The sequence below is a fragment of the Vigna unguiculata genome, chromosome 1 (genome assembly GCF_004118075.2).
Source record: "Vigna unguiculata cultivar IT97K-499-35 chromosome 1, ASM411807v1, whole genome shotgun sequence".
NCBI classification, from domain to species: Eukaryota; Viridiplantae; Streptophyta; class Magnoliopsida; order Fabales; family Fabaceae; genus Vigna; species Vigna unguiculata.
In genome coordinates this window covers 26,846,252-26,917,334 of record NC_040279.1, presented here as the reverse complement: position 1 = coordinate 26,917,334, position 71,083 = coordinate 26,846,252, and the positions used below count along the sequence as shown (strand labels likewise).

At 33.3% G+C, this 71,083-nt stretch overlaps 7 protein-coding genes and 1 pseudogene across 15 annotated transcripts; 3 read left to right on the top strand and 5 right to left on the bottom strand.

Moving 5' to 3' along the window:
• Window positions 1-582: 582 nt before the first annotated feature.
• Window positions 583-2,398, bottom strand: LOC114180047 (annotated as a pseudogene).
• Window positions 2,399-2,494: 96 nt separating this feature from the next.
• LOC114173230 (aladin) lies at window positions 2,495-8,401 on the top strand. The gene is made up of 14 exons (XM_028057500.1): window positions 2,495-2,632; window positions 2,701-2,756; window positions 2,861-3,025; window positions 3,122-3,236; window positions 3,569-3,668; window positions 3,764-3,943; window positions 4,108-4,166; window positions 4,942-5,029; window positions 5,112-5,187; window positions 6,146-6,245; window positions 7,115-7,166; window positions 7,537-7,674; window positions 7,792-7,879; window positions 8,068-8,401. Exons 1-14 carry the CDS (start codon window positions 2,575-2,577, stop codon window positions 8,128-8,130), a joined length of 1,338 nt encoding a protein of 445 aa, XP_027913301.1. The 5' UTR covers window positions 2,495-2,574; the 3' UTR covers window positions 8,131-8,401.
• Window positions 8,402-18,413: 10,012 nt separating this feature from the next.
• LOC114195031 (protein ROOT PRIMORDIUM DEFECTIVE 1-like) lies at window positions 18,414-22,904 on the bottom strand. 3 transcript variants are annotated; one of them, XM_028085430.1, is made up of 2 exons: window positions 21,263-22,904; window positions 18,414-20,866 (listed from the first exon to the last, which is right to left on the bottom strand). In XM_028085430.1, exon 1 carries the CDS (start codon window positions 22,738-22,740, stop codon window positions 21,496-21,498), a length of 1,245 nt encoding a protein of 414 aa, XP_027941231.1. In that variant the 5' UTR covers window positions 22,741-22,904; the 3' UTR covers window positions 18,414-20,866; window positions 21,263-21,495. The 3 variants fall into 3 exon arrangements, with proteins under 3 accessions (XP_027941231.1, XP_027941234.1, XP_027941239.1); XM_028085433.1 differs by having other exon boundaries at window positions 18,414-20,757; XM_028085438.1 differs by having other exon boundaries at window positions 18,414-18,777.
• A 2,817-nt stretch (window positions 22,905-25,721) lies between these two features.
• LOC114195053 (protein sym-1) lies at window positions 25,722-30,215 on the bottom strand. Its single transcript, XM_028085451.1, has 8 exons — window positions 29,746-30,215; window positions 29,381-29,468; window positions 28,281-28,375; window positions 27,600-27,672; window positions 27,388-27,480; window positions 27,195-27,281; window positions 26,348-26,428; window positions 25,722-25,949 (listed from the first exon to the last, which is right to left on the bottom strand). Exons 1-7 carry the CDS (start codon window positions 30,087-30,089, stop codon window positions 26,348-26,350), a joined length of 861 nt encoding a protein of 286 aa, XP_027941252.1. The 5' UTR covers window positions 30,090-30,215; the 3' UTR covers window positions 25,722-25,949.
• Window positions 30,216-33,132: 2,917 nt separating this feature from the next.
• LOC114194999 (protein ROOT PRIMORDIUM DEFECTIVE 1-like) lies at window positions 33,133-39,919 on the bottom strand. Of its 7 annotated transcripts, none has more exons than XM_028085412.1 (9): window positions 37,924-39,919; window positions 37,072-37,181; window positions 36,034-36,088; window positions 35,720-35,929; window positions 35,400-35,543; window positions 35,165-35,315; window positions 34,860-34,930; window positions 33,797-33,942; window positions 33,133-33,626 (listed from the first exon to the last, which is right to left on the bottom strand). In XM_028085412.1, exon 1 carries the CDS (start codon window positions 39,300-39,302, stop codon window positions 38,010-38,012), a length of 1,293 nt encoding a protein of 430 aa, XP_027941213.1. In that variant the 5' UTR covers window positions 39,303-39,919; the 3' UTR covers window positions 33,133-33,626; window positions 33,797-33,942; window positions 34,860-34,930; window positions 35,165-35,315; window positions 35,400-35,543; window positions 35,720-35,929; window positions 36,034-36,088; window positions 37,072-37,181; window positions 37,924-38,009. The 7 variants fall into 7 exon arrangements, with proteins under 7 accessions (XP_027941213.1, XP_027941209.1, XP_027941200.1 ...); XM_028085408.1 differs by having other exon boundaries at window positions 35,165-35,543; window positions 35,720-35,795; window positions 35,884-35,929; XM_028085399.1 differs by having other exon boundaries at window positions 35,165-35,543.
• A 7,961-nt stretch (window positions 39,920-47,880) lies between these two features.
• On the top strand, window positions 47,881-52,144 carry LOC114190470 (alpha-L-arabinofuranosidase 1-like). The gene is made up of 17 exons (XM_028079371.1): window positions 47,881-48,063; window positions 48,397-48,451; window positions 48,565-48,764; window positions 48,952-49,076; window positions 49,255-49,405; window positions 49,480-49,549; window positions 49,665-49,810; window positions 50,073-50,118; window positions 50,224-50,276; window positions 50,370-50,514; window positions 50,607-50,725; window positions 50,820-50,891; window positions 50,981-51,084; window positions 51,172-51,228; window positions 51,331-51,529; window positions 51,623-51,763; window positions 51,886-52,144. The coding sequence occupies exons 1-17, from the start codon at window positions 47,881-47,883 to the stop codon at window positions 51,982-51,984; spliced, it is 1,965 nt and encodes a 654-aa protein (XP_027935172.1). The 3' UTR covers window positions 51,985-52,144.
• A 10,268-nt stretch (window positions 52,145-62,412) lies between these two features.
• On the top strand, window positions 62,413-63,242 carry LOC114195060 (50S ribosomal protein 5, chloroplastic). The gene is made up of 2 exons (XM_028085458.1): window positions 62,413-62,632; window positions 62,746-63,242. The coding sequence occupies exons 1-2, from the start codon at window positions 62,539-62,541 to the stop codon at window positions 63,081-63,083; spliced, it is 432 nt and encodes a 143-aa protein (XP_027941259.1). The 5' UTR covers window positions 62,413-62,538; the 3' UTR covers window positions 63,084-63,242.
• A 464-nt stretch (window positions 63,243-63,706) lies between these two features.
• LOC114195046 (E3 ubiquitin protein ligase RIE1-like) lies at window positions 63,707-68,206 on the bottom strand. The gene is made up of 4 exons (XM_028085443.1): window positions 67,565-68,206; window positions 66,751-66,870; window positions 64,881-65,172; window positions 63,707-64,177 (listed from the first exon to the last, which is right to left on the bottom strand). Exons 1-4 carry the CDS (start codon window positions 67,954-67,956, stop codon window positions 64,016-64,018), a joined length of 966 nt encoding a protein of 321 aa, XP_027941244.1. The 5' UTR covers window positions 67,957-68,206; the 3' UTR covers window positions 63,707-64,015.
• Window positions 68,207-71,083: the final 2,877 nt, after the last annotated feature.

Below are 71,083 nucleotides of genomic sequence, written 5' to 3'. Positions count from 1 at the left end.
TGGGAGGAAGGGAAATACCATGTGTTTATGCTTGGAAAATAGCTTAAGCTGACTTAAAGTACACTATAAAGAAAGAAACACCACTATCTATTTTATAAGGAGTAAGAATAATTGGCTTATGTGGAGAAGGTTGCATACCTCAAAGAACACTCCATGAAAACTTTGAGGAATTCGCTTAGCATTCTCCTTATCAAAGGAAGCATTTACAACCAGTGTTGAGTTCGCATCAGCACAACAATGTTGAAACAAAAGAAAATGTATCAGGAGGGAATAGAGCACACCAAACCAAGGCTTGAGAGAACAAAACACCATTTTGGACAAGGTTTGGATGACAAATTTTCTGGTGGTGAAGATATTTGTCTAACAAATCACATTATATAGGGAATGAACATTCCTAACAAATGTGCTCCTCCATACTTTTTAGTAATGTTCTTGATTGATTTTGTTTTGAACCCCCTTCAGGTTCATCTCTGTCACATTTTCACATGAGACATACTGTTTGTCTTATACCAGAGTTTTACAGGTAAAACATCTCTATAAAAAACCTGTATTGCATGTATAGTAGTTTATAATCCTTTAATTCTACAAGTTTGAGTTAGTACAACAACCAAAGACAACATATGCGGTCCAGATATTGCTGTAAGGGTTCATGTTGCATAACCTGTTCTGCACTGAAATGGTAAAAAGAATGTCTGTAATCTGTCCCCCCTTTCAACTTGAGTAGACTTTCATCATAATTGTCCTTCCAGATGTTCTTAGCATCTTGTGCAAGGAACTGTCAATATAAAGGCTCTAGAGCTCTTCAACACATGATTCACTGTTTGAAATTTGAAAAGTTGAAAAGAAAAGGAGGATGCAAAAAGAGTAGAGTATAAGAATCAATTGTAGCTACTACATGTTTAACACAAAGGAGCTGATTTGTCCACCATTGTCGTATGTTTCATCTAGCTACCACATGAAAAATCAATCGAGATTAGTAGAATGCAAATGGAAGCACTGCTCAAGGAAATAGAAGCCAGAGGCAATGAACTCCAAAATCCTGAAACCATTTTCACAATCTCTTCAAATATCCTGCATCTGCTACCTTTACACACAACATCAAGGGGATCTATATTCTCCTCACAGTTCTCCAAGAAAGGAATCACCCAATCTCATTGTCTTTCACCTTCCTTGTTCACTTCACACACCGCAACATTACTCTCTTCCTTTGCCTCATCACCAGCCAACAATTTTCTGGTTTTCCTATACCCTAACAGTACAAGATCCAAAATATTCCTACGCGCCTCATACACGGGATTCGGTTCAATCAAACCCCCTTACGATATGCTTCCCTAAGAAAAACAGTTAGTGTCTTCCCTTTAGTTGATATGTAAAATATACCAGGGTGCCTTAGCAGCAATTCGCGCACATTAACTTCAATACCTAAGTCTCTACGAAAATGAGCCAGTTGATCAACCTCAACCATTTTCTCCACAGTCAAGCTCAATAGCTCATGAAGAACAGCCAGAACCCTCTTCTCATACCGTTCAATCCCTCCACAAGTCCTCACCCTAACAACCTCCTTCCGCCCATAAGGCTTAGTGTATGAAAGCCTGCCAATTCTTCAACCTCTCTCAATCTTAAACCCAGTTGGGAAACCAATGGGAAATGCAAACTTGGTCTCAAACTCACTAAACCACTTCTCTGTGTACTCTCTCTCCCTCCATTTTCCAACCTCGCCAATCCCAAGTCTGCATCCCAATCAACCAATTCCACGACCTCCAAACCAACCAATTTAAAATCCCCACTGAATTTCCCAAGAATGCAGTCTCTGAAATCCTCAGGGAGACCCAGTTCTCTCCTGATCATCCTCAAAGCGTGCAAACGAAGAGTGACACTCACAGACATCATCAGCAACTTCTTCACCCTCTTCACAGCCTCCATCTCCTGCTGCCTCACCACCACCCCTTCAAGCAAGATCAACTCTTCCATTCTTTTCGTGACTCTGCAGCACGTGTTCCTCCCGCTGGACGAACACGTAGAACACGGAGGGTATTTGTGGAGGAAGGAGCCCACAGGGACATTGAGTCCAAGGATGTTTCTCCAGCGGGACATGAGGGTGAGGGACACGAAGGGAGCGCGCTTGCGGTTGGACATGAGTTGGTGGATTTCGTGGACATGGTAGAGTCTTTTGAGGTGAGTCATGAGTTTGTCGAAGTGGGGGTCTCGTACTCTGTCCTCCAAACGGGTTTGGGCAGAAATGGTGGGTTTCTTCCATCGGCGTTGGGTGAAGAAGGTAAAGGGTGAGAGGAGCTTGTGCCTAAGACTATGAAAGAATTCATTGCATTGAACTCAGGTTACGGTTCTGATAGAACCAATTGGAATATTTTTGTGCAGTACTGAAAGGAAAAATCACTGTTATTCTTAAAGAGGAAAAAGGGTAACAATATCATTAATAATAAAAATGAAGTTTTTAATACTTAATTAAAAATTAATACAATAATTTATTGTATATCATCTTAAGAGAAGAAGAAAGCGGGAAAACAAAGGTGAATCAAAGCTAAAACCCTACTTTCTCTGTAACAGGAACCAAACATGGCTTCCTTTCCTCCTCCCGGTTCACTCACTCTCTGCGAACTCAATCGTGACCTGAGTAACTCTCTCTTTCTCTCTCACACTCTCCCATTGATTCGCTTTTCTAACTGAAAATTTTCTCTGCAGTCACAGTGGACGCTCTGTCCGATGATCAAGCCAACCAAACCTACGGAAAAATCCTCGTAACCAATCTCATTATACACCTTTCCAAGTTCCCTCGATTCTCCTCTTCCCGATGTTGTTTCCCCATTTAATTCGTTATCATTATTTCGGATTTTTATATTAGGGATCGGTGTTCAGTCCCGTACCCTTTCACTCTCTGGAGAGCGAGGCTTCCGATCAGGAAGGAGCAACGACGACCGCTGGAGAAACCGTTCAGAGGAAAGGTCCGGTGGCACTCTTGCAAGGGCTCGTGAACACATATCTCGGACGCCTCTTTTACCCTAACGATGTATGATGTGCTTGATTCGTCTCACTCTTTGCATTACGGTGTAATTTAACGTGATTTGATAGTGTGGTGTTATTTGAATGTTAATTGTTGGGCCAGGTGCATTTGTTGCCGGAGGTTGATCTCCAAGGAGTAAGCTGGCACCCTAATAAGCATGTAATTGCTTTTATTTCTGCCCCAACACAAGTTTTGGTTCGTGATTACCAAGAGTCTGGTACGTAACTTGTTATGATGATGAGAGGTGTTATTGGTAGCTTGTTTAGGTCTTGTTTGGATAAAATTATCAATAGAAGAAAATAATAAGAAGATAAAATAAACACGGGTTATTCCTACAAGTTAAAATTAGCTTATTCACAAGTTAAAATAAGCTTTTTGAAAATCTATACCGTGGATCTTCTGTAATTTGACATGTGGGTGAAGCTTATTCCATTTTATCTTTTTTTTTTCTTCTATTAGTGTTTAATTGAAAAGTTTATCCAAACAAGGTCTTAGTTATTGTTATTTTTGTTTAGTAACTGCTGATTGATATTCTGACATTGTGAATAGAGGGGAAGGATCCGAGCATTTTGGCGAATGAGTCTCACAGAGACGTTAGGGTACTGGAGTGGAGGCCCAATGGTGGGAAAATGCTGGCTGTGGGTTGCAAGTGAGGTTTTGTCTCTGCGTGGTTGTTATGGTGAATGCAACGTCAATTGGTCGAGTATGCTTTCTTGTTTACTGGAATTGTGTTTAATGTTGCAGGGGTGGAATTTGCATCTGGGCTGCTTCTTATCCTGGAAATGCTGCATCTGTTAGATCTGGTGCTGCTTCCTTTTTAGGAAGTTTGTCTAGAAGCTCAGGAAATCGGTATATCTTGGTTGATTTTCTTCGTAGTCCATATGATGAGCATGTTAGTGCTCTCACTTGGAGCCCAGATGGAAGATATCCTTATAAATTTTAGAAGTAATTATTTTTGGGTTCTTCTATGTGTTTCCAGTGCAAGAATATATGTATTATATATATATATATATATATATATATATATATATATATATATATATATATATATTATGTACTCAACCATACTTTTCTTAACCTATTTTTACATACTTAGCATCTGGTTCATATGAAAGCTCCTCATTCACCGTGTGGGATTTTGCTCAAGGTATGATGAAGATCCTTGCTTGCTTAAGTGTTTACACTTTACTTTTAAACGTCCTTGCTGTTCAGTGATGTTACCAATATGCTGAGTACGCTTATAAATCATTCTGGATTTTTTATTTTGTGCTTGAGTTGTTCTCCCTCAATTTAGAGGGGACATAAAAAGCACCCTTATGTTTACAACCTAGACTGATGAACTAAACAAACACATTAGCATACGGAAGATAGAATCTGATGGACCATAGAACAAGGTTGTTTCTACTAATAAATATAGAGAATACACCCTTTTTTTGACTCTTAAATTTAATTTTCTTGTGTGAACTTAACTTTTGAGTTGACGTAATTTGATCTTACCGATTGATCAATGCTGTCAATGAGGATAGGCTCAATTGGTAAGATAAAATTACATCAACTCTAAAGGTCCTTGGTTCCATTCTTACTAGTGGTTAATGGTAATTTGTTCACAAGGTCATGCACAGTGATGATGACTATCTTATCTCACTAGCTGAGGTCCGTTACTTTCAAATGGTGTTTTTGGGCTCAGTAGAAGTCAAAGTCTAAGATATCTTAGTTACCATGAAATCTCTTTTAACAATTTCCTATCTGTCATGAGTAATTTATGTCCAGGATATCAACATGTTTTTACATTGGCTGTCTTTACTTCAATTTTGGATTGCCTATGAGACCACTAAAGTTTATGTTGTCATATAAAAAGATCTTAAGCTCTAACGATTGTCTCTAATTTCTGAATCTCTGGTTATTTTCTATATTATATATAGGTGTGGGGACACCCATTCGACGTGGATTGGGAGGCATATCAATGCTGAAGTGGTCACCTACTGGAGATTACTTCTTTGCTTCAAAATTGTAATGCAAAATGTGAAACATGATTATTGATTGAATATGCACTGTTTATGATTCACACTCTCATCATTATTTTCTCGTTCAGTGATGGAACATTTTATCTCTGGGAGACAAATACGTGGACTTCAGAGCAATGGTCATCAACAAGTGGTTTCGTCAAGGTATATGAAATTTACATTCATGTTTTGATGCTCTATGATGACATGTTTATAGCAAATGGCATTTACTCCTTAACCATCTCCGGTGTGTTGATATGTTTGACAATATGTTGATAGTATAAATAGAATTATCTTCAATAGTATTCAGTGTAAAAATTGAGTTATGCTTATATATTTTTAATTTAGGGTGATGGACAATGTTGCTTTTGTAATAAAAGATGAATTTATTATCAAGAAAGAATGTCCATGGTAGGATGATATATCTTAGAAAAAATCATAGAAGAGATCAAGAATTAATTAAGTGTTTAAGGAGCTGGATTAACATAGAGGCTAAAAAGAATCTTTTATTACTTATTCCAATCTAACCCTTCTTTGGAGCAAAAAAGAATTAATATATTTTTGGCTGTTTTTGATAACTCCACAAATCAGAAATAACAGTGACTCCCTTGGACAAACCTCAGTAGAACACTGAAAAGAAGCCTTGAACCTAATTTTATGCCAAAAGAAAATTTAGGGCCCTAGACACACCCATAAAATTGGGAACATTTTTCTCCAGCCAAACACTATATAACCTGCCCACTGCACCTCGATTTTGTCCTCTGTTCTACCAGAACCTCTATAATGAGCCATAAAAAACAGCTCCTTAATTATTATTGAAATGAACATATAATACACATGCTTCATCATTCCTATTCTTTTAGAAGAAAAGCTATGTGTTTTACCTAATACATACTATAGTCACTCATGTACTTTCCCTTCTGTTTGACTAGGAGTTAATTAGTGTTCATATATCTTGAGTGCAACAAGGTACGGTGATATCTATTAAAAAAAGATTCAATGGTAGAAGAACTTAGCATTTTTGTACAATTGAAGTGGTTGGCATTGGCACAGTTTTATTCTAGTGATAGCTATCAGATAATGCTCATTTATTTAGTTTCTACTTTCAATGATGTGTTATCAGGGTGCAACATGGGATCCAGATGGGCGCATGATACTTCTTGCATTTTCTGAATCGTCAACTTTGGGATCTGTTCACTTTGCATCAAAGCCTCCCTCATTAGGTATATGACCTTTTTTCACTTTTTGTATCTTGTCTATATTAATACTGGACTAATGAAAGTGTGGCGTTGAAAAGGGAAAAGTTAGTGAGGGAAATGGAATATATTAAAAATAGCTGGGATAAATGTGATACATTCTGACCTATAAAGTCTATTTATAGTGAGACACTGCCATAAAAAGGCTGACAACAAAGACCATGACAAACAGTACCACACTTTCCCATAATAAAATTTGTTAGTTGGATGGAAAAGTGAAAAGTGATTGAGTTGGAACAATGTAAAATCTATTTCCCAAATACACTGCATGATTGTAACCCAGAATCTCCAAGCCAAAACTATGGCCATGAAAAAACACATGACGTCTGCTTTGGGTGCAGTTGAAGTAATACATTCTCATGCAAAAATTTGCATGCAACACATTATATTCATCAGTAGAAACTATTCAAGTTTATTAGATTAGTAGACTGTTGATTTTTGAGATGTGTGACTTTTGGTGAACATGTGTTAGGTGAGTGAAACTAAATGTTATGTCAAGTGTTATCCCTGATGGAAGAGGGAAAGTTTTAATTGTTCATGGTCCTACCACTGAAAAGTGCTCATAAAGGAGTTGCAGGAATTAGGAAATTCATTTGTAAGTTGAAAGTATATTTGGGAGTTTGCATTTAATCTTGCTCTGCTGAATCAATAGAGGCATGCAATCAAATTTTGAGCCAGTTATTCTTAAAAGTCTTAGTTTAACCTCAATTCATTTTAATATTAATGTATGTGGTTGTTCTAGCATTCATGATTTGCAATTTTTCAAAGTATTTTGGTTTTCGTTTTTTCTTTCTGAAATGTCATATATAGATAATTTCTCATCCGTGACTTTCCAGATGCTCATCTGTTACCTGTTGATTTGCCGGAAATATTATCATTGACCGGAAGGTAAAGATGAATTTATGTTTTTATGTTAAATAATTCCTTTATGTGCTCCTAAAGTCTTGTCATTATATTAAATTCCTTCTGAATCAGCTCTTAAGACTGTGTCACTTGGATGACATTGCTTAAATTCTAGTGACAGTCTTTGCTTACAAAAGCAGGGTGGCATACATCTACCCTGCCCAAACATATTTGATAGGATGTTATGGGGAGAAATTTTAATGTGAATTATGTTATGTCATGCCTTAAATGCAACGCAATTTTTGCAGAGAAAACCCATCATACCAGACATAATGTCTTTTTAAATAATGTTTGGTTATCTTGTTTGTTTTGTTAGAAACTGTGGGCTTTGATTATCTTATATCATTTCATTCAGTCAGGGAATTGAAAAGATAGCATGGGATAATTCGGGGGAGCGATTGGCTATTTCTTTTAAAGGTGGAGATGACATGTACAGGGGACTGATCGCCATATATGATACAAGAAGGACACCTCTTATATCTACATCTTTAATGTGAGTTCATGTTTGAATTGAAAATGCTTCAATTACTGATCTCTGTCATTATTGATTTTTTTAATGCTGGATTTTATGTCATTTGACATTTTTTTCCCTTCCAATTATGTGTTTTAGTGGATTTATAAGAGGGCCTGGAGACAGTCCGAAGCCAATCACGTTTTCATTTCATGGAAAATTTAAGCAGGGACCATTGCTTTCTGTGGTATTTTCTTTTCAAATAACTTTTCTATAGCAAGATATGCTGATATCATTATTCATTGTAGATGCTGTATCACATTTTTCCACTGCCCTTAAAAATAGAAGAAAAATCTAAAGAAAATATCATCATTTGTACTCTTCGTAGATAATTTGGTGCACACACATCTAAGTTCTGTATTTGTTTTCCTGCAGTGCTGGAGCAGTGGGTTTTGTTGCACTTACCCCCTCTTGTTTCGTTCCCATATGCTTCCGTGACGAAGATTTCTGTGAAATTTGGAGAAATTGGAAGTTAATATCATTAATTCACTTTTTTTTTTATTACTCGAGTTGTTTTACCTTCAAATTATAGGGATGGTAATTGGTTCTAACATCTATAAAAATTATCCATAATTGACTGGGTAATTATTCATCATATGGCTCTGGCTCTGAGTGTAGTTAATGTATTTACAAATTTTGATACATGATTATTACCATCCAACTCCATCTATATTTGCAAATATATTATCTTTCATAATTAAAATTTAAAGTCTTTTGAATAAGTGTTTCATTTATGATTCATTATGGAGAACATGAATGGGAATTTCTCGTGATAGTGTATGCAAATTATTTTTAATCAAATAAAATATTTCTTTAAGTACTTATATTTACTTTTAATCATTTTTCTTTCCTTATTCATCTTATACAACTAATATTTTTAAAGAAGCTGCTATTGATGTTGTATTAACATATTAAGCACATTAAGCACATTAAGCACTAACACTTGTCATGAGCTTTTCTATTACTGATTCCACAATTCTTATTGTGATTTTTTTTCCTAATTTAATTTAGACATAAAAGTAATCTGTTCATATTTATCTTACCATGCATCTAGTTGGAAATGGTAGTTATAAATATTGATAAAATAGTTTCAATAAATGACATGATAATTTGTGACTTTTCTCTTTCATTTCATTACATGTGAGGAGAATAAACATTTCCTTTTTCCCATTCCATAATGAAGAATAATGACAATAGCATTATAATGTTATGAATTAATTTTGGTAAATAAATTTGTATACCATTTGTAAGAATGAAAGTATATTTTATCCTTTTTCATTATTTGTCCACTATTTACAATCAGTCACGATAAATTATTCCATAATATCAAATACTTTCGTATCCATGTCCTCAACAATTTTCGTGTGGGATATATTACTAAAATTTTTAACTTAAAAAACTAGCTTATTTATTATTTTCCTAGTTAAAATAACTCCGAAGATCAAAGAGCCCTTCATTTTCAGAACAAAAGTAGCTTCAATTCAAAAGTTTTATTTTTAAGTTATGATTATTAAAAAAAAAAAAATCTAAACAGTAAAAACCGTGTTTATTTATGATCAGCGAAAACACGTTCGTTTAATAGTTTTTTTTTTTAAATATAATTTTTTTAATTCTATAATCTTTATTTATTTAGAGTGGTGTTCACATTTCTATTTTTAATTTTATCTCTTAATAAGTATTTTTTTTAAAATAAAATAAATATTTATCATTTTTATTTTTAAAATAACAGTTTTGTTGGATTAAACCATTTCATTTATTTGATTTTTCTTTTATATTAGTCTTTTTTAAACTAAAATAATCATCATTAATAACACAAAAATATCTACAAAAAAAAAGAATAAAATTTAAAAAACTATTTATAGTTAGTTTAAAATTAAAAAAAAAAGTGAATACACATGCACATGTGTTTTCATTAATTATATATAAAGAGGTCTTTATGTTCTCTTTTGTTTTTTCATTTTTACAAACTTAGTTATTACTTTCTCAATTTAAATAATAATTTATAATAAAAATTATTTTTCAATTTAATTATTTTAGTAAATAATTTTTTAAATTCAAATAATTATTTACTCTTTTATCATTTTAGTAACTAATTTTTTGAATTTAAATAATTGTTCATAATGGATTTTATTTCGATAACTAAATTTATTTTATCTACAGCTATATGTTTACACTATTATTTATTAAAAAAATTATTAACGTTACAAAAGCCGATTAAACGTGAATACTACTTTTTAAGAAATGATATTATTTCAAATATAATAATTATACATATTTTATTATTATTATTTATATACATAATTAATTATGCAAAAAAATATGATTGGGATAATAATTTCATTCTACCATAAAAGATTTCTTACTTAATAAAAACATATCTTATTTTTCATGTTTTAATTTTCATTTTTATCTATTACTTATGTTAAACAACATGTAAAACCCTATAAAATGGTGTTTTTAAAGTGATAATAGGTTAAAAATAGTGAGACGATTATTTTAATATTAAAAAAGTTTTAGTATAAATAGAATTGTTATAAAAAAAATTCAATATTTTAAGAAATTATCTCTCTATAAAATGTTTTTTCTAACATTTCCTGACTTCTCTCTTAGGGTTCTCCTCCTTTGTACGCCGCATGATTGAAGATCTGATATCGTATGCATGATTCCCGTGGTGAGCACTTCAATGACGAGCTCTTCAATTTGAACCGATTAGTTTCTTCATTCGCGTAAATTAAATTTCAGGCGTTTTTCTTGGTCTTCTTTTATTTTTGTTGCATGTGAGTTTTTCATTTTCTATATGAGTCTCTAATAACTAATGATCATAACGGTATGTCCTGATCGTTGTTGTAATATTTCTACGTGTAGATAGATCATTCTTTGGAGTTAGAAGCATTTCGGCAGTTGGTTGGGTTTGTGTAACCACTTTGACAGGTAAGGGAAGCTAGGTTTCTGTTGAATTGATAATCTTTTTAGTTAATTGTGATAGTTTATTTAATTGATGAGTTGTATGTTGAACTATATAATATTTGATTTGTGTTTTGTCTTGATTTGGGGAAAAGTTTGGATATGTGTTTTGAGTGATTGGGTATCAGTTTTAAACTCTCCAAAACCATTTGAAATAAAAAAAACATTAAAAGAAAGGTGCCCAATTAGTCAATTGCACATGATCAACTTTTCCCAAATTGTCGTTTCTTATACACCTTTGGGCGTCATTACAGTTCCATTGGGTGCTAGGCCATTGACTTGGTGTCGTTATACACCATTTTTGCCATTTTTGGATTGTCAGGCACTAGAAGTCAATGGGTTCCAAGGGCTGGGCGCATGCTAATTTTCCAACGTTGGACGCCAACTTGTTTTTTTGGTTTGTGTCCTCTTGGTAAAATGAAGATTCCTGCTTCATTAACTGTCAGATCAACCTATAATTTCAACAACTAATCCTAGACACACGACTCTTTACTTTGACCGGTGAGATCTTTGTTTTGAAGTTTGTTGTTACAGAAATGATTTTTACCGTTTTGATGTGCTCTATGTATAGTGTCCTTTATTATGTTTTTTTCTCTTTCTCCTGTTGGGTTGTTTTGAATGTTCTGTGCAAGATGCTAAACATGCTTTATAAATTTTATCATTATAATTTAAGGTAAAAATGTTATTGTGGGTATATAAGATGGTAATTAGTATGAGATGCTGTGGGAGCATGTGGAGTTATGATGTTTAAAGAATTTCAAGGACAATTTCCTGGTGGTGATGATTGTGGTAGTAATGTTAGTGTATGCCTTGATATGGGAGAATGACAAGGGAAGATGTATCATGAACTCTAATAATTATTCATATTCATATTCAGGTAGAGTAGAATGAGTTATGTAGTGGGAATAATAGGAGATGCTAGTCTTGGAACTTATTGGGCCCTAGGCATAAATGAAATTAACCTTGTGTGTGATTGAATAATGACCCCTTGTGGCTAGACTCTGCAGAGTTTAGCAACCATCACAGGTGCACACCTTTTGTGATAAAGATATTATATATCTTCTACTATTATTTATATTGATAGAGATATCATATATTTGATTCTCTTTTACTATTATCAAATATTCTGTTTTATTAGGTTTTACTTTTCCTTTTATATGATGAGACATTGTACTCTATATATTAAACAAGGTTCTAATAAATCAGTAAACAAGCTCTCATTGAGTTGTTTTTATCAAATACCTCTTGTTAATATTTTTCTTTCTCATGGCTTATACATATCTAATATTTTGTGTACCCTATATAAAAAACATGTATCCGGATAATTGAGTTTAGTGTCAACTGCTTGTGTGATCCTTTTGTACACTAGCTTACCATGTTGTGTGTTTTGTGTCTTTTTGTATTCATCTCTTCTTTTGCGATGATCACTTATTTGGTGGGAGCATATGAAGTTGCAGGTTTAGAGACACCTCCTAGAGGATGAAAAGTTATCAGTTAGAGTAAGTAAAGGTTTCGGAGAACTTTAGTAGTGGTTAATTTATGTATAGAGCTTGTTTGTTTAGTTGATTTGTATAAATAATATATTTTTATAGTTATATCTTTTGTAATAGTGTATTAATATACTTTATATACTGAATTGCTTCTTTATACATTGAATTACCTATATTGAATATTATAATAGAAAGTCCTATTTTATTATTTTTAAAATGCTAAAATGTGATGTTACAACAAATCACGATAAGCAAATACACCATTGGAGGTTTACAATTTATATTTATTAAATAAAATAATAAGATATACAAATCTGTATTTAAATAAATATGAATCTTTAACTTAATTAAAATAAAATAGCATACCAAAATAAAAAACGCAATAAATATATTTAAGTTAGTTTGTTTAATATATTTTCTTCATTTTTATTCATTTTAGGTTATAATGATATAATAAATTATTCAAAGATACACTTCATTGTTTGCTATAAAAAGTAGAGCTAATTAATTTATTTCAAGTATATATAACATTTGTATTTATAATATTATTATTATTTAACATATTTTAAAAGGAAAAAAAAAAACTCACATGTGCGAGATTCAAATAATATCTTCAAGTAAGGAATATTAATGAAAGAGATGATGATATTTTATGTCATGCATACAGAGTCCATTCATGATTAAGAGAATTCATTTATCATATTTGTTAGGAAAACGATTCTTTGACAAAGAAAATGTGACAAAGTTTTTGACAAACTGTCGTGGCGTATATTAAATGAATTTTTTGAATTAAAAAATACTGAACTGCACGTGTGAGAGAGAAATTGAAGAAAAGGGAGGTGGTTCACGAAACGGGGTTCTCTTTCACAGAAGCTGCTCCCGCGCTGGTCTTCTCGGTGGTGTAGATTCAATTTCTTCAATCCCACCATCTCTTAACCTTTTCTTCCCCATGGTGAGAGAGAACGATTATGCAAAAAAGCATTTTCGTGCCTGATTAGAATTTCCGATGCATTTACCCAAACCCCATTGTCGTTGCACATCGAGTCCCACCCACACGAAAGCAGTTCGCCCCAACGGTGGTAGACGAAATTACAGTGGAATGTTTCCGACGGTGGTTGACGGAAAGCATTGAAGTTGCAGGCTAGGTTTTTCGATTTTAAATCAATTTGGGGTTTAGGGTTTCGATAGGAAACCATAGCTTCTTGGATTCGAATGCATTTTTGGGTTTAGTGTTTTGATCGAAAACTGTCGTTGTCTTTGTGATATGTGTCACAGCATCGTACCATTGTCGAAGCTAGGTCGAAAATTGAAGTGTGGTGTTTATGGAGCTCGCTGAGATCGGGCCTTGGGCCGGCGACGGTGTTGTCCCACAAGTGGTCGAGGAGACTCACTTATTTGCAGGTTAGTTCAATTTTGTTGTTGTAAGTGTCATTTGAAACTAGCCTCCTTTATTTTGAGTTTTGTTCTTTACGATTTAATTTGTGAATCCCCTACTTGTTTTGAAATGGTTTGTTGTGTTCTGGTGTTTGATGAAAGTATTATTGGATGGCTTAGTGAATGAATTGTATTAGTTGGAAGCTTTATATTATTTGCATGCTAAAAGTTGCAATGCATTTGCCACATAAACAATTACAGTTTGATGTTTAATAATTTGGTCCATGTTTAAGTGATGTATTCTCCATTTATCATCTTCTTCATCTTTTCATTTTCATTTGGTTACAGTTCTTATTATATCCTTACATTGTCACGTTGTTTCTTTTCATTCTCAACTCATGTTAATTTGTATCTTAGTAATTGATTTCATATTATTTTTTTGAATGAACCTATGAAACAAAGTTTTACCCGAATCATATATGCTACATATGTTTTATGACAAAAAATGAGATTAAATTTTGTAGTTCTGATCCTGTAAGAATATTTGAACTTTTGAAAACTCCCCTTGCCTATTTTGTATCACTTCGCTACTAGTGTCAATGGTGAATAACATGAACCTAGTTAACACCATTTAAGAATTTAGATTGGAACTCTATTTCCAAGCACATTCTAATGTGCTAATTATTTGGTTAAAATTTTTCGTATTTTTTATATTATTTGAATTCTAAAAGTTGCAATGCGTTTGCCACATAAACAATTACAATTTGTTGTTTAATACTTTGTTCCTTGTTTTATTAGTTTGATTACTTAATTTAATCATGTTGTGTTGTGTGTTTTATCCGTGTTGGTGATGTGCTTTTTTGGTTTTTATGATTGGTTTTTTGTGTGGTCATTTTTAGGTTTTAGGCATTGGTGAGTGTTTGTTGATATCTCTACTAAGTATGGATATGCAACAAGGTAATGACTCCATTGAAAATAAGGTATGAATAGCGTTACCATACATTTGATTTGTGTTTGACATTTTAATAAGTCCCATTAGTGTAGCTGTTTAATTTTCTTTGCAGATACATTTGAGGCATTTTGGTGGAACAAAATATGTTGCATCTATTAACAACCAGTTAACAGCAGAGCAAAAGTTATTTATTGAAGGGACATGTTTCGGATGGTTAACAATGTTGAAGGAGTCTACGAAATTGTCTAGAAACCTTCTTAGTAAATTATGTTCTAAATGGGATGAAAAGAGTGGATGTTTTCAAATTAGATCCCAATCAGTTGGATTTACTTTGTTAGATTTTTGTCAAGGTCTTGATCTTAATCGAAGTGAAGAGTAATTGTAGGAAAATGTTTCAAAGTAAGAACGTCGACTTAAGCATGTTGTATGAATTCCTAATGCGAAATAGGAAAGAAATTTATGTACCTGACTTTTATAGAGTTTACATATTGTTGGGCATTTGTGAATTTTTATTGCCAAATCGTATTGGTAGGGTTTTCCCAATTATGTTTAAGCTGGTAAATGATATTGAAGGTCTTGGAAAAGCAGCAAAGTTTGATAATGAAGACACAAATGAATGTGAAGAAAGCAATATGTATGATCGAATGAAGCATCAACCACGATTACGTTTGAAGAGTGCAAGAATTCGAACTTCATTTGCCACAAATCAAAGACGAAAGTTTCGTAAATAGATGTGTGTACTTTTTTTTTTGAAATTTTTGGAGAGAAAATAATTGATGTATTTATGTTATTATGACATTGGAATACCTTGTTATGGGACATAAGTTAGAGCTTTTGCTACAATATTATGTTGAAGTACTTACTATGTATAAAACAGTTACTTTGTGTTGACCAAATTATTGATCCAAAAAGACTAACTGCATTTGCCATTTAAGTTGTCAATGTCCTCCACTCTAACCTCCAACTAAAATTTTAAATTATTTTTCCAAAATGTGTAAAGGACATACCCAAGAACACAAATTATGCACTAATATTTGGATGAGAAAGTTAGGCATGTATCCCTGGTTAAATTTTGTTCCAATTCAAATGGGCACCTGTCTGTGAGAACATTTTGTGCAAAACCCTTTACGGCGTTTGCCATTTAAGTACTTGGTGATTGACATTTAAAGTTGCAGCCTTAGTCTTCGCAAATTATTTTTGAACTTTATGTGCTTCTCATATCTTGCTTACACAAAATAAGTTGTACTGATTTTTTAATAATAAAGATTGGTGAAAAGAAAATGCAAATGAAGTTGTCACCTGTCCGTGAAAACTTGTTGTGCAAAACCCTTTACTGCATTTGCCATTTAAGTAGTTGGTAATTGCCATTTAAAGCTGCAGCGTTAGTCAAACCAAATTATTTTGGAAGTTTATGTTCTTGCCATATATTGGTGACACCAAATAAGTTGTACTGATTTTTTAATAATAAAGATTGGTGAAAAAAAATGTAAATGAAGTTGCCACATGTTCGTGAAAACCTATTGTGCAAAACATTTATCTGCGTTTGCCATTTAAGTAGTTGGTGATTGTCATTTATAGCTGTAGCCTTAGTCAAACCAAATTATTTTGGAAGTTTATGTGCTTGCCATATATTGGTGACACCAAAAAAGATGTACTGATTTTTTAATAAGAAAGTTTAGTAAAAAGAAAATGCAAATAAAGTTGCCACCGATTCGTGAAAACTGTTTGTGCAAAACCCTTTAAAGTGTTTGCCATATAGGTAGTTAGTGATTGCCATTTAAAGTTGCAGCCTTAGTCTTCGCAAATTCTTCTGCAACTTCAATGCTTTCCGTCAATCACCGTCGAGAACGTTTCACTGTAATTTCGTCTACCACCGTCGGGACGAACTGCTTTCGTGTGGGTGGGATTCAAAATGCAACGACAATGGGGTTTGGGTAAATGCAGCGGAAATTCTAATCAGGTGCCGAGATGCTTTTTTTGCATAATCGTTCTCTCTCACCGTGGGGAAGAAAAGGTTAAGAGGAGGTGGGATTGAAGAAATTGAATCTGTACCACCAAGAAGACCAGCGCGGGAGCAACTTCTGTGAAAGAGAACCCTGTTTCATGAACCACCTCCCTTTCCTTCACATTTCTCTCTCACACGTGCAGTCCAGTATTTTTTAACTCAAAAAATTCATTTAATATATGCCAGATCAGTTTGTCAAAAATTTTGTCACATTTTCTTTGTCAAACAATCATTTTCCTATTTGTTATTATGCTTTATATATCAACAAATCTAAAAAACTTATAAACACATGTTATTAGAGGGTCAAATCCGGTAATAAAAGATTAGTTTCATTTAACTATATAAATAACCAACGTAAGTTTTAATTAATTAGGAACTATAATTTTTTTACATTGGTATATATTATATTTTTTTTTCTTTTTTTATTTAGAAACTCATAGGAAAAGTCTTTAATCATGCAATTCTTTACCTTCATGATAACCATATGAATGACAAATCATTCACATGAGTCTAGACTATAAAACTATTGATTATTATTGAGAGTTGATCTATTATTTTTTTAGTGGTAGATCTTAATAAATATAAATTATTTAATTTATAACCGTATATGTTTGTTATATATTATATTATATTTATTAATTTACTTTTATAATTGTAACTACATATACTTCATTTAATTATAAGTTTTTTAATTTATTATTTGAATATTATAGTTTGTTTTCAATATACATTTTTATTTTATTTTGTATTATTATATTTAATATTAACAAAAAATAATTAACAACCTTTTTATATGATAAGAAAATTGTGACAAAAGCTGAAATAAAAATCAAAGAATAAATGAATTAAAATTTTAAAAGTTTTATTTTTAATTTTTGATTATTTTTAAAAAAATTAGCAAACCGTAGATATTATTAATGTTAGAGTAAAATATGCTTGTTCTGTTTTTTAAGATTAAAAGTAAATATAAATATATTTTTTATTTATTTTATAAGATAATTTTTTTTATTAAAATTATTTATTTTAATTTAAGATTAATTAATTTGAAAAAATTAAATAAATAAGATATTTATTTTAACAATATTATTATATAAAAATATTAAACAATTATTTAAATAAAAATATATATTATTTATTAGAAGGTAAAAATTGTAAATAGAAATATGATTATCAAAATGGGATTAACTTCTCCTACTTCCATTCTTTCTTTTTTCTTTTCCTTAACTTGTTCTCTACTCTATTTATTCATTATTTAGTCATAGGAAAAAACTAATAACAAACAAAATTAAGTATTTATATAGACTTATGCAGATTTTTGAATATTTAGAACCTATTTATTAAACGGTCCTTTATTGTATTTGATTATTGACACATTCCTTATTCAAAGTTCATTGGGAATAATATTAAGTTTGGATATAATATATATATATATATATATATATATATATATTATAATAATAATATAATAAAATATTAATAACAATATATTATAATAATAATAATATATTATATATATATACATTAATAACAAATAATAATAATAATATATTAATTTTTACAATAAAGATAAAATAATAATTTTATATTTTAATTTATTAAAAAAAAAATTCTTTATTTATCATATCAATCAAATCACTCACAAATTCTCATAAATTTTATTTTCAAATTTATCCATTTTCACTTTTAATTCTCCAACCATTGCTTAACAATCGTTCTAACAGTTTCAAGATGCATTTCATGTTATAACAAGTTTATTTCAATATTCAATTCTAAATAAAGAAACTTAAATTTCCCCCATCAATGTTACACCCCCAATGTCTTTTCTCTCACTGAAAAATAGACGTCGGGAGAAAGGGTTGGAAAGTCTCGTAATTTGAAAAATCTGTCTTATTGATTTATATATAAAATGTAAAACTAAAGAATGCATGCTAATATCTTAGCAAAAGCAATTAAGTACTTAAAGAAGGATAAATCAGATAAAATATCCTAATAGTATCAAAAAATGACAAGGCCAGTTGAAGGGAATAAAATTTAACATGAAAGAAAGCTACCACCACCGGTTACTAACTACAAAGAACAAATTAGATTAGCACCAAATAATTACTGGATGAAAGATACGATAACACAGTCAGCACTCACAGAATCATCTGGATTGAGAGAAAGTTCACTCATGGCTTTTATTGCATGAATCTATGTGTTAACAAGTTGTTTCTTGTTGTCATCAACCATCACCAATGAATTTGACGGAATAAACATATACATAAGAAGTGACCTGATTATCTTTTTCTGATGTGCCTTCCCTGATTTTCATAGCATAAGCTAGTGCTATCATTAGAATGATGCAGAAGAGAGCAAAGAAAACTACACATGCCAATCCCAATGCAAAAGATAATTAAAAATGTCTGTTAACTTAAGTCGTTTTGAAGAGTTAAACAAAACCCAAATTATCTTCCATTAAGATGACTCAAGATCGAATCCAAGAAAATGGTGTGTGTTAAGTTTAGCTTGCGCTAAAAAGAAAATAAAACTAAAACAAAGGGGTAAAAAGAAATACAATAAAGAAAAAAAACTAAAAGAAAGTGCTGAATTTTTATTCAATTAAAAACTAAACTATCTAAATGCATGATGAAACTAATTTAAGATATGAGTGAATGCAATGCATGAGATGCAAGGAACCTAGAATGGAATCCAAGATGGAATGAAGATGAACCTAAAAGATAAGGCATGCAGTGCAGATCTCAGATACCACATGCTGCTGTATTAGACCATGAACAATGCAAAATGAGCTTGACACAAGAACAAGATGATGTGCGTGAATCCCTATTGGCAGCAGAACTTAAATTGTGCACCTGAATGCAATGCAGATTTGTTCAGAGAGATGAATGGAAAATGAATTTCTGGAAAAGCAATGGCCAGCGGTTATAATGTATAATGACTAAGATGGATGAATGAATGGCAATAAGAAAATGATGCCGAACTGGGTGAGATTCTGTGAATTATGTGAGCACTAAACCAGAATAAAACAACAGCAAACCGGCTTAAAACTGATCTGTGACAGCGTTAAAGTAGCACATAATAACAGCAAGATCAATTCAATGTGCATGAACCCAGGTGGCCACATTAAGCCAGCACGTAACAGCAACTACTCAACCAATTTCACCTCAGAAATCAGGAAACTTTTTTATGCAGAATGAGTGCAGAATTTTGGATTTGGAAACAACAACACAAGGCAAATCAGTTTCCAGGTGCAGTAAGTTTACTAAAACCAGAGCAGATTTGTTTAGAATAAGATGAGCACTTGAAAAACCAATTGGCAGCAGAATTTTATCTATGACAGTAGAGAATCAAAGTTCAAGTTCAGTAGCATAAATCCCAATCAACAATGCAGAACAAATTTCATATTTGAACAGTTTTAGGATTCACTCATCACAGCCACATACCCAATCAATTATGCTAGGTTGGTACTTGGATGCCATGCTAAGCTGCCAAATGAAAGAATGCAGGAAGATCTTATGACAACATTAAACCAGCACATGGCAGTGGCAGATCAACATAGAACTTTAGAAACAGAACACGTTGCAGTGGACTATGAATGCAAAGATGCTCTAAATTGAGTTAAGTCAAAGATGAATGAATAGATATGAGATGGTGACGAAGGAATTAAGATTCAAGTAGAATGTCAAGTTGGAATGGAATCTGCACTGCATGAAATACAATTGAGCTGCAGTATTTTAGATCTTGGCAGCAGATTTGGGTCAGCATTATCAACCAATAGGAAAAACTACTGCAGATTCAGAGTGCATGAAGCCTAATGGTAATATGCAGTGCAGATTTCTCAGCAGGAAGTTGTGAATGCAAAATGGGTGCAGCGCTGAAAACTAATGCAGAATGGTAAAATCATGATTAACACAATGCAAATGCAAGATGCAACTTGATGGCAGCAATAATCATCCTGTGACAGCATCAAGATTGCTACTCAAATGCAAAGAAACTGAAAAAACGCATGGAAGAAGGAATTCAACCAAAACAAAAATAGAAACCTGAATCAAACTATTTACTGCAGAAAATTAAAGCAAGATACATATGAATTGAGAGTTCAACTATCTTCCAATGCATATGAATTGAAACAAAAGCACACATAACAACTAAGGACCATTATTCTTCTAAAGACAGAGTGATGGAGGGAGAACATTCCAATAACAGACACTTTGCAATAGCTATCCACAACTCTTCTCCTTACAACATTTAGCTCATCACTACGAGGTATCGAGTCTCAATATCTGAAATAAAAACAGCCTCAACTAAAACCAAGCATTTCCCCTTCCACGCATTCATCAAAATTTCTCAACAATAATTGAAAAGAAAGTAAGCTGCATCGCCAGTCAGCTCCTCCAATGGACAATAACAATCCATGACAAATCTTAGAAAGCAATAATTTTCCAATTACAAACAATTTATAACCGTAAGAAATACGTTATTAGTGCAATTATACCCTCAGAAAAACTCTCCCTAACGATTTCATTCATCATTGAAAGGAATCATCATCGCAGCACACCAAATCAACATCATCACATGTCTAATTTCTAACATCAGTTAGCTACTAGCCATAGCTCCCTCCCTATCCCAACCTCTCTCTCACACAAACACACGAACAATGTCAATTAAAAAGATTAGAATTCAACAGAAAAATAGACATAATTTAAAAAAATAAACTAAATTAGAATCAATTGTCACCGCAGGAATTGAAGAAAAAACTAGTCGCAGTGAAGTGAAGAGTGTATTTACCTTTAGGTAGTGTGAGCAAAGGAATCGCCAACTCCGACATGGAACTCAAAAAAGAGAAATGTCATACGTAGAATGCACTCGAAAGCCTAGCCGCAGAGCCAGAGTCTGCACTCATGAAGCATGGACAGGAGGACGCCAATGCCTACGACGACAAAGGCAATGAACTCCAAAATCCTGAAACCATTTTCACAATCTCTTCAAATTTCCTGCATCTGCTACCTTTACACACAACATCAAGGGGATCTACTCTCCTCACAGTTCTCCAAGAAAGGAATCACCCAATCTCCTTGTCTTTCACCTTCCTCATTCACTTCACAGACTACAACATTACTCTCTTCCTTAGCCTCATCACCAGCCAACAATGTTCTGGTTTTCCTACATCCTAAGAGTACAAGATTCAAAATATTCCTTCGCGCTTCATACATGGGATTCGGTTCAATCAATCCCCCTTTACGATATGCTTCCCTAAGGAAAACAGTTAGTGTCTTCCCTTTAGTTGATATGTAAAATATACCAGGGTGTCTTAGCAGCAATTCCCGCACATTAACTTCAATGCCTAAGTCTCTACGAAAATGAGCCAGTTGATCAACCTCAACCATTTTCTCCACAGTCAAGCTCAATAGCTCGTGAAGAATAGCCACAGCCCTCTTCTCATACCGTTCAATCCCTCCACAAGTCCTCACCCTAACAACCTCCTTCCGCTCATAAGGTTTAGTGTATGAAAGCCTCTGCCAATTCTTCAATCTCTCTCTAAACCCTCTCTCAATCTTAAACCCAGTTGGGAAACCAATGGGAAATGCAAACTTTATCTCAAACTCACTCAACCACTTCTCTGTGTACTCTCTCTCCCTCCATTTCTCGACCTCAGCCAATCCCAATTCTGCATCCCAATCAACCAATTCCACAACCTCCAAACCAACCAATTTAAAATCCCCACTGAACTTCCCAAGAATGGAATCTCTGAAATCCTCAGGGAGACCCAGTTCCCTCCTGATCATCCTCAAAGCGTGCAAACGAAGAGAGCCACTCACAGACATCATCAGCAACTTCTTCACCCTCTTCACAGCCTCCATCTCCTGCTGCCTCACCACCATCCCTTCAAGCAAGATCAACTCTTTCATCTTTTTTGTGACCCTGCAGCACGTGTTCTTCCTGAATGGATGGACGAACACGTGGAACACATGAGGGTATTTGTGGAGGAAGGAGCCCACAGGGACATTGAGTCCAAGGATATTTCTCCAGCGGGACATGAGTGTGAGGGACACGAAGGGAGCGCGTTTGCGGGTGGACATGAGTTGGTAGATTTCGAGGACCTGGTAGAGTCTTTTGAGGTGAGTCATAAGTTTGTCGAAGTGGGGGTCTCGTACTCTGTCCTCCAAACGGGTTTGGGCGGAAACGGTGGGTTTCTTCCATCGGCGTTGGGTGAAGAGGGTAAAGGGTGAGAGGAACCTGTGTCTAGGACTATGCAAGAAATTCATTGCATTGAACTCAGGTTTCGGTTCTGATAGAACCAATTACAGTATTTTTTTTTTTGCAGTGTTCAAAGGAAAACTCACTTCTATTCCTAGAGAAGGGAAAAGTTAACAATATCATTAATAATAAAAAAGAAGTTTTTAATACTAATTGAAAATTACTTCAATAATTTATTGTATATCATCCTGATGGAAGAAGAAAGCGGGAAAACAATGGTGAATCAAACTAAAACCCTACTTTTTCTCTAACGGGAACCAAACAAGGCTATCTCCTCCCGGTTCACTCACTCTCTGCGAACTCAATCGTGACCTAAGTAACTCTCCTTTTCTCTCTCACATTCTCTCACTTCCTGTTGTTTCGCTTCTCTAACTGAAAATTTTCTCTGCAGTCACAGTGGACGCCCTGTCCGACGGTCAAGCCAACCAAACCTACGGAAAAATCCTCGTAACTAATCGCATCATACACTCTTCCCAATTCCCTCGATTTTCTTCGTCTCGAGTATCACTATTTGCTATTTCTGTATTAGGGGTTGGTGTTCAGTCCCGTGCCATTTCACTCTCTGTAGAGCAAGGCTTCCGATCAGGAAGGAGCAATGACCACGGCAAACGCCGCGGGAGAAAACGTTCAGAGGAAGTCCGGTGGCTCTTTTGTAAGGGCTCGTGATCACCTATCTAGGACCCCTCTTCTACCATAACGATGTATGATGTGCTTGATTCTTCTAACTCTTGCATTACTTGTGATTTAAAGTGGGTTGATAAGTGTGGTGTAGTTTGAATATTAATTGCTGTAAATAATAATAATATTTCATAGACATGATCACTACTAATGAAAATAACTTACTAATATTATAAGATTTTAATTTTTTCATAGACAGGATCTACACAATATTTTAAAGTTAATAATAATAATAATCAAAACTAGTTTGTGTAGAAATCGTAGGTCAACCCCGATATCCCAAGATAATCCTTACTCCTAATAGTACAAGGAGTTCGATTATTCTAAAATTTTATTTTATTTTTAAATAACCCGACTACATATTTATTTACATTAATTATTTTGAACATTATATTTATTCTTTTTAGTTCACTTAATTTTATTTTTGTTGCGATTGTTGATTATGTTATGCATTTGACTAATTTCAAATATTATGATAAGACTCGAATGACTGCAAGCAACAAGTAATTAATAAACCTGAAAGGACACAACTTGACATATATCTGGATGAACTCACTTTAGAATTTGACTTTTTAGAACAAATGAATTTCTTACAATGGTGGAAAAATAATAGTCTAAGATTTTTTGATCTATCTTTAATGGCTAGAGATGTATTAAGCATTCCAATAACCATTCTGGCATTTGAATCTTCATATAGCATTGGATCTCAGATCCTTAACAAATATAGAAATCGACTTTTGTCTGAGAATGTGAAAGCAATTATCTGCAATTCTAGTTGGAAGCATGGATTTGTTGAGGGTAATTATTTTTGTTATTGTATTTTTTTCAATCTATTGTTTTTATTCAATATCATATACTTATTGTCTTGTTTGAATGTATGCATAAGAGGGAGAAGATATTAACTTCCAAAATGTGCTACATGAAGGTTCATCCAAAGTTGCATCCAATGTTATTAACATGGAAGATGAAGAATGATTTCCATATTTAGTTGTGTACTTTGTTAATTGGAAACTTTAAATTTGTTTCTTGAACTTAAGGATTATGAGCTTGTGTATTTTGTTAATTAGGAGCTTTGAATTTTTCGGTTGAACTTAAAGATTATGAGCTTTGATTTGGTTATATTTTGTTTAAGGATTTTGTTGCTTTGATTTGGAATGATGTGGTTGTATTTTATTTATGTTAGCAAAGAATTATATTTTGTTATCGGCATTGCTTATTAACTCTTGTAACAAATCTATAATATTATTTAATTACTTGGCAGAGAATGATTTATGTTTGTTTAAATAAGCGGACCATGCAACGGGGCAGTGAGGGCCACATAAACAAACCCGATTTCAATTTGTGGGGCAGGCCAATCCGGTCCACATTTCATAGCCAAAACACGGGATGGGCCAAAACGGACCGAGCTGCCCGCTTTGCCATCCAAGCCGCCCACTTTGTCATCCCTATGTAAATTCCACTAAAATAGAAACTAAAATTTCATATTAGAGAAATCCCATCCATTTAAAATATTAGTTTCTTAAAAACCAATGTTAAGATGAAAATGCCGTTGCAATAAGGATGGCAATGGCGGCAATGGCAGCAATGGTGACAAACATTGTGTGACGCAGTATGAAGGGTATTTTAATCTTTTCACTATAAGTATAAGGTGCAATTAGTAATCTGTAAGTTTCTTCCTGTTCTTCCTTTTCTCTTTCTCATCCTCATAAATTCTAAAATTCCAATTTTACTCTTATTAAAATGTATTAAAAAAAACTCTAATTTGAGAAGTGTACACATTTTCTGTTTCTTCTTCTTGTGTTATCCAATTCAAAATATATTTTTAATGTATTTTAAAATATATACTCCAAAAAATTTCTGGATACAAAATTATATTGTAAAATACATTAAAAAAATAGAAGTGCAGATGTAACTTTTATATTTTTATTATAATTTTGATGAAAAGAAATTTCGAGTTTGAGTTTTATGGGAGTGCGGGAAAAAAAATGAGGTCCAGGAAGAAACAGTCTAATGATCATCATAACGGTGCACAAAGGAAAACCAATTATAATATTTCCTATTTGAACCGTAAACATAACGCGGATGAAACACTTCAAAAAATTACAATTTCTACTAAATATAAGGCTTCCAAACTTTTACAATGATTTTATATTCTAAATTCATCATAACCCTACAAACATTTGGATAAAAGATTAAAAATTTGAATATTTTTGATAAAAGTAAATAATGGAATGGTCAAATATAAAAATAGAAAAAACTTAAAAACCTAAGCAATCAATATTTAGCATAGACTAAAACATAGTTAAAAAAATACAGTGAAAACAAACAAGAAACTTTTTTATGACCAAAACAACAATTCCACGAGTTTATACAAGTGCAAGTCTTCATATTCAAGTAAATTACCAAAACATTTAAAACTAACATATAGCTCATGCCGCTTCCTTTCAACCTCTGTCTGAAGAATGACCAACGGACATAAAACTGATTAATATTGTCAACTATTATGCAGTTACAACAGCATTGTGCACGCTCTACCAAGCTGTAAAATAAACAGATTGAAAGTACAAAGTCAGCATTATATATCCATAATAATAGGATTTTGTAGTACATCACCCGATTACAACATGATTTTTGTTAGACAATACATTGAATCACTCAGAATAAATATTCTGTTTTTTTTTTCAAATGTCCTAATTATTCTTTGTTGAAGGTGAACTGTTAGATATTTTAAAATTGCCAATGGTCATTAAAAGAATATTTTATTTCACTTTTAATTACAGAATCACCACCTTTACAACTACTTAATGATGAAGCTATTCTTAGGAAAGATCCTAGGAATTTCTTCTTGCCTCAGGTTCGTGTATATTTCAATTCCTAAGGTCAAAAGGCTAGTTACTAAAAACTAGGTCTTGTGCATTCAAGGAACATAAAGCTTACCTATTTTGGAAGAACCTCTTTGTGTGCCTTAAATGAGAGAATGACATTCCAAGCCAAAGCAATAACATTAGCAGCAAGGACCTGAAATTATGTCCATTTACTTTAAACTCAACAATAACATTAATAAAATGGAGAAGAAAATCTAAGAACATTGAAGAAAGCATTAGATTCTATGGCCAAGGAATACTATCAACAGCAAATACAATCTGGTAGGGTAAGTTGAAAAATATCCATCTGAAATGTCAGCAAGCATAAACAAAGATAGCTCCATTCCACTGACTTTAGGCATTTGAGAACTTCTCAATGTAATTAAAGATCAACTTTGAGTAAAGAGTATATGCGTGTGAATGTAAATGTTTGCTTTACATAAAAAAATGGAACAATGAACTGCGAACAACTGGGAAGCCTTGTCAACCGACTAAGAAAGCCAAACGGCATCCCATTTTCATATGATATAATACTTGAAAACAAGGGACCAAAAAGATGCATCCCAGATATCCAAACATGTTGCAAGATGAAGATGGAAATGTTAATAAAAAGTTCCTTCATTATGTTCATTTTCCGTTTTTGTTCAGCTAAAAAAGGATTACAAGGTAGTATGACAGAGTATCTATTGAAAGATCAATAGAAATTTCTTTTTTCAAGAACTATGAATTTCCATGAGGAGCAATCGACTAAATAAAATCCTGGTTCGTTTAAATGAATTTCAAGAAAGAAAATTAAGCATTGGTGAAGTCAAATTAAACATTGATCTTTAATATTAAAATGCCAACATGTATCAGAGTGGTGAACAGATTTATGTTGAAGTAAAATCCCCAGTGTGTGTGCATGAGTCTACCAGTCTAACCTGAAATTGTTGTGGAACAAATCTGAAATTGAGAAATTGAAAAGGTATCCATAGTTTCCAGTTTGCTTGAACTGCAGAGAACCACTCCTACAAAATGAAATTTGTCGATGAATACACACACTAATAAACACGACAACAATGATAACCTCTCTTTGAACACGTTTTAACAAATGCGTACAAGTTAAACACCCACCTGTTTTAGCTTGGGTACAGCTTGTGATGGATTTCCCTCAAGGGTCACTAATGTAGCTAAGAAAACTCCGATGAATATGGGAGAAAATAAGAACTGTGAAAAGATTCCATAACATTCAAAATTAAACTATCACACACAAGCACAAAATTAATTAATAACTGACACAATGTGGTGACGGGCAGTGTATTGGAGGACCAATAGAAATATCCCACCTGATCAAGTCCAAGCCGCAAAAGTGCGCCTGATGCTCCAGGAAGTGTAACCAATTTACTCAGATACAAATACCTACAAATTAAAAAAAAAAAAAAAATTCAGGAAAAACAATGGAATGAGACAGACTTGACAAATCGTTGAGCCTTCATCCAAACTCATTGGACCATGGCGGAAAATTTCATAAAGATAGACACCACAAATATCAGAAATCAATCTTCATGGATTCTTCTAATAAAATTCATTAGGGTAATGAATAAATATTATCAACATTATTAAAAAAACCTACACCAAGGACCAAACAACATATTGCACTTATTACTACTGTTGTTGGGTTGGGATGTCATTATATTATTTAAAGTAAGGTCACAAATTCAGACTTATTAGGCTATACATCCAAACTCATTGGACCACGGCGGAAAATTTCCTAAAGATAGACACCACAAATATCAGAAATCAATCTTCATGGATTCTTCTAATAAAATTCATTAGGGTAATGAATAAATATTATCAACATTATTAAAAAAACCTACACCAAGGACCTAACAACATATTGCACTTATTACTACTGTTGTTGGGTTGGGATATCATTATATTATTTAAAGTAAGGTCACAAATTCATACTTATTAGGCTATACAAAGAGTCTACTTTGAGGCATACCAACATAGATTCAGGGAATTACCAAAAATGTAGTGTTGGACCCACTAAAGCAAAACCGAGAAAACTGAAGACAAATGTCCTCTTCAAGTCCAGTGACTGCACTTGATCTATTGCAAGCTGTAGAAAATAAGATTCAATTTATTAAAAAAATTAACATATATGAATGAAAGCATAGGCACGCAATGCTACAAAAAGTAAATTAAGGATTGACCGAAAAAGTAATCCTTTTAGAATCCATATTAAGAGTAATGACAAATAAAGCTTGATACCATTAGCAATGATAGACCCAAAATGCCTCGGAAGGCAAGAGATAAATTTCAGAAACAAAATAAAATAAAAAAATCAATTTACTTCTAAGAATTCAGAGCATAACATATTGAAACTTGCAAGCATATAGCATCTCAAGGACTCTATCAATCTGTGTGACAGTAGAGTAGCAGTTTGTCACCTCTGTTAATAAATTTATACCAGTCTTGAGCAAATGACATATTTGGTCTAACCATGTTTGCTTTTAATTGGAAGGTAAATAGTAGTAACATTGCACTACTTAGACTTCATATTTCCCGATGCCTACATCTCTTCCACCCCACCCCCTAATAATTTTCTCAGTCTTCATTTTCCATTTGGAGTCCAAAACAATGGATTAATAACTTAATAGTCCAACCCAGCCATCAAGACATCACTTTCTTGATTGTAGCCTAAACTCAATGTTCAAAATATTTTCTAACTGCCAATTTGAGTTCATGTTAAAATCATCATAAATGTTATAAATAAACTACGCAGATTTGGTGCTGATTGGATTTCTTTATATGCCAGTTCCGTAATCTTCATTCATGTCATCACATCCTTTTTCAAAACAACTCTTGATTCCACGAATTTGAGCATAATTCCATCTCCCTGACCTTTTAAAATTCTCGGAGAAACCTTGCAGGTTTGTCCACAGACAACAAGGTGGCAAATTATCATAAAGCAGAGCAGTTAAACCATGTTCAGATAGCACAAAAGTAAAAACACTACTCTATTCTATGCAAAAAGTGTCTCTATGTATATCATACATTTTGAAACAATAATGAAATATAACCAAAACAATTGAAAGAGAAAGGGGGAAGAATAGTGTAATACCTGGCAAATCAAATCACCACCTAGATTCAAAAGTGCACAAGTTAGAGCTTTCACCGCAACAGGGTATTTTTCAAGAAGAGCCAAGTACCTGTGGTAAAACCATGTTACATTTTCAAAAAGAAAGCTATATTATTCAGACATAAGTTTAAGTGTTTCTCTCACACACACAGCACACAAGTTAGAATCTTCTCGGCAAGCACGTATAAAAGAAAAGTAAATAAATAAATAAATACACTCTTCTCATAAATATGATTATTATCATTTTATTGTTTTGCATGTGCTTATTATCCAAACAAGACATCAGTAACCTTAAACAAAAACAAAGGACACATGATACATAAGGTTGCATGCTGATATTTGTTTACCATGACAACAAGGACCACTTTTCTCCTCCATCGCTGCTGCCGCCGCCGCCGAAATTCGAACCACCAGGGCCACCGGAATTCGGACCGTTGGAGCCCCCGCCCCCACGAGCACCGTTTCCGCCTGAGCCGCCCTCGGAGAGGGAAAAGAGGCGGGAATTGCGGATGCGGATGAGAGAGGGTTTGAAGGGGGTGGCGGACTGATTGAAGTTGGAAAGGTGAGAAAGGAGCAAAGAGCGAGTGTGGAAGTGAAGGCGCGTGGCATGTTGACGACAGAGGTTGAGGTTAAGGGCACGGTAAGCGAGTGGGAATTTGTGCGCATGGGCGCACAATGCTCCATACACCATTTTCTTTTCAAACCGAGTTTGCGCTCTGAAACGATGGATACCCAAACGCTGCTTTCTCGCTCCCTCACCACTTTAGTGGCAGGGTTGAACAAGTTCTATGTTAAGGGAAACGACAAACCCAATGCTCTGCAAAGAAAAATTAAAAATATTACGGTGTATTCCTCTTCAATTACTACTCACATATAATTATTACAAAAATTAATAACTTTTAAATAATAAAAAAAAACTCTCACTTTATTTTGATGAACAGTCAAATTTTTATTATTATTTTAAAATACTTATCATGTTTATTTTCTAGAAACTATACTTGCTCAAATTCTAAGTTATTCATACGGAACAAAATTGAAGGTAAATCATGTTGATAATTAAATTGATACACATCTGACAAAGTTTTATATATATATATATATATATATATATATATATATATTTTTTTTTTTTTTAATTTTTTTTAATTTTTTTTTTAATGTTTTCAACTTTCCGTCAGTCCATTATCATTTGTCACACAAGTTCACGTTTACTTTCACCACACATTTTTAATGTGACCCTTCAAAGGAGAAGTACCGTTTTTCACTACCAATGATATATCTTTGGTTACAGCCATTACATCTACCCTTCTCCTTTCCGTCATCCTCAATCCCAGTCCTAATAAAAAGTTATTGACTAGTCCTTTAGTAAGTTGAATACTCTCTTTATCAATGTCATCTTCAACCAACCTCATTTTGAGTTACATCATCTCTTTGTCATTGACATCAACATTCGAAAGAGAATTAATAATATACTCATCCATCGATATAACTTATAAGTTACTAACCACCATATTTACTAAATCTTAATCAAATAAAAAATGAATCTAATCCTAATAAGTAATAATAACAGTATCACATAGCAGATAGAAAACATTGAAAAGTAGTAATGCGCGTTCAACTTGCAGCAAGATATAAATTTGATCAGTTTAAATGTAAAATGAGAAATAGCAAATGACAAATGTTAATAACATCTCGTACTATTATACAACACAAATCAATGCAAGAAATTCTCTGAACTCTAAAAGACCGCAATGCAATACCTTCGACAGATAATATCCAAACAATCATGGCCAAAATGGCACATGGTCAATTAGGGCAAATCGCAAAAGAAAGGGACCTGTTCCCCGCCGGTCTCCCTTGCGTGGCGTCTGACTGGTGATGGCGGCTCGATCGTAGTCGTGGCTCGCGGCTGACTCGTCGTCGACGAGGTTGAGTTGTTCGCGGTGCTTGAGCTTGGTTCGTCGACGAGGTGAATGGATGAGAAAAAACAACGAGGCAGAAGCTTTATAAAGGAGAGGAGAATGAAAAACCCCCGTGCTCAGATGGATGAACGAAAAACCTGTGCACACTTACTTTTGAGTCAAATCTGTATTAAAAGCTTAGTTTTGCATATGCATGCTTACTTAATCAAGTATAAATGGGTAAACCTATGTTATTTGTTAACCCATTTAACTTTACAGACACTAATGTTGGTGGCACCATGACAGCCGTGGAGGAAGGGCATTCTGGATTTTTTGCCAACTACAGGCGGTTTTCACATACAGAGTTCACATTACAGTTTACAGTAAAAGGGATATTATCTTAATAAATTACAAATAAGGAAGAAAGAAGTCTGAGTTGATAATCTACCTTCGATATAGATGGCATTTTGAATTTTTTGATTTAAGTTTGTTTTTTCTTCTGACTATTTTACTTTTATGAACCTCTTGCTCTGAATGTGACTATTGTGCTATACTTCAAATCTGTTTATTTATTTATAATGCTGATTTTAGTTTGTTGATGGGTTATTTTGTTAAAATGTTTAATAACTTACAGACAAGTTGTAAGCTATTGATGGTTAAATTACTTGTTACACTCTACTGTTAACACACTAGAGATCCGAACCTCATGAGTATTTGAGTGAAATTGAGTTATTGTAGGACAAGTTTGTGGAAGATGTTTCTTTTATTAGTTATTTTGTGCACACTCATTCAGATATTATACTTTATACTCGGTCTATTTTTTTTCTTTATAGCAGTGACGAATCTAAGTATCCATTTGCTTATATAAGAGCTTAAAACTCTTCTATGCTGATGCGTCATCAGAATTATTTTATTTTATTTTAAGAATGATAGAATAATATAGGGTTAAGTATGTTTTTAGTTCCTGAACTTTGCTCCAAAATTGGAATTCGTCCCTGGTCGAAACTTTGATAAATTTCGATCCCTAAACTTTAAAAATGAATGAATATAGTCCTTTTAACCCAATTTTGTTAACTTTTTTTTAAGTTTCGAACGCATTTCTCAGTAAATATTAGGGTTGTTTACGCCGTTTGACACATTCTCGGCTCAATATTTACTGAAAAATGTATTCGAAACCTAAAAAAAAGTTAACAAAATTTGATTAAAAGGACTATATTCATTCATTTTTAAAGTTTAGGGACCAAAATTTATCAAAGTTTCGACCAGGGACGAATTCCAATTTTGGGTCAAAGTTCAGGGACTAAAAACATACTTAACCCAATAATATATAACATATATATATATATATATATATATATATATATATATATATATATATATATATATATATATATTTCAAGAACAATGAAAATTAAACATTAGTGATTACGTAATCATTTAAAAAGTCTCACAACCATACATATATACATATATACATATATATATATATATATATATATATATATATATATATATATATATATAATTTTACTTTATTATAAAGTTCATATTATGTTTTTTTATTTCTCTATCTTAAAAGTATTTATGCAAAAATCCTCATGCCCAACATCTTTTTAAGGATTTCCTTTTCTTTTTGTTCAAATAATTAGGATTTCCTTTTCTCTTTGTTCAAATAATTTTTCGTCAAACTACGGTGAACATGTAAATTAAAAAAAAACAAGAAAAAGAAAAATACTCACCAATAAGCCATAGGGTTATCAGGTAGTTTAAATATGGTGAACGAAATATTTTTTTTATCACAAAAAAAAAAAAAAAGTTGCAGATACCAACAAGTAGCCAATAAACAATATCATAGATTTGATAAATTCTCATGTCTAAACAAATACCTCAGAACATTGATTTCAACTATATATGGTACATCATTTGGCAGTTAAGCATCATTGACATATGGATGAAGTTCTACTTTCAATCGCTATCTGTATATATTTTTTGTTCATACCAACAAGTTTAGGTTTCCAGGTTTAATTTATGTATAACATTCCAGATAAATTTCCACTAGTTCAACTTTTCCATGAATATCAGGTCCAATGCAGCACAACTTGGGAGAAAGGAAAGGCCACATAACATTTGCCACTCTTTGACAATATATCACATATCTTGATAATATTATAAAAAATATTGTCTTCATTTTGTTTTAGTGAAACTATTCCTATGTTGTGACTAGCTTCTGATCATATTAGCAAATCTAGTGATGTCACTGAATAGGAAGAGAGTGTAACATTCATGTACATGTCAGCATTCTCTAGTGAACTTGTTTGTGGCACCACCTGTGTTTAAGATAAAGGTAACAAATGATAAATGACATGAATTAGTTTACATGGCCTAATAACTATGTAATGAATATAGCAAGTACTAATAAGCCAAATAGTACCTTATTGTTATTCAACTAAAGTAGGGAAAATTTAATCATAGTTGTAAAAGAATGATATATACTAACTCGGAGATATTCAAAATAACCAATTCCATCATCGCTCCAATAGTTCCAAATATCATCGAAATGTCCAGGTCTCTCTTCCCATGGTCCTATTGTATCTTTCCGCTGATATCTGTTTTGCAGATGAACACCTTCAACATACGTACCACCTAATGCAGTAATATTGACAAATAGTGTTAGGTCTTAATAGATTTTATTTCACACAAAGTTTAGAAAAAAGAAATATTATTCCGTTCTAAGAGTTGAGAAGAAACCAATATTTGTTGACAAATAGTAATGATATGTGTCTTTGAACTAGTTGGTTCAAGATATGAATCCTAATGATATCACTTTGAATATGAAATAAACCATATAGGGAGGGAATAACTTCACCTTGTATCAGTGTTATCTATATCGGATAATGGAAAATATCAGCAAGCCAAAAATCCGTTATAAAAAATCCGTTATAAAGTTATAACGGAAATCATATTGGGTTATAGCGGAAAGTATAATTTTTGAAAAAATAATTATAGAGAAAGAAGAGAAGTAGAAAAACAATTGAAAAAAAAAAAGAGTTGACAGTGGCGGCAGGCGGCAGTGGCTGATTGTGGCGGGAGCGGCAACTGGTGGTGGCAATTGTGGTTTCCCAACCTACCGTCGGAGGTGAAGCGAGTTTCCCGTGGCGGCCGCTTTTCGCACGGCGGTGGCGAAACGGTAATGACGAAAAAAGAGAACTGAAGAAAGAGATAAACAATAATATTTTTTCGCCATTACCGTTTCGCCACAGCCATCGCCAGTCGCCATGCGAAAAGCGGCTGCCACGAGCCGCCACGGAAAACCCGCTTCGCCTCCATCATCTTGTGGCAGTAGGTTGGGAAACCGCAACGATTTCCGCCATGGCCGAAATTTGTTAACATTGCCTTGTATAGATCTTTCACCATGATACAAATTTTTTTATATTACTTATAATTATCCATAAGTTGATTTATCAATATACTCAATTGAGTTACTTAGGTAAGAATTCAGCTTTAGGTACCCAACAATATGAAGTTGTATAGCAAACCTTAATCATACAATTTGGACATACCAGGAAATCTGAGAAATTTAGGTTTCAAATCTGCCACCATTTGAAAAAAGGTCCTTTCTGAAGCCATGGCCCTGTTTCGAGAGAAAAAGGATTTAAAGGAAAAACAATAGAATACAGTAACAACAAAATGGTCAGGTACCAAGCTTAGTTACTCATACATTACTAGACGAAATACCAGAATTTAGGGTGAACTTTTATAGAATAATAAGCACTAAAATGATGACATAAACATTAAATCTATGGACTTAAAGTAATGAATAGCTTCATTTACTGATTTATAAGTTGTGATTGTTTATTCTACTAACCATAATAGTGTCCAATGGCATAGCTGACACCTGGTCTAACAAGAAAGTCCCTTCACTGGTTGTGGTTATTTGAAGACATGAACAGTGATTAGTATGTTTTGCTTCCACTATTGTCTCCACCTTTTTCCATTTTTTATCTCCAAAAACATGCCTGTCAAGGACCATGTATTAGTTATTTTAATCAATACGAAATGTGGATTTATGGCTTATTGAGCATAGGCTATAGAATCTCTACAATGTCTTCTAAACAGAAAGGAATTTCCCTGGTATTTGATGCCACTGTCTTAACATCAACACCCGTGAATGAAAGTTGAAAATCAAACTTTGTTTCTGATTTAACATGGTAGACCACCTTGTACCTCTTTCCTTGCTCCAAATTCTGAACATGAAAAGGTTACTCCATGTAAACACAAAGTGTGATTTATATGAGCCTTTTCATTGTCATTATTATATATGTTAAAGATTTAAACTTACATAACACAAATACAAGAAAAAAATGGAGTTAAAAGTTATAATGTGTGTGTGTGAATGGCAAGTACATATGATTTTTCTTACCATGCCCCAATAGCCAGGATTAGAGAGAGATACCAACGCCACCATATGGGCAAGGTTTGAGACCCCCACAATACACCTTCATTTGTAATGCAGCTTTATTACGCTCAAAGCAAGAGGTATGGTTTATTGATACAGAAATGGGTGACTCATTTCCAATAACTGACCAAGGATAAATATTTAAGGTGTTGTCTGGTCCTCCAGCTTCAAAGCCTAAAGAAAAATCATAGAAAAATACGTAAAAAGATACTGAACTCTAATTGAGTCTGTGGACTGGAAAGACAAGATGAAGAAAAGTTTATAGATTTGGAAATAACCTCTATTGCTCACAAGTTCTGCCCACAGTCCCCCAGAACCAGCATGATTTATGTCCTGAAAATTAAATTCAAAGAAACTGAGGAATTTATAAAAATTGAAATGAGATTAGTTTTTTTTTTGTTTTACTTTTTTTTTCTATTTGGATGATAAATGAGATTTGTCTGTTGCAATCCACAAACAATTTTAAAGTCAGGTTTTCATGATGAGGGCCAAAAATTTGTCATGCATGTCTGCAATGAAGTTAAACGAGTAGCCTTTATCATACAATATCTTGATATCATACAGTTTATTGTACATTATCTAAAAACCTGTTTAGCATCACAGGTCGTGCCATAAACTAAGTCTTTCAGATAAAAATTCTGTCAAATTTTAAGAGGGCCATTGCCAGATCTTGGTAGGAAGGGAAATATCATGTGTTTATGCTTGGAAAATAGCTTAAACTACACTAAGAAGAAAGAAACAGCACCATCAATTTTATTAGGAGTAAGAATAATTGGCTTGTGAGGAGAAGGAAGGTTGCATATGCCTGCAGGGCATCGTCACTGTTCGGCCCACAGTTGATTTGTCCCTCCCTTTCTTCTTCAATACACGAGTTATAGGCCAATCAAATATTGACTTAAAAGTTTATCCTAATTGAATTAACACATCAAGACAAATTAAATGCGGGAAGACATGTAACTATTAATATTCTCTTTATTTTATTCCTCTTGGTTATATAATTATATAACATCCAATTCAAGGTTGAACGTTCTACAATAATCCCTTTAACAAATTTTCAAAAGTATACACTTCAATTCCATCTAATGCTCTCCAGGACTCACTTAAGGAAGAAGAACTTTTGAGAAGTAGAATTCGTGATTTTTTTTCAACTTTTTCAAAGAAAAGTAAACAACAAGCTTACCTAGCTGTACAAATTATAACCACTTCTTTTATTCTTTCTTGGTATACATTATAACTTTGGTTATCTATCACCGCTTGGTCCCCCCAAAAAAAACCACGAAAAGTAAAACAAAATCCAAATTAAGGTTCTTACTTACCAGTAGAGCCTTGGAGAATCTTCCAAAAGTGCTTGGTCACCCACACCAATCCAATAAAATCCAAACACCCCCCAAACAGAAAATGCCAGAGTGTTTATGGGCTCTAGCTTCTTCTCAGTGCCAAAAACAAAAAGAATAGAGTGAAATGAGAGCTGAACTATCTTCCAAAGCATATGACTTGAAAGGAAAACACACATAACAACTAAGGACAAATATTCTTCTAAAGACAGAGTGATGGAGGGAGAACATTCCAATAACAGACACTTTGCAATAGCTATCCACAACTCTTCTCCTTACAACATTTAGCTCATCACTACGAGGTATCAAGTCTCAATATCTGAAACAAAAACAGCCTCGACTAAAACCAAGCACTTCCCCTTCCACGCATTCATCAAAATTTCTCAACAATAATTGAAAAGAAAGTAAGCTGCAACGCCAGTCAGCTCCTCCAATAGACAATAACAATCCATGACCAATCTTAGAAAGCAATAATTTTCCAATTACAAACAATTTATAACCGTAAGAAATACGTTATTAGTGCAATTATACCCTCAGAAAAATTCTCCCTAACTTCGATTTCATTCATCATTGAAAGGAATCATCATCGCAGAACACCAAATCAACATCATCACATGTCTAATTTCTAACATCAGTTAGCTACTAGCCATAGCTCCCTCCCTATCCCAACCTCTCTCTCACACAAACACACGAACAATGTCAATTAAAAAGATCAGAATTCAACAGAAAAATATACATAATTTAAAAAAAAAAAAAAACTAAATTAAAAGAATCAATTGTCAACGCAGGAATTGAAGAAAAAACTAGTCGCAGTGAAGTGAAGAGTGTATTTACCTATAGGCAGTGTGAGCAAAGGAATCGCCAACTCCGACATGGAACTCAAAAAAGAGAAAAGTCATACGAAGAATGCACTCGAAAGCCTAGCCGCAGAGCCAGAGTCTGCACTCATGAAGCATGGAGAGGAGGACGCCAATGCATCTACTCTCCTCACAGTTCTCCAAGAAAGGAATCACCCAATCTCCTTGTCTTTCACCTTCCTCATTCACTTCACAGACTACAACATTACTCTCTTCCTTAGCCTCATCACCAGCCAACAATGTTCTGGTTTTCCTACATCCTAAGAGTACAAGATTCAACATATTCCTTCGCGCTTCATACATGGGATTCGGTTCAATCAATCCCCCTTTACGATATGCTTCCCTAAGGAAAACAGTTAGTGTCTTCCCTTTAGTTGATATGTAAAATATACCAGGGTGTCTTAGCAGCAATTCCCGCACATTAACTTCAATGCCTAAGTCTCTACGAAAATGAGCCAGTTGATCAACCTCAACCATTTTCTCCACAGTCAAGCTCAATAGCTCGTGAAGAATAGCCACAGCCCTCTTCTCATACCGTTCAATCCCTCCACAAGTCCTCACCCTAACAACCTCCTTCCGCTCATAAGGTTTAGTGTATGAAAGCCTCTGCCAATTCTTCAATCTCTCTCTAAACCCTCTCTCAATCTTAAACCCAGTTGGGAAACCAATGGGAAATGCAAACTTTATCTCAAACTCACTCAACCACTTCTCTGTGTACTCTCTCTCCCTCCATTTCTCGACCTCAGCCAATCCCAATTCTGCATCCCAATCAACCAATTCCACAACCTCCAAACCAACCAATTTAAAATCCCCACTGAACTTCCCAAGAATGGAATCTCTGAAATCCTCAGGGAGACCCAGTTCCCTCCTGATCATCCTCAAAGCGTGCAAACGAAGAGAGCCACTCACAGACATCATCAGCAACTTCTTCACCCTCTTCACAGCCTCCATCTCCTGCTGCCTCACCACCACCCCTTCAAGCAAGATCAACTCTATCATCTTTTTTGTGACCCTGCAGCACGTGTTCTTCCTGAATGGATGGACGAACACGTGGAACACGTGAGGGTATTTGTGGAGGAAGGAGCCCACAGGGACATTGAGTCCAAGGATGTTTCTCCAGCGGGACATGAGTGTGAGGGACACGAAGGGAGCGCGCTTGCGGGTGGACATGAGTTGGTGGATTTCGAGGACATGGTAGAGTCTTTTGAGGTGAGTCATAAGTTTGTCGAAGTGGGGGTCTCGTACTCTGTCCTCCAAACGGGTTTGGGCGGAAACGGTAGGTTTCTTCCATCGGCGTTGGGTGAAGAGGGTAAAGGGTGAGAGGAACCTGTGTCTAGGACTATGCAAGAAATTCATTGCATTGAACTCAGGTTTCGGTTCTGATAGAACCAATTACAGTATCTTTTTTGCAGTGTTCAAAGGAAAAATCACTTCTATTCCTAGAGGGAAAAGTTAACAATATCATTAATAATAAAAATGAAGTTTTTAATACTAATTGAAAATTACTTCAATAATTTATTGTATATCATCATGATGGAAGAAGAAAGCAGGAAAACAATGGTGGGCCTCCTCCCGGTTCCCTCACTCTCTGCGAACTCAATCGTGACCTGAGTAACTCTCCCTTTCTCTCTCACTTCCTATTGCTTCGCTTCTCTAACTGAAAATTTTCTCTGCAGTCACAGTGGAAGCCCTGTCCGACGATCAAGCCAACCAAACACGTGCGATGGCAACAACATTGTCACGGTGGTGCCTCTGCATTGGACGGCAACAGTGGTGGCGAAGTCACGGTGGTTTCCGATCTGTTTATGGGAAGTTAAGAGGAACCCGTTTTGGAAGAGGCAATGAATGCAGCGACGACACTGTGTTACGCTGGGATGAAGAAGATGAGGGAGTCGAAAAACCCTGACTTTTTGTTATGAGAAGAAGTTGGGCTAGTCGTGTTTTGCATTTTTACTGACCTCACATTTTTCTTTTTCTCTTTGGGTATTTTGATTTATGCATCATAATCATAATGGCTATTATATGGCAACTCCTTATTTCTTCTTTTGTTTTTTTCATTGTTGTTACTGTTTGTACATATGTGTTTTACTAACTTATAGATATAGAAAACATAAGAAATGTTATTAATCGGTTGGATGAAAAAAATTAATTTTGAGAAAGCAAAAAGGGAACTATGCATAGTTAAAACAATATTATCTTTCATGATGATTTTCCTAATTAGTTAGAACAGATCTTCAATATTTTAAACATATTTGCTGAGTTCTAATTATCTGCCTTTTAAGATTTTATATACATATAAGAAACAAACTTTCTTTATTCTAATTTGGTAAACAAAATGCACAAGTACAAATTAATTAATTTTCAGGAGATGTGTTAAAAGGAATGTTTCAAATAATGCACAAGTGTGTAACCAGCTCTTCGTACATTAATTAATTCCTTATTCGTGATAATAATACTTTATATATATATATATATATATATATATATATATATATATATATATATATATATATATATATATATAAATTTTATATATATATATATATCAATACAAGACATTTTTATATTTTAGACTATTCATTATCTTGCAGTTATCTTATGGGTGTAAAATAGATACCTGCTACACGCGGGTACAAGTATTTTTATACCCGCATGTTAACAAAGCAGGTACGGATATCATAGTATTTGTACCCGTGGATACTCGTACCCACTAAACTTTAATTCACAAAAATACTCTCATATTATATGTGTGTGTGTTGGGAATCTAAGTGTGAGTCTAAGTCCCACATTGAGTCAAAATGAGAAAAGTTGAGCACCATATAAGGATCAAGGCTCATAAATATATTGTCTTAAGGTTTTGGATTAAGAGTGGTGTCAATCCCTTATGTGTTAGGTTCATACTGTGTTAAATCTCCCTAGTGATTCTCTCTCGAAAGACCCAAAACAGTAGTATCGTTAGACGAGGCCCTGTATCGAAAGTCTTTCTGATAGTGGGTCAGGTAAGCGAGTCCCATTAAGAAGAACGACGGTACAGACAAAGGGGTACTCGATAGTTAGCTCGAGAGGGAAGTACCAATGTGAAGGGACTCACACTTGAGGGATAGATTGTTGGGAATCCAAGTGTGAGTCTAAGTCCCACATTGAGTAAAAACGAGAAAGTTAAACACCATATAACTTCCTGTGAAGGCATTGATGTGCCTCTAAGACTGGTTATAGACCAACATGGAAGGTAATGAAATTAACACTTTTACTTAGATAGTTTAATTAAGTACATCGCAATAGATTACTTCCTGATACTGTGGAGGCATTGATGTGTCTCCAAGACTGATTATGGACTAACATCGAAGGTAATGAAATTAACACTTTTACTTAGATAGTTTAATTAAGTGATTGTTAGAAATTTTTGATTGATGAACTTCTTATGTTTTCAGACTCTTCTAGATTAAAATTTGACAACTTGAAACTTCATATATGTTGCAAAATGTGGACATTGATGAAGTTAGTAATTTCTTTAATATTTCATTCAAAAATAAATTACAATATAAATTGTTAGTGATTTTTTATTTGTTTGTTTTTCAGGAATCAATAGGAGAAAGTGAGCTTGTTGATAGAATCACTAATTAAAGAATTTCTATTGTGTTGAATGTCATTTTATATTTACTTTCATCGTTATTTGGACTTGTATGAACTTGAGTTTATTTGAACTTTATTTCAAATTTATGACAGTGATGTATTTTATTTTATTTGAATTTATGGTTAAATATTTATTTTTTAAAATATTTTTGTAAATACTCACGGATACCCATGAATATCCGCAGATATGAAAAAATAGGCAGGTACTCGCATAACGGATACTTACATATATGAATACGAGTACGGAAAATATTTATCCAACAAATAAGATACGTGAGAGCTACTATCCGTAACCTATCCCCCTCGTTAACATCCCTAAGTTAGCCATGTTAACATCCCTAAGTTAGCCATTTAAAATTTTCAACAAGAGAATGTTTCTATATTATCAATAAATTAAACCATTGTATATTGGAATTAAAGTTATAACTATGACACATAGTTATACTTAATAGTACTTATGCAATAAAGTTATTAGTTTGATATGTTACTTTGATGAGAAGGTGACAATAAATATATAATAATAAGAGATTTGTTACTGATAGTTGTATATTTTGTTAAAGTGTTATAAGTATTATAATTTTCTTAAACTATTTAAAGGATTTAAAGTTTTTCCTTCCTGGCATAATAGATAAGCATGACAATTTATTTTCCCTTTTATAGGTTTTTTTCTTGCTTATAAATATGGTCTATTTGTTAGACAATAATGTATCATCATAGAATATTTGTTAAGAATGGCGTTTTGTTCTTCAAAAGCTTCATTACATGTCCTGTTCTATTTCTTATTCGCCATTTATTTTCTTAGTTTTGAGCATTGCTGTGTTGATGCAAACTCAACCCTAATTAAGGGCTTTTTGCCCCGGTTATTTTCCTCATTTTGCCTCAGGTCTGGAACTGTTGGGACGAGACCTAAAGGCACCCCTTTTGGCCTCGGTCGTTATCCGAAGTCATAAAGTTCCTTTTATGCCTCGGTTCTAAATGAACCAGAGCCATAGTGTTCCGTAACGCGTCGCCGATGAAACGCAGCAGCCACCACCATCTTCCTCGCCATGAGCGAACCAGATCTGCATATGTCCGCTGTCAGCCACCGCGCCACCTGCAACGAACCATAACCACGGCTGACCTCCATGGAAGCCACCGCGTCACGCTTAGCAGCACCACCGTGATCGCGAGGCATCGCAACAGCAGTCTGCGTTCTGCAACAGCAACAACACTGTCTGGACCTGCAACCACCAAGGCAACACCTGCAACGTTCACCATCAACACAGATCCACTGCCTGCACGCGAGCCAGATTCGAACGATCCTCAAAGCTGCGCAGATCTGCAACTGCGACCAACACCTCCATTGCAGCAGTGAGAGCAAGATGCATTCTCCGCAACGCTCCAACACTGATCTGCACCATTAACGCTCACGCATAGCTTCATTGCGCCGCGACACACAACCTGCAACAACAGCGTCAACGAGCCATGGAACAACCATGCCAGAGGGAGAAGAGAAAGGGTACTGTTGCAGATAGGGGGCACGGGGAAGAAGAAGAGAAAATGGACTCGCGAATTTGGTGCCCTAATTAAACCATATGGCCTCGGTTATTAATTGAACCGAGGCATATAGCCTTATTTGGCACCGATTCAGACCCACCCGAGGCCAAAGAGGTAACATCTAGTGGATTTTTGGCTTTGGGTCTGTGTAACCGAAGCATATGAGCCTCCTTTGGCACCGATTTTTGGCGAACCGAAGCATATATCTCTCTTTTGCTTCGGGTTAGGCTGAACCGAGACATAAAAGTTGTCTAAAATTGCAAAAATGCCACCGCACCATTATATGCTTCGGTTCCTGGACAACCGAGGCATATAAGGCGAGGTAAAAATCAATTTCTGCACTAGTGTTGGGATGTTGAGCATCCACCATCCAGCTTGAGGGGAGGATATTGAAACTCTAAAACCCTTTAGGGTTTCTCGTTTTACCTTTCTATAGCTGATTACTGATTTAATCAGTAATCTAGGGTTTCCTTTGTAAAAAACCCCCTTTTCCCCTTTTCTATAAAAACTCGCTTGGATTTTTCCCTTCAATGTAACAATAAACAAAAACAGTAATAGAAAGCTTTGCTTACCTTCTCTTGCTCCTCTCACGAGCATTGGATCTGCCCCTCGCTGCAGATCCACTTTCTCTTTCGTCACCCACCATCTTCTCTTCCATTCCTTCCCCTCTCGCACTCTCAACCATGGCCACTATCTTCTCTCACGGATAATAAAAGGAGTGGTTGTGGTACTTCAATAGAAAGTATGTTGATAGAACTTTAATTTTATCTTTGGAATAACTGTTTTGGGTTCTGTTTGAAGGGGTATTTTAGTAATCACAAAATCTATGTAGTCATGGTGTTATAGAATCACCAAAATGAGATAATAATTTTCTATTTCTAGAACAGATTAGGAAAAAAATTGAAATTATCCAAACCAATATTCCAAAATTAATGCTAAATAATAAATAAAACAACTGGTTCTTGTTGAGAGTTGAACATAAGATCTTTCATTTACCAAGTGCTTTAACAAATTAAATTATATAGTTATTTGTTTATTTTTCTATCTTTAACTCATTTTAACACTACAAGAATGCGCGGTTTTAGCGTCGAAATTATGGCGTCGGATCAGTGTAGGACGCAAAATACGACGGCCAGACCCACGCAAAATCGACGGTAACCAAAAAGTTATTTAGAAACAAAAATTATCTCTTCGTAGAAATGAAAAAAATATTAATTTTAGATTCTCGTCGGTTTGGCCGACGCAAATCAACCAATAAGTTGCGTCGGATGGCCCACGCATAACAAATTAAATTGTTTGCGTCGGCTGGCCCACGCATATACTACTGAGATAAAAAAAAATAAACTTTAAGTTAAAGTATAGGGGGAAAACATCAGATTTCACTTTTCCCCCTTCCGCTTTCCCCTTCCCTCGAGTCAGCCTCGACATTTCCCTTTTTCTCTCTGGCGTGCGTTTTCTTCCATGAGTGACGAAACTCCATCGAGGCAAGTGGGCGACAAGAACAATACTCCAATGAGGCTAGCTTCTTCAAAGACGCCACCTACTGCGAGGAGGCGAGGTTCTGTTACGATGCGAGCTGCTCTCACAAGACGAATGTTGTGACGAGCGTGGAGGTTTGGGCGAGAAAGGGTGCGTCGACGAGCTTCGTCGCAGATTTAGGGATTTTCGTAAGCACGGTTTACGGATTTTTGTTCGAACCCAACAGATTTTTGAAGCATCCAGGTTAGTTATTGTATTCTTGTTGATTGAACTTCACTACATTGTTGATTGAATCCCTATTGATTGAGTAATTTTTTGGTTATGAGATCCAAATTAGGTTTTTAGAATAAGCTTTTTAGGTGGACTTGTCTTCTGTGGATTTTAGACTTGTAGATTTTTGTGCGACTGTAATTTGATCTAATTAAAGTCACAATTTACTTAATTTTGTGTTTGCAATTTCGCTTCTAAATGATTCAAATGATACCCTGAATTATTGTTTGAAATGTGTCTGGATGCAGGTTTTGGTATTGTTGGATGCAGATTTTGCGATGTGCCTGGAAATAAACATTTGCGTGGGCTAAGCCCACGCCAACAATTATAAGGGAAATTGTTTGCGTCGGCTAAACCCACGCAAAGCCCTCTATTTTAGATATTTTATTTAAATCATTCGTGGGCTTGACCTACGCATAGGGAATCATTCGTGGGCTTAGCCCACGCAAAATTTTGAAAAATTTTCAGGTGTTCGTGGGCTTGACCCACGCATACGAACTTATTATTTTATTTTTTTATATGTTTTCGTCGGTTGAGCCGACGATAAACAAGCAGCAAATGTTCGTCCCCATTTGGCCGACGCAAACGAGTTTTGCATCCAGGAGATGGGCGTGGTCCATGTTACCGTCGCTGGACCGACGAGATCATGCTCTTTTCGTCGGTTTTACACTAGTAAAGTCCGATTTTGGCCGACGAAAAAAACCTACATTCTTGTAGTGTAATTTATTCTACTAAAGTAAATTTCCTATAAAAAAAACTTGAGTAGATAACTAATAAACCAAAAAGGCAATGTATCTTTTTTTCCTAATGTTTGAAAGGAATATATGGGTGATTTTTCTTCATTTCCTATACTTACCATTAAAAACAAGTATTTTTTAATTCTATTCTTTTTTTTTTAGTGTCTTTGGAACCTCTATGTTTAGAGGGTTGTATATATTGTCCAACTTTTATATGACTGTTACTTCATTTTGGTTCATTTGTTAAGTATTCTACTAAATGCCAATGAGACTTGGGATAAAATCTTGTTTTTTCTTTTTTTAATCAACAATATTATATTTATATATATTTATGCGAGACACTTGAGTTGAGATACCTCAACCTTAATGATCTTTAAAAATTAATAAAATGGCTAAAAAGAATGGTTGAGAGTGAGAATAATTTCTTTGACTTAGGGCTCATGTTCTTTATTTTTATGAGGTTTTATATTTCTCTTGAAATTTCATTGTCTTTTTAGAATATAGCAACGAGAAACACTTAAATTATTTTTTGAATTAATTATTATTTTATTAGTTTAGTGTCACAATTTTATTTTTTAGATTCTAATGTATGAGCATTTTAGTTTGTGAATATGTTTCTGTCGGTAGTAGGTTTTAAAAGGTATTTTTTATTTAACATAAATTTTACAAGGAGTAGATGACCAGTAAAATAAATAAAAATAAATTTTTATTTTACGTGTATATTCATACTTAAGATTTTTAGAATATAACTAGTACAATATCAACAGTTGTTTGTCCTACTTAATTAATGTTACATCAAATTTAACATTTTTATTTAAACATAAGATGACATATAAAATATTACAGGTGCAATATTTGAAATTTAATTTTTCCAGAGTTATTTATAAATTTTGACATTTTGTAGGTTTTTGTTACAGAATAAAATTTTCACTAACCTATAACAAAGGTGTTTAAATTTGTCTGGATATTTCTGAAAGAATTACAACTAAAATATTATTTTTATAGGAATTATGTTTATTACGAGTAAAAATATCATTTGAAAAAGCTTTTATATATATATATATATATCCAAAGGTTTTGTATATCTTTGGAATAAATATTATTTATTCATTTATAAAATAAAAGTAACTATTTCAAGTCTTGAAAAACAAAGAAAAAGTATTTTAAAGTATCAAAACAAAAATCAACAAATTTTATTAAGATAAAAACAAAAATGAATTTTTTTAAGAAGAAAAATATATTTTTTATCGAGACTAAAATTATAAAAACTATTTTACAGATATAAAAAACATATCTGAACAAGAAATGGTATCCTTGTGTCATTAATAGGTTGGATGAAAAAAAAAAACTTTTTGAGAAAAAAAAAAGGAACTACACATACTTTAAAACAATATTATCTTTCATGATGATTTTCCTAATTATTTAGAACAGATCTTTAAAAGTTGTAAACATATTTGCTGAGTTCTAATTATCTGCCTTTTAAGATTTTATATACAAATAAGAAACGACAAACTTTCTTTATCCTAACTTGGTAAACAAACTGCACAAGTACAAATAAATAAATAAATAAATTAATTAATTAATAAAAAATAATGATATAATTAATTAAAGAATATTAATTATAGATTTTTTTTACAAACTTAATAATTAAAAAAATGAGGGATTAATTTATATTATTTATTAAAACTTAGTCAAAATAATAAAAGTTGTAGATATTAATACATAATTTAGTGGGTTTTAGTTATGATTTTATAATTTTCAGAAGATGTGTTAAAAGGAATGTTTCAAATAATGCACAAATCTGTAACCAGCTCTTCATACATTAATTAATTCCTTATTCTTGATAATAATACTTTATATTTTTTTATATATCAATATAAGACATTTTTATATTTTATACTATTCATTCTGTTGTCCATTCAAAATTGCCAACAACAGAATGTTTCTATATTATCAATAAATTAAACCTTTGTATATTGGGATTAAAGTTTACTTTGTAGTACTTATGCAATAAAGTTATTAGTTTGATATGTTACTTTGATGAGAAGGTGACAATAAATATATAATAATAAGAGATTTGTTACTGATAGTTGTATATTTTGTTAAAGTGTTATAAGTATTATAATTTTCTTAAACTATTTAAAGGATTTAAAGTTTTTCCTTCCTGGCATAATAGATAAGCATGATAATTTATTTTTCCTTTTATAGGTTTTTTTCTTGCTTATAAATATGGTCTATTTGTTAGACAATAATGTATCATCATATAATATTTGTTAAGAATGGCGTCTTGTTCTTCAAAAGCTTCATTACATGTCATGTTCTATTTCTTATTCGCCATTTATTTTCTTAGTTTTGAGCATTGCTGTGTTGATGCAAACTCAACCCTAATTGTTCATAATGCTACTACTGTTTCGTCAAAAACAATTCCAATTCCTGACACTTTCCTTGGAGTATTCGTTGAGGTACTTTTATATATATATAAAGATGGTCATGATTACACTTTCCTTGCATCTCTATGTTTTATTTTGTGAATTATGTCAACTACCTCTGTTTGATTTTTAGTTATATAATTACTTATGTAATCGCATACGAATTAAATTTTCTGTATAAGTTAATTATTATGTTTATTAACTTATATATAAACATATACAATTTTTAGTTTAAAACTGAATTTTTAACTATCAAGAAACTTTTAAATAAAAGATTAGTTATAACAAATCTAATACATACAAGAAAAAACCAATTGCATTTGAATTTCCTAAAAGTAACCAATTTCATTGAAATTATTTTTGCAGGAGATTAATCATGCTTGTGCCGGAGGACTGTGGGCAGAACTTGTTCGCAATAAAGGTTATTTCCTTAATTCTAAGTTTTCTTAATCTTGTTTTTTCATTCCATATCGAAGTAAATTAGATTTCAGTATATTTTAACCGATTTTTGAATTTTTCTGCTAATAATATTAGGATTTGAAGTTAGAGGCCCGAACAATACCTTGAATGTTTGGTCAATTATAGGAAATGAATCATTCATTTCTGTATCAATTAATGATAGCTCATGTTTTGAGCGTAATAAAGCTGCATTACAAATGGAGGTGCATTGTAATGATAAGAACCCTTGTCCAAGTGGTGGCGTTGGTATTTCTAACCCTGGTTACTGGGGCATGGTAAGCAAAATTATAATATATATTTCATATTCACACATGCACGTATTTTTCTTAAAAAATAAAAAATGATATATTAACAAACTCACATAACATTGTGCTTTTATTTCCATAAGAAATTGAGAAAATGTTAATAGTTTATTGTATGAATGAATTTTTGTCGTTCTAAAACTGCTCCTTTCGTGATCAGAATATCGAGCAAGGAAAAAGGTATAAGGTGGTGTATCATATTAAATCAGAAGGAGAGGAAGGAGACTTTAATTTTCAACTTTCATTCACAGGTGTTGGTGTTATAGAGGTCTCATCAAATATAACGTAAGTTGATATTTTCACATAATTAAAAGACATTGTTGAAATTATTGTCGGAGATCACACTTAAAATCAGTGGTACAAAAGATAATTCCAATCTTATTTTACAAAACTTATCGTATCATTCGTGATTGAATCGTTGAAAATAAAAGTGAAGTTAAAAATATTTGTTGTGATGGTTCAGGCAAGTTCCTGAAGATGGAAAATGGAGAAAGGTGGAGACAGAGGTGGAAGCAAAGGCTACGAATCACTATTCAAGTCTTCAAATAACGACAAGCAAGGGAGGGAGTTACCTGTTTGACCAAATCTCAGTCATGCCATTGGACACTTACATGGTTAGTAATTATTAATCTATTTTGTTTTATTCTTCTTTTTCTTCACATGAATTAAATATCTTCTCTTCAAACAGGGTCATGGCTTCCGAAAGGATCTTTTTCAAATGGTGGCAGATTTGAAACCAAAGTTTATGAGATTTCCTGGTATGTTCAGATTCTATGTGATTTAGATATATATCGAGGTAGCAATATATAAGATTCACTTAATAATTATAAAATGTAATTAACTCTGTTTATCCTTGTCCATTGCATTAATTAGGTGGCACCTACGTTGAAGGATATCATCTGCAAAACAAATATCAGTGGAAAGATACAATTGGAGCATGGGAAGAGAGACCAGGTCACAACAATGATATTTGGAACTATTGGAGTGACGATGGAATTGGTTATTTGGAATATCTCCAAGTGAGTATTTATTATTCTTGGAAAATAACATTTTGATAATTAAATTTTGAAAATTTTCTTCTACAACTTAATATCTTTTAAATAGTTTTGAAATATAAAAAAAATAAAATAATGAAAAATTATTTAGAAAATGTTATTTGAGATTATAAGAGAATTGTCAAAATTTAGTTAAAAAATCAATTTTGATTGTTTTTTTAAAACTATGATTAAAATTTTCCTACTTTATTTAAATAAATATAATGATTTAATATTTGTTTTGCAGCTAGCAGAGGACCTTGGTGCATTGCCCATATGGGTGTTCAACGCTGGTATATTATATAGATGTTCTTCTTGCCATAGCTCAGATTCATTCCCAACAACATAAATTTTTTGATTTTATCTTTGTTTTCTAACTAATTGTGTTTCTGATTTAGGTTTCAGCCGTAATGAACAAATTAATCCATCAGATTTGGGACCTTACGTGCAAGTATAATTTTCTTCTGATACTCATTTCTTTTTGGTATTCTTGAAACTGTATATACAATTGAGTGCTCATGTTTTGAAATCTTTGTATTAAAAGGATGCCCTTGATGGCATTGAGTTCGCAAAAGGGTCTCCTGAATCAAAGTGGGGTTCTGTTAGAGCTGGATTGGGACATCCTAAACCATTTGATTTGAGATATGTTGCCATTGGAAATGAAGATTGTGAATTTTCCAATTATCAAGGTATCATTCTATGACCACATATATGTCACGATTCTAAATTTATTGATTTAACTACTAAAATTTTTTATACTTTTTTTTTTTCTTTTTTGCAGCAAATTACCTTAAGATACATGATGCTATAAGATCTGCCTACCCAGATATTAAACTCATCTCAAATTGTGATGCTTCTGTCACACCATTAAAGCATCCAGCTGATTTGTTTGATTTTCATGTAAATATTAATTCTTGAACTTTCATTTGTTGCTTCAAATATTTGTGTTTTTTCATTTGTCAACTTATACTTCTCAATGTTTTGTTTTTGTTAGACTTACACAACCTCCAAAGACTTATTTTCCATGTCTACTCAGTTCGATCGCACCGCACGATCTGGTCCAAAGGTTTGATCAATTTTTAGTTTTAATGAACTCTATATTCATTGTTGATTTATGCATAGTTTGATATACGTGAATATATATAATGAATATAGGCTTTTGTGAGTGAGTTTGCTGTATGGAGAAAAGACGCTGGAAATGGAAGTCTCCTGGCTGCTGTGGCTGAAGCTGCATTTCTTATTGGCCTTGAAAAGAACAGGTTTAGTTCTTTTTTTTTCTTTTAATGTTTTTTTTTTTTTTTACATTAACCATATTCTAACATGTTTTTTTTATGTTTCTGATGCAGTGATATTGTCGACATGGTTGCTTATGCACCACTTTTCTCAAATATAAACGATAGGAAGTAATTTTCTACCATTTACCACATTTTTTATCTACCCAGAAGATTTTATTGGCTGGAATGTATAAGATGAGGTTGATGAAATTATTGTGTGTGATTTTTCAGATGGATTCCCGATGCAATTGTGTTCGACTCTTATCAGATGTATGGAACACCCAGCTATTGGGTGCAAAAGCTTTTTGTTGAGTCTAGTGGAGCAACATTTCTCCCCTCAACACTCAACACTACTTCATCTAATCAACTTATTGCATCTGCAATTAGTTGGAAAGATTCTACAGAGAATAAAAATTACATAAGAATAAAGGTAAGATTCTGAAACAATATAAAAACATGTCTTTAATTAGATTAGCTTTGATAAAGAAATGTATGTTTGAGTTGTTGAATTTGATCTGCACAGGTAGTAAACTTCGGAAGAGGCACAGAGACGATTGACATAAGCATAGATGGGTTCCCAGTGGGACAACAATTTGGTTGTACAAAGACAGTGCTTACATCAGACAACGTAATGGATGAGAATTCCTTCGCACAACCTACCAAGGTACCTTTGCTTTTTTCTCAAAACTCTGTTGAATACAAAAGCTAACATCAATTACTGACATTTGTTAATGATTTTTTTTTTAATGTGATTTATAATTTATGTTGTTTTCATTTTAAACGCAGGTGGTGCCACAAACGAGTTCGGCGGTGAATGTTGAAAGCAAGATACAAGCAATTCTCTCACCCTTTTCGGTCACATCATTCGATTTCTTAATTTTATGAAGATAATTACGACATAGATTAAGTCCGTTCCAGCGGAGAGAGATTTTATGCCCTTTTTATATTATCAATAAATTGTAATATATGGCCTATTCCTTTCGTTTCAAATATTTACGATGCCTCATTTTATTTCAATCCTCTTCCCTCCTTTTCTTTATCTATTGTCTCGGGCTTTTAAATAAGAAAAATATCAGTTATTAAAGTACAATTGCATATTAGCATTGGATTAAGTTATATTGTCGATCCGTAAGTTATATTCAAATTAATGGTATTTCTGAGTAGTTTCTGTTTCTTACATCGGTTTAGAACTGCCAAAAAGTTAAGTGTCATAATTACTTACATTATATTATACTTTCTTTTATCTCTTTTTTCACATAGATGTATCTTCTGTAACTAAAATAGTAATCATAAAGATATTCTAGAGATAACATCCATCCAATGATAAATTTGTAATATCATATACGTTTCATCAGTCTCGTGCCCTTTCACTCTCTGGAAAGTGAGGCTTCCGATCAGGAAGGAATAACGACGACGATGAACGCCGCTGGAGAAAACGTTCAGAGGAAAGGTCCGGTAGCACTTTTGCAAGGGCTCGTGAACATATCTAGGACGCCTTTTTTACCCTAACGATGTATGATGTGCTTGATTCGTCTCACTCTTTCTTTCCAAATTGTTATACATGGGTTGATAAGTGTAGTGTATTTTGATCGTTAATTGTTGCAAATAATAATAATATACATAAACATGCCCACTAATGAAAATAACTTACTAATTTTAAAAGATTTTTAATTTTTTTTATAGACACGATCAACACAATATTTCAAAGTTAATAATAATAAGAATAAATTACTCTTTTGGTCTTTGTATTTGTCAAGTAGTGTTAGATTGATTTTCCAGTTTCTTTTTTCTGTCTCAGTTTAGTCGCTGTCTATTTAAAAATAATTCAATTGGTAGTTTTTTTGAATTTTTTTATTTTTAATTTTTTTTATTTTCTTTTTTAAATTATTTACACGTGTCATTCCAAAATTGTGTCTAGTGTTAAAATGATTCAACCTAGTCTTTATATTGTTTTTAGTTTCAATTTAATCTCAATTTATGTAAAAAATGGAACAATATTGACTCTACTTAAATTGAGATTAAGATGATATTCTTACTAAAATTAATATTTTTATTCAATATTTCTATAAATATTTTTTAAATTAACTTTAAATTCTATATGAAACTTTAAATTTTGATTTTGTTTTGAATTTGAAATTTAGTTCCTAAACTTATGTGTGACAAGTTATTTGATTTTTAATTTTCACTAAGTTTGTATAATATGGTACACTTGATGCTTTTATATATGATGACAAAATAGTTAATTATTGAAATTAGGTTTAGGATTTAACTTTGTTTAATAATAAAACTAAAAACAAAAAGTTTGTTTAAAAATATTTCTGCAAATATTTAATTAGAATGTCAATTTTAGTAAGAATATTATCATAAGATTTATACAAAAAGTAGATTGAATATCAATTTAAGGAAGGATAATATTGTTTCATTTCTACAAAAATTGAGACTAAATTGAAAATAAAAAGTATAGACAGCAAATTGAATCATTTTGACATATGACACAATTGGGGGGTGACAACGGGACGAGGCGGAGACGAATTTCACAATTCCATACTCATCCCCATAAAAAATTCATTACAATCCCACCTGGTAACGGGTATATATTTGTACCCATACCCATACCTGCCTTCTTACTATTTCAATATTAATTAATTATTTTTTATTAAATAATGTAACATTACGGTAAAGAAAATATAATATTATCAAATTTTTAATATCAAGTGGAGGTTTGTTTTGTTGATATCAAATACTCATAAAGAAATTATAATGGTATACATTTCAAATTAGAATACCAAATAAAATTTCATAAAAACCAAACGATTTATTAAATTTGCAAACATTAAACCTAGTTGATAAAATTTTAAAATATTTTTAAAATAATATAAAAGGGAAAAAAATATTAAAATTTAAATATATTTTAAATATTTGTTTACTTCAATTTTTTTAAATTCTAATGAATTTATTTTTTATACACTATTAAAAGTTATAATACACCACTTAATCAAAATCATGCAAAGAATAAAGATTAAACTAATAATAATAAATTTTCAACATATATCTTGTATCTTTTGAACTTTAATATATGTTGGATGGAGATAAAAAAATATTCATAGCAATTATATTAAATTTTTATATTATAGTAATAAAATTTATTTATACAATTATAATGACAAAATTATAGTTTGATAATGACTTACAAAATAAAAAATAGTTATATAAAATATATTAAAATAGTATTATACATGATAAAAATAAACAACAAATAAAAGTAATAAAAAAGTTTCAAATATTTGTCTTAGAAATAATTTGAGAGATTATTGAATGAAATCGCATAAAAGAAAACAAATATATAATTATAGATATGATAAGATAAAAAATACTTTAGAGATCTAAAAGAACTTTTCAAATATCAACATAGTCAATAGTTGAGAAATAACGAAAATTATTTTAGCAAAATAATTTTTTTCTCAAATAAAACAAAAATTAATAATAATAGAGTAAAGAAGATAAATTTTTTATATTACCTAGTAAATGAAAAATTTATGTTACTAAACATTTGAATTGAGAGTGTTTAACATTTTTATGTGAAAGAAAAATATACAATAAATAAAAATATTAAAAAAGAATAGAAATATTCAAATGTGAGACAAAAAATATTTAATTAACATACATCAATTGAACATAATTGGATAAATGTTATAATAAGATGAAAAATATATTGGAGATGCGAAATAATCTTATAAAAAATAAACAATTAGAAGAATTAAAAAATAAAAAGTGCGTAGTAATATATATATATATATATATATATATATATATATATAATGTTATTAAATTGACTATAAATATTTTAATAATTTAAACGCGGACGTGTATTATGGTGGGTATAGGGATGGGGATGGGACAGATATGTATGTACATCTTCATACTCATCCCCATACCCAATTGAAAAGTCAGGGATTTCTCGTACTCATACCTATACCCATAGCCAGTCAATGCAGTTATTTCTCATCAAAATGGTGACAGATTCGGATAATACTCACAGGGACATGTTTATTTGTCATCTCTAGACACAACTATGAATGAGATGTGTAAAATAAAAAGCAAAAACAAAAAAAATAAAAAAAAAATCATAAATTAACACGTAAATTGAATGAGATGTACATAAATTATTATAATGTTCAAAAACTGAAAAATCAATTTAACACTATGTAATAAATACAAAGACTAATTTAACATAATAATAATAATAATAATAATAATAATAATAATAATAATATAGAAATCGTAGGTCAACCCAAATATCCCAAGATAATCCTACAACCCAAGTACATATTTATTTATATTAATTATTTTGAACATTATACAATTTATGTACATCTCACCTAAAAGGAAACTGAATTTTTCATATTAGTGAAATCCGATTCCATTAAAATATTGAAAAATATTTTTTAATTACTAAATTTCGATAATTTTCTCTTACAATTTTACGTGATATTTTTTAAATGGTTTTCCATTTTTTCATTTTCTCATTCTCAATATTTTAAAATCAATTAGAAAATGACACATCATATTATAAGAAAAAGTTATCAAAATTTAGTAGTCAAAATATTATTGTTCTAAAATCTTAGTTTCTTAAAAACCATTGTTAAGATGAAAATGCCGTGACAATAAGGATGGCAATGACAGCAATGGTGACAAACATTGCGTCACGAAATATGAAAGGCATTTTAATCTTTTCCTATGAGCATGAGGTGAATTTAATAATCAGAAAGTTTCTTCTTGCACTTCCTTTTTTCTTTCTCATCCTCATAAATTCTAAAATTCCAAATTTACTCTTTATTCAAATGTATTAAAAACTCTAATTTGAGAAGTGTACACATTTTCTGTTTCTTCTTCTTGTCTTCTGCAATTCAAAATATATTTTTTACTGTATTCTAAAATATATTCCAAAACATTTCTGGATACGATAATATATTGTGAAATACATTAAAAAATAGGAGTGCAGATGTAACTCTTATTATAATTTTGATGAAAAGTAATTTCAAGTTTGAATTTTATGGGAGTGCGGGAGAAAAGAAATGAGGTCCAGGAAAAAACAGTCCAATGATCATCATAACGGTGCACAAATAAAGAACCAATTATACTATTTCCTATTTGAACCGTAAACGTAATGCAGATGAAACACTTCAAAAAATTACAATTTCTACTAAATGTAATGCTTCTAATCTTTTACAATGATTTTATATTCTAAATTCATCATAAACCCTACAAATATTTGGATAAAAGATTAAAAATTTGAATATTTTTTATAAAAATAAATAATGGAATGGTCAAATATAAAATTAGAAAAAACTTAAAAACACAAGCGATCAATATTACTCTTGTATGACCAAAACATAGTTAAGAAAGCTAAATGGCATCCTATTTTCATATGATAAAATACTTGAAAACAAGAGAACAAAAAGATGCATCTCAGAGATCCAAAAATGTTAATAAAAAGTTCCTTCATTATGTTCATTTTTCCGCTATTGTTCGGCTAAAAAAGGATTACAAGGTAGTATGACATAGTATCTATTGAAAGATCAATAGAAAATTCTTTTTTCAAGAACTATGAATTTCCATGAGGAGCAATCGACTAAATAAAATCCCGGTTCCTTAAATGAATTTCAAGAAAGAAAATTAAGCATTGGTGAAGTCAAATTAAACATCGATCTTTAATATTAAAATGCCAACATGTATCAGAGTCTAACCTGAAATTGTTGTGGAACAAATCTGAAGTTGAGAAATTGAAAAGGTATCCATAGTTTCCAGTTTGCTTGAACGGTAGAGAACCACTCCTACAAATTGAAATTTGTAAATGAATACACACTAATAAACATGACAACATTGATAACCACTCTTTGAATACGTTTTAACAAAAGCGAGTAAGTTAAACACACACCTGTTTTAGCTTGGGTACAACATGTGATGGATGTTAGGATCATGCATTTATCACTAGGTCAAAAATTATAGCTATTAGTTAGAGCGCAACTTTTTTTACTTAAGAATGTAACATAAGTCCAAGCGTCACGAATAATCGATTGCGACCCGGCCCACTTAGCCTCTGCCATGGGACAATTGATGTCACTTGCAACAATTTCCCCCTCAACAATTGTCCTACTAGGAATCCCACTTAGATTGTGACTTGGTCCACTTGCCCTCCACCACAGGACTATTGTGCAACCCGCAACAATCTCCCCCTTAACAATTGTCCACTAGAAATAAACTCGTGACCTTGGCTCTGATACCAATTGTTAGGAACAAGGCAATAAAGGAAATAATAAGGAGAGAAAAATAAACGACACAAGAATTTAACGTGGTTCGGCGTACAATGTGTATGTCTACGTCCACGACTACACTAGGAAGTATTTTTATTTCTAGTGTACCTCAAGCTTTACATATGGTCTCTTATATAGTAAAATAGAGAACCACATCTCACAATTCTAAGCGATGTGAGACTAAATCAAGCACCATAATACTAATAGGAAACTCCGATGAATATGGGAGAAAATAAGAACTGTGAAAATATTTCATAACATTCAAAATTAAATTATCACACACAAGCACAAATTAGAGTTAAAGAAACTAAAGGACAAATTAGGAAAGTCCAAAAGGTGTATGAGAGGACAAAGTGGAAACCCATTGCATGGGGTCCATCTACACACGCACAATGATTTTGTTTTAACAGAATTGCCTACGTGACTATGGAGGAGAGAGAAAGAGACTAGAGGAGTAGATGTGAGGGGCTAGGGGTTTCGAGGAAGGGGGGCACATTTTGGACTGGTTTTGTAAGGAAGAGAGGTTCTTAAACCTCTCTATTTTAGGTCATTGAAATAATACTTATCTTTGCCTTTGCATTACTGTTTAATTGGATACTATCAATTGATATTCAGAGCACTCGGTTCTGGGAGTGTATGGTCCTTACGCGAAATATGATGGAGAAGTGCATTGAGGGCCTCGAACAATAGCTAGAAGATTTATAGCATTTAATCATTTCGAGAAGCACCTCTCGTTGCGATCAATTATATAAGAGGAGGTCGCATAGGAGGAGGAACGTGAACGACGATATGGACGAGGAAGTCAAAAGTGAAGAGAGCTCACGCTCCACCATTCAAAGCAATAGTCACGAGTTGTTAAGAGATTTCGGGGGTCGCAAATTGAAGATTCCCATTTTTAGGGGAGTTGATGCGTACAAGTGGATTGTGATAGAGGAAAGCTATTCCAAATTGAATACGGTGCACGAGGAAGAGAAGTTGGACACCATGGTTATAACCCTAGAGGATAAGGCGTTGAATTGGTATCAATGGTGGGAAGAACAAAGTCAAGAACTTAAATGGGAGGAAGTCAAGTTTGGTACATAATTAGTTTGGCCCATTGTCGAGTATTAGACAAACCAGCTCAATAATGAAATACAGAGAAAAGTTTGAAAGAGAATTTGCCCCATTAAAGAAGGAGGAATGAAATATGCTTAAGGGAATCTTTGTTAATTGGCTGAAGAAAGAAATACACGTGGAACTAAAATTATATGCCATAAGCACATTGGAGGAATTGATGGATAAGGCATTATTACTAGAAGAGAAAAATAAGGCCTTACGTAAGGCGGGCTTGATGAGAATAGAAAGGAAAATGGGTGAGAAACCTTTTATTAAACATACGAAAGGTTTCACTAGATGGAAGATGGGAGGAAGTAAAAAGGGGGCAAGTAGTAAAGTTAATGAGAGTGAGTATGTTGAGAAAAAGGTCGTAAGGGGAGGAAAATTGTCTCATGTAGAATTGAGAGAAAGAAGTAGAAAGGGGTTGTGTTTTAAATATGGAGAAACATGGGGAAAAGATCATGTGTGCAAATTGAAACATTATCAATTTTTATTAAGGGAGGATTCCCAAGTTGAAGAGACAAAATTGAGTGAAGAAGAGGAGGAGAAGGTAGACCCTATTACCATTAAAACGTTGCAAAGTTCATTGAAGAACGATGAAGGATTGACTTCTAACCAATACTCCAAGATTATGGGTAGAGGGATGAAGGTGCTAGTATTAGTGGATTGTGGAGCTTCGACTAATTTCATTTCAAAAAAATTAGTCCAACATTCCAAATTGGAGGTAATTGACACTAGGGAGTTTGAGGTTGAAGTGGGCATAGAGGACAAGGTGTGGAATAGAGGCATATGCAAACAATTGGAAGTGGTGATTCAAGGTATTCCAATTGTGCAACAATTTTTTCTCATGGAGTAAGGAGGGACTAATTTGGTGTTAGGAATGGAGTGGTTAGCAAGTTTGAGAAATGTGAAGGCTAATTTCAGAAATTTTGTGCTGAGTTGGGGTATACGAGGCGGCAAGAAGATCATGAAGAGTGATCATACCCTTTGCAAATCTCAGGCTTCTTGGAAGGCAATGGTGAAAGTCCTCAACAATGTAGGTGAGGGATATATGTTGTCATATCAAGGACCTTGGGCTCATGCAATAGAGAGGGAACCTATTCCCAATGAAGAATTAATGGTTGTGTTGGCAAAATTTGAGGATATATTTAGATCACCCACTAAATTACCTCCCCAGAGAACATGTGATCATGCCATTACTCTCATGGAAGGAGTTGATCCCCCAAATATAAGGCCTTACAGGTATCCATATTATCAAAATAATGAAATTGAGAAATTAGTGAGGAAATGATGACGGCGGGAATTATAAGACCTAGCAACAGCCCATATAGTAGCCCTGTTATTCTTATAAGAAAGAAGGACGGAGGATGGAGTTTTTGTGGATTTAAATAAAATTACCATAACAGACAAGTTTCCTATACTAGTCATAAATGAGCTTTTGGAAGAATCGGGAGGAGCTCAAGTTTTTCAAAACTATACCTTAAGTCGGGGTATCACCAAATTCGCATGAAAGAAGATGTCCCTAAAATTGCTTTTAGGACTCATGAAAGCCACTACGAGCTTCTTGTAATGCCTTTTAAGTTGACAAATGTCGCGTCCACATTTCAAGCCCTCATGAATCATGTATTAAAGCCCTATTTTAGAAGGTTTGCCTTAGTTTTCTTTGATGATATCCTCATATTTAGTAAGACTATTAAGGATCATTGTGAGCATGTGAAAATTGTGTTGATTGCTCTAAGAAGCCGCATGTTGGTGATGAACAAGAAGAAATACTTGTTTGGGAAGGCAAGTATGGAGTATCTCAGACATATCATTTCTGGTCAAAGAGTAGAAGAAATGAGAATGTGCACTTTCTTGTAGTACACACAATTTCTGAGGCTGAAGTAGTTGATTATTTCTTGGAATATTACCCCTTAGGTGATGACAATATAGAAACTGGTAATGGAAATGTTGAGGTGCAGGGGTAGATGAATTGTGATAGTGCTTGTGTAGGTGGCAATAATGTGGAGGCTGAATTGTTGGATGATGCTAATAATGACAAAGAAGTTCACTATGAACAACCGGATGAAGGTGATAAGGTAGTTGATCCTGGATTGCAGGATGATGCTAATAATAAGACATATAATGACAAATGACAAATGTTAATGACATCTCATACTATTATACTACAACACAATGTATGTACTCAACCATACTTTTCTTAACCTATTTTTACATACTTAACATCTGGTTCATATGAAAGCTCCTCATTCACAATGTGGGATTTTGCTCAAGGTATGATGAAGATCTTTGCATCCTTAAGTGTTTACACTTTACTTTTGTTTTTTCTTTTTCTGCTTGAGTTGTTCTCCCTCAATTTAGAGGGGATATTAAAAGTACCCTAAATTGCATATGTTTAGCACCTGATGAACATACGTATGATAGAATCTAATGGACCATAAACCAAGGTTGTTTATGCTAATAAATATGGGGAAATACACCTTTTTTGACTCTTAAATTTAATTTTCTTGGGTGAACTTAAATTTTCTTTTGATGTAATTTGATCTTACCAGTTGATCAATGTTGTCAATGAGGATAGACTCAATTTGGTTGGATAAACAAGTGGTTTTGTGAAGGTATGAAATTTGCATTCATGTTTTGGTGCTCTATGATGACTTATTTTGCACTGTTTTTTTCTAACTCCACAAATTAGAAGTAATAGTGACTCCCTTCAATAAACCATCACTGGAACACTGAAAAGAAGCCTTAAATCAAACCTAATTTTATGCCAGAAGAAGCCCTACCCCCTCTTGTTTCGTTCCCATATGCTTCCACGACGAGGATTTCTGGAAGTTAATGTCATTAATTCAATTTTTTGGATTACTTGACTTGTTTTACCTTCAAATTATAGGGATGGTAATTAGATTCTAACATCTATAAAAATTATTCATAATAGATTGGGTTTTTATTCATCATATGATTTTGGGTCTGAGTATAGTTAGTGTGTGTTTGGTGTTGTGTAAAAATGATACATAATTGATTAGAATTGATTTTTTAACACAAAATCAATACATGTTTAGTTTCCAAAATCAATTAAAGGATAAAAAATTCACGAAAATAACTAATTGTTATTTATGTGTTAGAGAATTGATTTAGTTAAAATCAATTCTCCCACGCTAAACCAAACACACCGTTATCTACAAATTTTGATACATAGTTATTACCATCCAACTCCACCTATGCTTATTTGTTGGTTCTGGTTTTGAAAACTGAAAACCGATTACTTTCATCCCTGAACAGCTTTAGTGTATGTTGGAAATGAAAATTATAAATATTGATCGAATAGTTTTAATAAATAACATGAGAATTTGTGACTTTTCTTTTTCCTTTCATAACATGAGAACTTGGCACTACACCATAATAGAAAAACCTTTTTTTTTTCATTCAATAATGAAGAATAATGACAATAGCATTATAATGTTATGAATTAATTTTAGCTAATAAAGTTATATACCATTCGTGAGAATTTATCCTTTTTCATTATTTGCCCACTATTTACATTCAGTAACAAAAAATTATTTCATAATATCTAATACTTTCGCATCCATTATTCTCAACACTTTTCCTGGGATATATTACTAAAATTTTTAATTTATAAGAAGTTTGAATATACAACAAAAAAAATTTAATCCCGAATTTTTTTATACTCGTAAACATTGTTTAGGCCATATCATATGAAATATGTAATTATTTTCCTAGTTCAGATAACCACGAATATCAAATAGCCCTTCCTTCTCAGCAAAAACTAGCTTCAATTTAAAAGTTTTATTTTAAATTTTTTATTATTTAAAAAAAAAATCAGTCTACAGTAAAACTTAATCTGTTTATTTATTATTACAGGAGATTTGCTGATATATATATATAGAGAGAGAAACAACGTTGGTGGGTGCAGAGAACTCACACCATGGCGTAGCTTATCCTAAAATCCCATTTTCAATTCTCCTTTTCTTCCTTTCCCCAAAACAACTCTGCAAACAGAAAATAAAAAACAATGGCACTCCTCTCTTTCAATTCCCTCACACTCTCCCCTCTCCACTCTTCCTTCCCCTCTTCTTCCTCCATTTTCGCACTTCCCATTACCACTGGTAACTGCTCCTCACTCCCAATTCTGCCTCTCTCTCTCTTCCGTACCTTAATTTCTCCCAAATACATTTTCATTTTCATGTTTTTCCATTCTTAATTTTCTCCGACTGTGCAGCTTTAAGAGTACACGTGGCTCTGCCTTCGAAGCCCTCGAACGGAGTTCGAATCACGACATCCAGAGCGAAGAAAGGCGCGCTGATTGTCTCTGCCGCCGCAGACGGCTCTAGTTCGCCGGCGGAAGCACTTCCTCCGGCGGAGAGCGAGAAAGAGAGTGGCGTGAGTGTGGAGAAGCTTCCTTTGGAATCAAAGGTGAAGGAGAGAGAGGAGCAGAAGCTGAGGATGAAACTGGCGAAGAAGATAAGGTTGCGAAGGAAAAGGCTTCTTCGGAAGCGCAAATTGAGGAAGAAGGGTAGCTGGCCACCTTCTAAGATGAAGAAATTGAAGAATGTATGATAACCTATGAAAACCAGTACTTTAGTTTCAATTTGCTTTATGCAGGTTTCAGTTCATTCTCATTTTATTTTCACTGTAATTGTTTTGCTATCCACCGTGTATTTTGACAAATTTATTAATTTTCAATGAAGCATGCTTTGTCTGTTTAGCTTTCCACAATTTGGTGAATTAGGGTTTTGATTTGGAATCCATGTTAACATAATTGTCATAACATTAAGATGGATGAATCTTAAATGAGTCTTTCTTCTATTTGGTATACTTTATGAACATATGCTGCTTATGAATTCCATTTTGCAGTTTAGATTGTTTGGGAATTTGTTCTCTACTATATTAGCATTCAAAACAGTTTAATTTACAATGCAAACTAACTAAAAAGAATGGTATATATGATTTTCGAAGTATGATTTGTGATGAAAATACGAGTGTAAAAACTCTTCATAACTGTTCATACATTCGGAAGTTGAGGAATGGAAGAAGTTCTAACGCCTGTATGGAGTATTTAGTACCGTTCTTATCCAGCCTCTTTTTTTCCATTTCCATCCTACTATTTTATAGGTTTAATTGCATATGTCTCTAATTTAATTGATGGAGGAGGTGGATAAAGTGCTCAAACAAAAAAGGAATTCTGTACAGAAAAATTGTTTTTATAAGACCCCTTGTAACGAAAGTACAACTTATGAGGAGAGCATCTCCACGGTCGGACAATATTTACATACTCCGTCATAAAATTAAGAACATTTTGCACTTAAAGATGCAAGAGCTTTATGGAAACTAATCCTAAGACTAGAAACCAGTAAAAGCTGAGAGGGTCATTTCCTTTTTCTACTTTTTATTTACCAACAGTAGTAGTCAGCAGAATGTCTCTCGTGTTTTGGCTCTCCAGTGGCAGGTTGGTTTTGAGGGATGATTGTCCAATCTTTGTCTCTGAAAGGTCAAACCAACGTATCACCTCTAAGGATATTAAATTTGCAGAGCGGGCAGGTTGCTTTTGTTCGAAGCCAACGGCCAATGCATTCACAGTGAAAATGGTGGGTACAAGGAAGGCGGTACAGTTCTGCTCCATCAGCATATGGACATAGGCAGATACAGCATTCCTACAATATAATCAGCAGCACCAGTTTAATTATCGTTCAGTAGTTTCAAGATGCATTTCAACTGTATACAAATCAATTAGTCACTACCAAAAAAAGAAACTTAAATGTCCACATCCACTATACAGTAGTTTCAAGATGCATTACAAATCAATTTCAGGTTTTAAAAAGTTTATCTCAATATTCACCACCCAAAAAAGGAAACTTTAATTTCTACATCCATTTTACACAATTCAGAGCCTTTGTTTGCAACTTGGGTGTTTTTTAGTGGAGACAACGGAAAGAGGTCACAGGTCAGTTACAACCCGAATGCCTGTTCTCTCACTGAAAAAATATATTGCAATTGCTTGAGTGTGGCTCCAAATCAAACATCAGGAGAATGGGGTTAGAAAGTCCCGTAATTTGAAAAATCTGTCAGCGCTATTGATTTATATATAAAATGTATACTAAAGAAGCAAAATTCCAGTTTCCACTAAAAGCTTAGACATGAATACATCAGAAGTAAATAAAAAAGTAATGCAATTAAGTAATTAAAGAAGGATAAATCAGATAAAATATCAGAATGGTATCAAAAAATGACAAGGCAGTTTAAGGGAATAAAATTTAACATGGAAGAAAGGCACCCGTTACAAACTACAAACAACAAAATTAGATTAGCACCAAATAATCACTGGATGAAAGATACAAAAACACAGTCAACACTCACCGAATCATCTAGATTGAGAGAAAGCTCACTCATATGGCTTCCATTGCATAAATCTACCCTCGCGTTAACAAGTTGTTTCTTGTCATCAACCATCACCAATGAATTTGACTGACTAAACATATACATAGGAAGTGACCTGATATCTTCTTCTGATGCGCCTTCTCTGATTTTCATAGCATAAGCTAGTGCTATTATTGGGATGATGCAGAAGAGAGCAAAGAAAACTACACATGTCATCCCAATGCAAAAGATAATAAAAAATATGTCAAAGGCTAGAAAGACCACTGTTAACCTGCACAAATGTGATAAATATATTATTGAGCATCCCAAACACCCAATACACCACCGGAAAACATAACACTAAACTATATAAGAAGATGAAGTAAACAGTTGGTGAAGTAGTTATATATGCTAAAAAAATAGTTACATATACATACATATATTAACTATATTACTTTTCCCGCGGGATGAGCTTTTTTACAGTCTGAAATAATAAGCTCATCGAAATTCCTATTCCCAATAAAACAGAGTCAAGCATACATGCTCGACACATACGGTTCTAGTTTGAAATAGTCAGTAACTACAACTCCTCAAGAGCATATATTTTGTAAATGATCATAAACAAGAAATTGGGAACCTTTATCAAAAAGACTTCCTTATGCACCAATATCATCGTGTCATGGAAAAGGTAACTCCAATTCAGTGTAAGGATTATATGTAAAATATCAAGATAATGAAGCTTGATGGTCCCCAGTCCTAACTATGGGTCATATCATTTCACAGTTATTAAATATTGGAAAAGCATGATAAATGTAAATTATCTGGCCAATAGAATTGAGAAATAATAATGATTTCTGGAAGAGTGAAGAAGGATCGTGCTTGACTTTATTCCAATTCTCCCAATATTTGAAAGAAACTAAGAAATTTAGAACAAAATCATACATTATACTAGAAACAGAAATTCAGAGTATTATTTAACTAAACAAAGACAATGCTCAGGATCCTTACATCGGAAGAAAATCCTTTATAGGGTAGAAACAACAAACAAGAACTATAGAAAAGAGCAGAGCACTAAGAAGCTGAGTTGACCAGAGCTTCAAAAGCTACCCAGTCTCCCACAAGCCTATGCCAAATTCTATGATATCCCCCCTCTTCTCTGCACCACAAACATATACAATTCGCTCTCTTTTCCCCGTGGTTGCCAAGTCTACTGCCGCATTTATCATAGCCACCAATTCATGCTATTATTTTCTTCCCTATATATTCCTATTAATTCCTCCACTCCATTGCTCCTTTCACTAATCACTTTCCTATCTCCATTGCCCCTGCACAATCTTTTCTCAACCTGCCATATGCCTGCAGGGCATCACCATTATTAGACCCACATTTCATCTGTCCCTCCCTTTCTTCTCCAATATATGAGTCATAGGCCCATCAAATATTGAATTACAAGTTTATCCTACTTAAAATAAGACATCAAGACAAATTAATTGTGGGTAGACATGTAACAATTAATATTCTCTTCATTTTATTCTCCTTGCTTATATAATTATATGACATTCAATTCAAGGTTGAACGTTCTACAATAATCCCTTTAACAAAATTTCTAAGTATAAACTTTGATTCCATCTAACTCTCCCCAGGACTCAATTAGGAAGAACTTTTGAGAAGTAGAATTCATGATTTTTTTTAAACTTTTGTTTTACATCAAAGAAAAGTAAATAAAAAGCTTACCCAGCTGTACAAACTGTAATCACCTTCTTTTATTCTTTATTGGTATACATTATAACTTTGGTTATCTAATACCCCTTGGTCCCCCCAATAAAAACAAGAAAGGCAAAACAAAATCCAAATTAAGGTTCTTACTTACCAGTAGAGCCTTGGAGAATCTTCCAAAAGTGCTTGGCCACCCACAACAATCCAATAAAATCCAAACACCCACCAAACAGAAGATGCCAGAGTGTTTATGGGCTCTAGCTTCTTCACAATGCTAAAAACAAAAAAGAATAGAGTGAAATGAGTTCAACTATCTTCCAATGCATATGAATTGAAAGGAAAACACACAAAACAACTAAGGACCATTATTCTTCTAAAGACATAGTGAAGGAGGGAGAATATTCTAATAACAGACACTCTGCAATAGCTATCCACAATTCTTCTCCTTACGACATTTAGTTCATCACTACTAGGTATCAAGTCTCAATATCTGAAACAAAAACAGCCTCGACTAAAAACAAGCACTTCCCCTTCCACGCATTCATCAAAATTTCTCAACAATAATTGAAAAGCAAGTAAGCTCCATCGCCAGTCAGCTCCTCCAATGCACTATAATTTCCCAATTACAAATAATTTATAACCGTAAGAAATACGTTATTAGTGCAATTATACCCTCAGAAAAACTCTCCCTAACTTCGATTTCATTCAGAATCATCATCGAAGCAGCACACCAAATCAATATCATCACATGTCTAATTTCTAACATCAGTTAGCTACTAGTCATAGCTCTCTCCCTGTCCCTCCCCCCTATCTCTCCTTCTCCCTCTCACACACGCACGAACAATGTCAATTAAAAGGATTAAAATTCACATAATTTAAAAAATAAATAAATAAAAATAAAAATAATCAATTGTCGAGGCAGGAATTGAAGGAAAAACTAGTGGCAGTGAAGTGAAGAGAGTATTTACCTATAGGTAGTGTGACCAAAGGAATCGCGAACTCCGAGGCGGAACTCAAAGAAGACGAAAGCCATATGAAGAACGCACTCGAACGCGTAGCCGCAGAGCCAGAGTCTGAGCGGCGTGGACGGCCGCTCGCGAAGCGTGGAGAGGAGGACGCTGGCGGCCACGACGACGAAGGCGAGGTTCCAGACCATGTCGAGGACCAACACCGCGCGCGAGTACCCGCACTCAGCGCCGTCGTCGTCGTCGGATCGACCGTCTGCACAGTCAGAGAGGAAGAGGCGGCGGCGGGAGGCGGCGACGAGGCGCGCGAAGGGCAGAGTGCACACGGTGGTGCAGCGGAGCACGGGATTGTCAGTTGCGCTGGTGGCGCTGACGTGGCGCTGGCCTTGGTCCATGTTAGAGAGAAAAAGAGAGAAAGTGAGGTTTTGGGTCCGGTTTGAATTAAAAGTAGTTTTGGATTTGGAATGAATGGAATAGGAATAGGAATAGGGATTGGGAAAGGAAATGGGATTGAAAATAGTGTGGGCGAGTGAGTGGGGGTGGTAGTGGTGGTGGTGGTTCTGGGGAAGGTGAAACGACGTCACATCGAGAAGAGGACTTGGACGGGGTGCGTTTGTTTTGTTTAAAGTGGAACGTGGCTAGTTAATGTTAATAATTGGGTTAGAGAATTGAATGTTAGAGAGTGGTGGTGGTGCTGCATTACCATTACCAGCAACTTAGCCACTCTTGTTGACTTTTACCTTAACAACTCTTTCCATCATCATTCAACTTTTATTTTTATTTTTAATTAAGAATGTTAGTTAAATAATTAAAACAAAGGACCAATCTATTAAATATTTGTAGAAGAATGTATTTTCCATATCTTAATAATAAACCCATTCACTTTTACTTCTAATTTTTAATATCCTACATTTAAAATTCATTCTTTTTTGTCCTTGAAATTAAAAACCATATTTTAATTACCACTATTTACTCTTATTTTATGGATTCTATCACATCAAATATTTGTTTCTCTTTTAAAATATTTAGTCTAACTATGTTCACGCACAATGTTTTGTGTAAAACACACTGAAATAAGTTTTGTTTATGTCTAATGTATTCACTAAAAATATGAATTTAAGATTTAAAATTAAATTTGATAGTACGATGTTAATTTAATTCACCACAACTTTATGATTGATTTTTTTTTTCTGTTAAAAGACATTTTTTAGTGGCTTTATTTCTAACCATGATAGATTGATAAGCTAAATATAACTTATGAATATCTCATACTTCCAATTAAATAAATTTCAATTTTATTTGACAATCCATATAATGAAAGTTAAATTATCGAAATGACACTAATTCTATCTTATATCGAAATATTAGTAAAAAAGAAATTAACAATTGACAGATAACCAACTTTAATTATTATTTTTTATTAAATTAAATATTAATCTCATGATAATTAGCACCATATAAATATTTTTTATATAATTAAAATTTATATCTAATAAATATATTTAAATATATAAATCTACTTCAGATTTATAATTAACAAGTTCAATTACAATCTAATCTTATTTTTAACTATTAATAATTTTAAACATAACTTAGAGATGAAATAAATTAAAAGGAACAAAATAGTAAAAACATTACAAACAAACAATAATTTTGAATTATTAACATAGTTTTTTATGGCAATGAAAATAAAATATTTAATACACATAAAACAAGGAAAAGAAAACAAAATGTTTAATCAAGTGTGAAAAATAAATATTTTATTTTGACTTCTTTATTCATTTTATAATACTCAATTGAATAAAACAACAATCCCATAAATATTAATCATATATTCTAGTTAGTGGATATATAATAATATACATATAAATAAAATATTAAGTTTCTAATTATTGTGTATATATAACATTAAATATATACGGGTGCAGGAGAGAGTTTCTGCCGCGGTTATTTTAGTCTTTTGGTCTCGGTTTAAGACCCGAGACATATATTGTCGAGGTAAAAAATGTTACCTTTCTGTCACGGTTATTTTAGTCTTTTGGCCTCAGTTTAAGACCCAAGACATATATTGTCGAGGTAAAAAATGTTACCTTTCTGCCTCGGTTTACACCTGAGGCATATTCAATCATTACTGCCTCGGTTCTAAAATAATCGAGGCCTAATATAGACATTAAAAATTAAAAAAAAAATTAAAACAACCCAGCCTTTCTGCCTGAGTTCCATTATCAGATTCAATGTCTATTACACATAAACACTCACGCACCTAAAGCACAAAAATAGTGGCCATTTTAGAACCCTTTTTTCACCATTATCTCATCTTCATCTTCCCGACCACCATCGTCTCCCTTTTACAATCATTCATAATCATTCAATCTCTAACACCAGTCATGCATAACCAACACAGAATCCCCAAACCCATTGCTCCTTTACACTTCAACCTGCACACAGAAAATACACCCAAACACCGTACTCACTCCAACTCGCACCTCAGTTCATTCACACATACTCTATTGTATTAAATCACAAAGAAAAAGAGAAAGAAAAAGGTTCGACGGCTAAAGAAACAAAGGAGAAATAATCGTCGCGGGCGAGTCGGAACTTCGAACGGAGGATGATAGTGTCGGAACTTCGAACAGAGACGACAATGAAGGCGAACCAGAGGCGACGAGCAGCACCGGCGAACCAGAGTCCCTCACTGGGTGTGGCGGCGTGCGTTTGTCGTCTGTGGTGCAGCGACGAGCAACACCAGTGAACCAGAGTCCCTTTGCTTCCGCCATGTCTCCACGGCGTCGGTGTGCGCGATGGTGGTGGCGCCTCAGATGGCCAGCGACGCTTCCGTAGCGTCCCTCATTGAATGATCTTACCTTTGAGATTGGATGTTGGATCTGAGATGTTGGAGAGAAAGAAAGTTTGAAACTTTGGAAATGATTGGGTTTGATTTTGGAGATGGAGAGAAAGAAAGTTTGAAGTGTTAGAGAAAATGAGGAAGAATGTGGTGCAGAGAGGAAGACGAGGATTGTTGTTGATTTTGGTTTATTTAACCTAAACTTTCCACCTTCCTGCAGTGCAAATAAAATTGAACCAGTGTGAAGTTTATGCCTCGGGTCTTAAACAATCGAGACAAAACCCTTTTCGTTTAATTGAAAAATTAAAAATGACGGGAGAATTAAAAATTTTGGCAGACATTAGGCCTCGGGTTTGAGTGAACCGAGGCATAATGTAAGTTTTTGTCTCGGGTATTGAAATAACCGAGGCATTAAAGGTTGTAAAAATTTCAAAATTGCCACCGCGTGTTTATTCGCCTCGTTTGCTATACAACCGAGGCATAAAGGACGAGTTAAAAAGTCAAAACTGTAGTAGTAATAATTTGATTAATATTATTTGTAAGGTTTAAGTTATAACTATAGTAATTTATAACAAAAAATATATAGACAAATTAATTTAAATTTAAAAATCATATCATACACATATACACACATTAATCTTATTGAATTCTCAACAAGTTATACTAAACATTGTCAT

Bases quoted from the DNA above. Each gene is read 5' to 3' on its own strand.
- LOC114173230 (XM_028057500.1), top strand. From the start codon at position 2,575: ATGGCTTCCTTTCCTCCTCCCGGTTCACTCACTCTCTGCGAACTCAAT. The intron at 4,167-4,941 runs GTATGATGAAGA...TATTATATATAG, and splicing joins CGTGTGGGATTTTGCTCAAG to GTGTGGGGACACCCATTCGA. The intron at 7,675-7,791 runs GTGAGTTCATGT...TATGTGTTTTAG, and splicing joins CTTATATCTACATCTTTAAT to TGGATTTATAAGAGGGCCTG.
- LOC114195031 (XM_028085430.1), bottom strand. From the start codon at position 22,740: ATGAATTTCTTGCATAGTCCTAGACACAGGTTCCTCTCACCCTTTACC.
- LOC114195053 (XM_028085451.1), bottom strand. From the start codon at position 30,089: ATGGTGTATGGAGCATTGTGCGCCCATGCGCACAAATTCCCACTCGCT. The intron at 29,469-29,745 runs GTAAACAAATAT...GTTTTACCACAG, and splicing joins AAGTGGTCCTTGTTGTCATG to GTACTTGGCTCTTCTTGAAA. The intron at 27,282-27,387 runs GTGGGTGTTTAA...TTCATTTTGTAG, and splicing joins CTGTACCCAAGCTAAAACAG to GAGTGGTTCTCTGCAGTTCA.
- LOC114194999 (XM_028085399.1), bottom strand. From the start codon at position 39,302: ATGAATTTCTTGCATAGTCCTAGACACAGGTTCCTCTCACCCTTTACC.
- LOC114190470 (XM_028079371.1), top strand. From the start codon at position 47,881: ATGGCGTCTTGTTCTTCAAAAGCTTCATTACATGTCATGTTCTATTTC. The intron at 49,406-49,479 runs GTTAGTAATTAT...CTCTTCAAACAG, and splicing joins TGCCATTGGACACTTACATG to GGTCATGGCTTCCGAAAGGA. The intron at 50,726-50,819 runs GTAAATATTAAT...TGTTTTTGTTAG, and splicing joins CTGATTTGTTTGATTTTCAT to ACTTACACAACCTCCAAAGA.
- LOC114195060 (XM_028085458.1), top strand. From the start codon at position 62,539: ATGGCACTCCTCTCTTTCAATTCCCTCACACTCTCCCCTCTCCACTCT. The intron at 62,633-62,745 runs GTAACTGCTCCT...CCGACTGTGCAG, and splicing joins CGCACTTCCCATTACCACTG to CTTTAAGAGTACACGTGGCT.
- LOC114195046 (XM_028085443.1), bottom strand. From the start codon at position 67,956: ATGGACCAAGGCCAGCGCCACGTCAGCGCCACCAGCGCAACTGACAAT. The intron at 65,173-66,750 runs GTAAGTAAGAAC...ACATTTGTGCAG, and splicing joins GATTCTCCAAGGCTCTACTG to GTTAACAGTGGTCTTTCTAG. The intron at 64,178-64,880 runs GTGAGTGTTGAC...ATTATATTGTAG, and splicing joins CTCTCAATCTAGATGATTCG to GAATGCTGTATCTGCCTATG.